The sequence below is a fragment of the Gymnodraco acuticeps genome, unplaced genomic scaffold (genome assembly GCF_902827175.1).
Source record: "Gymnodraco acuticeps unplaced genomic scaffold, fGymAcu1.1, whole genome shotgun sequence".
NCBI classification, from domain to species: domain Eukaryota; kingdom Metazoa; phylum Chordata; class Actinopteri; order Perciformes; family Bathydraconidae; genus Gymnodraco; species Gymnodraco acuticeps.
Window position 1 is genome coordinate 6,064,753 of NW_022990295.1, and position 72,089 is coordinate 6,136,841.

The 72,089-nt window shown below is 42.1% G+C and overlaps 4 protein-coding genes across 8 annotated transcripts; 1 reads left to right on the top strand and 3 right to left on the bottom strand.

Annotated features, from left to right (window-relative positions):
- Positions 1–6,283: 6,283 nt before the first annotated feature.
- tmem63c (transmembrane protein 63C) lies at positions 6,284–44,487 on the bottom strand. 4 transcript variants are annotated; one of them, XM_034222453.1, is made up of 23 exons: positions 29,742–29,876; positions 25,756–25,981; positions 22,444–22,523; positions 20,778–20,865; positions 19,918–19,955; positions 19,064–19,206; positions 18,137–18,188; positions 17,954–18,032; positions 17,106–17,179; positions 16,903–16,983; positions 16,707–16,827; positions 16,396–16,529; positions 16,112–16,234; positions 14,449–14,602; positions 14,255–14,361; positions 13,556–13,642; positions 13,381–13,446; positions 13,119–13,281; positions 12,928–13,033; positions 10,905–11,072; positions 10,679–10,791; positions 10,511–10,585; positions 6,284–9,666 (listed from the first exon to the last, which is right to left on the bottom strand). In XM_034222453.1, exons 1-23 carry the CDS (start codon positions 29,771–29,773, stop codon positions 9,439–9,441), a joined length of 2,538 nt encoding a protein of 845 aa, XP_034078344.1. In that variant the 5' UTR covers positions 29,774–29,876; the 3' UTR covers positions 6,284–9,438. The 4 variants fall into 4 exon arrangements, with proteins under 4 accessions (XP_034078344.1, XP_034078343.1, XP_034078345.1 ...); XM_034222452.1 differs by having other exon boundaries at positions 17,924–18,032; positions 29,742–29,875; XM_034222454.1 differs by lacking the exon at positions 29,742–29,876 and adding an exon at positions 44,238–44,487 and having other exon boundaries at positions 9,439–9,666; positions 17,924–18,032.
- A 1,673-nt stretch (positions 44,488–46,160) lies between these two features.
- zdhhc22 (zinc finger DHHC-type palmitoyltransferase 22) lies at positions 46,161–48,934 on the top strand. Its single transcript, XM_034222519.1, is given in 3 exon segments — positions 46,161–46,180; positions 46,182–46,719; positions 47,754–48,934. Coding segments are annotated over 3 exon segments (834 nt in total). The 5' UTR covers positions 46,161–46,162; the 3' UTR covers positions 48,032–48,934.
- A 2,215-nt stretch (positions 48,935–51,149) lies between these two features.
- On the bottom strand, positions 51,150–54,020 carry cipca (CLOCK-interacting pacemaker a). 2 transcript variants are annotated; one of them, XM_034222385.1, is made up of 4 exons: positions 53,910–54,020; positions 52,878–52,996; positions 52,334–52,503; positions 51,150–52,126 (listed from the first exon to the last, which is right to left on the bottom strand). In XM_034222385.1, exons 2-4 carry the CDS (start codon positions 52,984–52,986, stop codon positions 51,302–51,304), a joined length of 1,104 nt encoding a protein of 367 aa, XP_034078276.1. In that variant the 5' UTR covers positions 52,987–52,996; positions 53,910–54,020; the 3' UTR covers positions 51,150–51,301. The 2 variants fall into 2 exon arrangements, with proteins under 2 accessions (XP_034078276.1, XP_034078277.1); XM_034222386.1 differs by having other exon boundaries at positions 52,934–52,996; positions 53,910–53,988.
- A 257-nt stretch (positions 54,021–54,277) lies between these two features.
- On the bottom strand, positions 54,278–69,175 carry pgfb (placental growth factor b). Its single transcript, XM_034222591.1, has 7 exons — positions 68,681–69,175; positions 58,345–58,381; positions 56,371–56,567; positions 56,184–56,263; positions 55,900–55,929; positions 55,736–55,798; positions 54,278–55,645 (listed from the first exon to the last, which is right to left on the bottom strand). Exons 1-7 carry the CDS (start codon positions 68,741–68,743, stop codon positions 55,624–55,626), a joined length of 492 nt encoding a protein of 163 aa, XP_034078482.1. The 5' UTR covers positions 68,744–69,175; the 3' UTR covers positions 54,278–55,623.
- Between the last annotated feature and the right edge of the window lie 2,914 nt (positions 69,176–72,089).

The window sequence follows — 72,089 nt, forward strand, 5'->3', positions numbered from 1 at the left end:
AAGAGCCTCCACCGACGGCTAGCACACCAAGCTAGCTTGTTGGAACAGGACTCCCTCATGTCCACTGATTCGCCGTTTGGCAATCAAGACACGGGGGCGTCCGCCGCAGAGACTGAGCCCCTCACTGTGTCGGTCTGGGGCTCACTAACAGCGGCAGCTGCGGAACCGGGATCCCACGCCGTGTCAGGCCGGGACCCGGTGGCGGCAAGAGACGCGGGAACGGAGCCCCACGCCTCACCAGGCGGGAGCTCCCGGCGAGACCTCACCATGGTCTCGCCCGCAGAGGCTCGGCCTGCTCCGCATACCGCCGATGGAACTGCTGGTGGCAGCCCACCTCCTACCGAGGATGGGCCCGTCACCAAGCAGGAACCCCACGCTGCCAGCGAAGGTGGACCGTTTCCAGTCGACCATGACTGAACGGTCCTACAGAGCCGCAGCGTTGTCCGCCAGGGCTCTGAACGTTTCCTCACTGCTAACCGCATACCAAGCGGAGCTCTGTGAGGATATGTTGAGTAATCCTGGACCGGCCGTTCTGGATGAGTTGGCCGCGGTCACAGACATTTGTCTCCGTGTCCAACGCTGCGCCGTCCAGGCCACGGGCAAAACAATGGGGATCATGGTGGTGCAGGAAAGAGCTAGATGGCTCAACCTCACCAACCTCCCAGACCGGGAAAAGGAGGATGTGCTTGACATGCCCATCGTTCCCGAGGGGATTTTCGGCTCCGCTCTTGCCTCCATGCAGAGGAGATGCGAGTCGAAAAAGAAGGAGGACGAGGCCCTCCACCTCTGCCTCCCTCGAAGGGCCCATCGCAGCGGCAGCCCTTCGTCCAAGCTGCTCCAAACCCTGCTCGGTTCAAAATACCGAAAACGCAGAGGTCGCAGTCCGCCCCGAGTCCCCAGCCCAGGCAGGGGACGAGGGCGAGCTGGCCTAGAAAATCTCCGGTTCCGGCTGCAGCCCAGGCGCAGCCAACCCAGAATTTCGGCCAGCAGTCGAGGAAGAAAAAGCGAGCGGCGTGACAGCCCCTCCTTCTCCCCTCTGTGACAGAGCTGGAAGTCTACGGTTCCCCAGCTCTAAATGTGTTCCCGCCGCCTCGAGAGATGCCTCAACACCATCCTCAAGTCCGCGTAAACACATGTCACACACTTATTGATTTTTCTGTCATAAAACATTTTCCGCTGACACATCCAGGCTTCGAGCCAAGGGCGCAGCTCGAAAATGACAAGAAAAACAATAAACAGTCCGTCAACTGTTCCCCTTCTGAGAGCAGCTACGGCCTCTCTCAAAGGGCGGACAATTGACGGGTCTGTGAAGGTACCACCGTCATGCGCAGTGCCGGCTGGGGCTGTAAAGGCACCACCGTCACGCGCATGCGCAGTGCCGGCTGGGTCGTGAAGGCACCACCGTCACGCGCATGCGCAGTGCCGGCTGGAGCTGTAAAGGCACCACCGTCACGCGCATGCGCAGTGCCGGCTGGAGCTGTAAAGGCACCACCGTCACGCGCATGCGCAGTGTCGGCTGGAGCTGTAAAGACACCACCGTCACGCGCATGCGCAGTGCCGGCTGGTGTTGTGAAGGCACCACCGTCACGTGCATGCGCAGTGCCGGCTGGAGCCGTAAGGGCACCACCGCCACGCGCATGCGCAGTGTCTGCTGGAGCTGTAAAGGCACCACCGTCACGTGCATGCGCAGTGCCGGCTGGAGCTGTAAAGGCACCACCGTCACGCGCATGCGCAGTGCCGGCTGGTGTTGTGAAGGCACCACCGTCACGCGCATGCGCAGTGCCGGCTGGAGCCGTAAGGGCACCACCGCCACGCGCATGCGCTGTGTCGGTGGGGATTGTCGAAATGGGGCACCACAGTGCTCAGACACTGGAGGGCCCCATAACACAACAAATAGAGACTCAGAGGGGAAGAGATGTGACATCTCAGCTGGCTCTAAGGAGCATACTGCGGGAGATGCTCACGACATCTGCTTGGGTTTCTCAAGACAGTTACACGGAGCTACAGACTCCAAGTCACCGTCACCCCCCCCCCTCGCTTCTCGGGCATTCTGCATTCGCAGGCCCGAGGAGAGTCAGCCCATATTCTGGAGAGAGAGATTCTCTCACTCCTAGAAAAGAGGGCTATATCTATTGTACCCGCCGAGCAGAGTCAGGGCGGCTTCGATTCCAAGTACTTCCTCGTTCCCAAACGGGTAGGGAACGGAATTCGGCCAATACTTGATTTGAGGGCTCTGAACAAATATCTAAAAATATAGAAGTTCAGAATGCTCACTCACACATCTCTGCTGCGGCTCGTGCGACAAGACGACTGGTTTACATCAGTCGACCTGAAAGATGCGTACATCCCAGTATATTACCCACACAGGAAATATCTGGGATTCGCATTTCAGGGGATCTGTTATGAATACAGAGTACTCCCCTTCGGTCTGTCTCTCAGTCCAAGGGTGTTTGTACGATGTACGGAAGCCGCGATAACCCCGTTAAGACAACAGGGTATTCGCCTGGCGACCTACCTGGACGACTGGCTGCTTCTCGCACAGTCGGAGCAGGAGACTGTTACGCAGACAAATGTCCTCGTAAAGCACCTGCTCAACCTGGGTTTCATAATAAACACAGAGAAGAGCATGTTGTGCCCCGCGCAGACTATACTCTTCCTGGGTTTACGCCTGAACTCGGTGCCCTTTTCAGCTCGCTTGTCAGCGGAAAGAGTGAAAGCTTTCAGAGCTTGTCTCGCTCTTTTCCAGCTGCGCAAACATGTTCTCTTCAGATCATGCCTGCGATTGCTGGGGCTCATGGCGTCAGCCATCCTGGTCGTACGACTGGGATGCTTACACATGAGGGAGTTTCAGCGCTGGGTGGCCGCCCTAAAACTAAACCCCGCGCGCCATGACACGCGGAGAGTTATGGTTACTGTGAAATGCGTAATGGCACTGCGCCACTGGCTGCACCCGACTTTTCCAGTACGAGGTGTGCCTATGGGTGCTGTCCTTTCACGGAAAGTGGTCACCACGGACGCATGTCTGACAGGTTGGGGAGGTATTTATGAAGGTCGCCCGGTGAGGGGTCTCTGGAGCAGAGACCTCCAGCGGGCGCACATAAATTACCTGGAGCTTTTAGCGGTGTTTCTCACCCTAAAACGCTTTCTGCCTTTCCTCAGGGGACATCACGTCCTCGTGAGGACAGACAATACGACCACAATATCGTATATTAACCGCCAAGGGGGTTTGCGTTCTCTCCAGTTACACACACTGGCGCGCAAACTGATCCTATGGAGCAGTAGACGTCTCCTCTCTCTGAGAGCGACGCACGTACCGGGAGTGATGAACCTCGGGGCAGATCTACTGTCCAGAGGTATACCACTTTATGCAGACTGGACTCTACATCCAAGGATTGTGAGCCAGCTGTGGGTGCGTTACGGCAGAGCCGCGGTGGATCTGTTCGCATCGAAAGACAACGCTCAGTGTCAGCAGTTCTTTTCGATGCGCGATCTAAATGCACCGTTAGGCGTGGATGCACTCGCGCACGATTGGCCCCCGGGCCTTCTGTACGCGTTCCCACCCCTGGCTCTGATACCCCCAACTCTGGCCAGAGTGAGAGAGCAACGCCACACACTTATCCTGATAGCTCCGCACTGGCCAGCTATGTACTGGCCAGCGGAGATATATCAGCTGCTGTGCGGGCAGTCATGGCAGCTCCCACTACGCAGGGACATACTGTCCCAAGCGGGGGGGGCGATCTTTCACCCACACCCAGAGCGCTTGGCTCTATGGGCCTGGCCCGCGAGTGGTACAATCTGAATACAGTGTGACATGAAGCTGACCCTGGCACCTGCCAAGTGAGCCAGTGGCACTCATGCGCTATCTGTACAGTCTTCATGCACTCAGTTTGCCCCAGGGCAAACAGAGTGTGGTTGAAGCCCAACCCTACCTTTATCTTAAGGCGGTTGGTTCAGGTACCACATTTGACATTGAGGCATCCTCCCCGCCACTGTATTCCTCCGGGGAACAGCGGCCGGATTTGCCGCGTCCAGCCCGTGCTTTACGCACGTACAGGGACAGATCAAGGGTGCTTCGTCATAATGACCAACCCCTTGTGTCCTGGGCTAACCCTTATAAGGGCAAGCCTGTTACTAAGCAATGGCTCTCCCACTGGTTTGTGGAAGCAATTGCTTTGGGGCCCATATGAGTCAGAGTTCGCAGGCACCCTCGGGTCCGCGAGCTCTTTCGACTCAGGGTCTGGCTGCATCCTGGGCTCTGTCCAGGATGTCTCCCATCCAAGACATTGGTGCAGCGGCGAGCTGGTCCTCGCCGCTCACTTTTGTCCGCCTCTTAACAGGCTGGACGTTCTGCTCCCAGTGTGACTCAAGCAGTGCTGGGCACCTGGTTGAGTCAGAGCTCTACCTGTTAAGTTCTGGTTGGTTTGGTGATTTTCGAGATAAGCTCGTCTGACAATACGGGAGCTACAATTTCCCATAGTGAGACATCGAACGGAGTGTTATGAATGAGAACTATAGGTTACTTACGTAACCCCAGTTCTCAGAGTAACATGAAGTGAGATGTCTCACCAGACGGCCCTCCTTGCTATGGTGAAGCGAGAAGAGGTGCTTATTTTGAATGATGCATGCGTCGTGGCGCAAGCTACTTATAGGGGGTGAATTCCCTGACGCTGACGTCAAGATCACCAGCCAATCAGGATTGGCGTAATGAGATTGATGCTTCTGTTTGCTCCGCGATGAGGCGCATCCATAGTGAGACATCTCACTTCATGTTACTCTGAGAACTGGGGTTACGTAAGTAACCTATAGTTTTGAGTGAGCGTGCAATTGGCATGCTGACAGCAGGAATGTCCACCAGAGCTGTTGCCCGTGAATTGAATGTTCATTTCTCTACCATAAGCCGTCTCCAAAGGCGTTTCAGAGAGTTTGGCAGTACATCCAACCGGCCTCACAACCGCAGACCACGTGTAACCACACCAGCCCAGGACCTCCACATCCAGCATGTTCACCTCCAAGATTGGCTGAGACCAGCCACTCGGACAGCTGCTGCAACAATCGGTTTGCATAACCAAAGAATTTCTGCACAAACTGTCAGAAACCGTCTCAGGGAAGATCATCTGCATGCTCGTCGTCCTCATCGGGGTCTCGACCTGACTCCGGTTCATCGTCGTAACCGACTTGAGTGGGCAAATGCTCACATTCGATGGCGTCTGGCACGTTGGAGAGGTGTTCTCTTCACGGATGAATCCCGGTTTTCACTATTCAGGGCAGATGGCAGACAGCGTGTGTGGCATCGTGTGGGTGAGCGGTTTTCTGATGTAAATGTTGTGAATCGAGTGGCCCATGGTGGTGGTGGGGTTATGGTATGGGCAGGCGTATGTTATGGACGACGAACACAGATGCATTTTATTGATGGCATTGTGAATGCACAGAGATACCGTGACGAGATCCTGAGGCCCATTGTTGTGCCATTCATCCACGACCATCACCTCATGTTGCAGCATGATAATGCACGGCCCCATGTTGCAAGGATCTGTACACAATTCCTGGAGGATGAAAACATCCCAGTTCTTGCATGGCCAGCATACTCACTGGACATGTCACCCATTGAGCATGTTTGGGATGCTCTGGATCGGCGTATACGACAGCGTGTTCCAGTTCCTGCCAATATCCAGCAACTTGGCACAGCCATTGAAGAGGAGTGGACCAACATTCCACAGGCCACAATCAACAACCTGATCAACTCTATGCGAAGGAGATGTGTTGCACTGCGTGAGGCAAATGGTGGTCACACCAGATACTGACTGGTTTTCGGACCCCCCCAATAAAGCAAAACTGCACGTTTCAGAGTGGCCTTTGATTGTGGCCAGCCTAAGGCACACCTGTGCAATAATCCTGCTGTCTAATCAGCATCTTGATATGCCACACCTGTGAGGTGGGATGGATTATCTCGGCAAAGGAGAAGTGCTCACTATCACAGATTTTTTCAGATTTGTGAACAATATTTGAGAGAAATGGTTATTTTGTGTATATAGAAAATGTTTTAGATCTTTGAGTTCATCTCATGAAAAATGGGAGCAAAAACAAAAGTGTTGCATTTATATTTTTGTTCAGTGTAAATAATACACTAGCACTGTAAGCACAATATCCTATGGACACTACCTAAAGGCATCATGTGCACATTTACTCTTGCACTACACCACATGAAGTATGGCTCACTGCCTCTCAAGAACCCTTCATCAAAGACCACAGTAGAGGAGAGAAATAACGACTTCATGGCACAAGATGAGTGGATCAAGCTGAATTAATTTTAATTTCAGATTACAGCACTTCACTTTTGACAGAGGAAAACTCATAGGCTGACATAGATCAATCTCAAAAGCAGCCTGTCCCCTAACCTCAACTTTAGGAGATGTAACAACCCACATTTACAGCAAGCTCACATATAATGTATGACGTAAAGTATTATGATACACACATTTCATACTGGTGGACATGTCTGGAAAGTAAATGTACTTTCAAATAGACCTTGGATGTCCGACAGTATATGAAGAGACATGACATGATACAATACAATTAGTTAAGCATGAACATGGACAATCCCTCATTGAATGGCCGTTAGAGTTAAGAATATCCTAATAAGTTTTATTTTGTATTTTCAAAGGAAAGTGAATTTAATGATCTGTGTAACAAGCTTCTAAAAGAGAAACCCACAGGACATGTTTGTATTTCGCAGTCAGAAATGTGGAGATGCTCTTTGATGTTTTTTTTCCAAATAGATTTTACATCAGGATTCTCTGCACTGGCCACTTCATTCACTCTGCTGCCAGCTTTCATTTCCTTTATACAGCATAATAAATTACAGTTAGATTTCTTGTAAAATGGAGCAAATAGATTTAATTTTATGCAATAATATGGCATGATTTTTATGAAAGTACAGCTGAAAAAAATATCAAATCACAGGCAGTTTATGAAATTATGAATAAACTATAATAACTCAGGACACAAAATGTACTGTACTAAAAATAAGCCTACCTTTCCTGAACAGTCACAGTGCCGTCACTGTTAATCAAACAAGTTAGAATTAAGATGTCCAAAAATAAATCATATACAAGGAAAAAATACTCTGATCAAAGAATACAAATGCTGAAAACTGAAAATGTTTTGATAGAAATTAAGAACAAGGCACCAACACGGACACAATAAAACATCCTTGAAAAGCCGCTGAACTGCAGTGATGTAAAGAAAAACCGGAAGAGGGATTTTGATCGCATCAAATGGTCTTCATCAACATATAAAGTTTGCTCAGTTCTCCTTGACTTACAGGATTTCAAACATTTTATTAATATGGGCATCTGTATGACTTCTCTATGTCGGTTGCTGCATACATTTACCATTTTAATACCCTTAAAAGCTAAAAGAAAAAGGATAGCAAGTAGACCTAGTGCCAAGAATGTTTCTCATAACGATCCGCTTACTGCTTGTATGTTGAATAACAGAATTAACTAACCATTGAATGAAAATCACTACTCTGGGTTGTTTTTGTTGTGTTTTCATCTCTTACATGTTTCTCCGCTCTGTAGTTTTCAGTCCATGCAGCATATTTCAGACCATGCTGGATTGTCACACGAAAGGGAGTGTTTTTGTTCAAGGCACAGCAAGAGACATGAATAACAAACTACAATCAATCTACATTCAGTTTCATGAGAGAAACACTTTCATCCCTCTACAAAGGACATCAAAATAACCCTAAAATACACATTTTGCAAACATACTGACTGACAAATAAAACAATGAAATAAGCACATGTGAACCTTCTCCTGGAAATACATATACCTCATTCAACATAACATGCAGTTGAGTGTCACACATGGGTTAATGCAACTGAAAACAAGTTAAAGTATGGTAGTGCCTGAATTGTACTGTTTTTATTTGTATTTAGGACAAAGATCTGTGATAAACGCTGAACAAACAAATTCAAATAAAGGATTTTGAGCTATTATGGCAAATTATTATTAGTATTTTTATATAACGGCATCATAAGGAACACAGTATTTCACATAATAGAAATGTAAAATGAATAAATTACGGTACTCAAAACATTTTGAGAGAAAGTAAACTCCAAGGCATCATTTCAATAGGTTCATTTGGGGAAGACACCCCATTTACTTCGAGTAAGATAATAGATAATAAGGGTCAATACCACACGCATGTCTGTCTGTTAAATTTAGAGCTATTGCCAGCAGTCAGCTTGCGTAGCTTAGCATGAAGACTGGAGTCTGTCCAAAAGTTTTAAAAAATACCATCATGCACCTCTAAAACCCATTGCTATGTCTTATTTGTTTAAACCATAAAAAAAATGGAGTAAAACTACACTTGAGTTTTCTGGTGTCAACAAAGACATAATATCTCCATCTCTTGCCAGCGCTTTGCCTCTGTTTCCAGTCTTTGTGCTAAGCTAAGCTAATTAGCTGATGTCTGTAACTTCATGTTGACTATGCAGACATAATAGTTGCATCAATTGAACTAGCACAAGGTTGAACCATTACTTTAAAACAAATAAATAAATACAATGATGTTAGATCACATACACAGTTAAAACAGCATAACAAAGAAATACTCTGATTAAGACAGGACAGCTCTGCTAATCCGTAAACAATTAGTCTTCATCCCCAACCCAAAGCACAATATCAATGACACCAAAAATACTGTAGCAAAAATAGCAACCTTAAATTGATAGTTTACAACAAGCTTCAGGTACAGTCAAGCTGCTTGTGCCTCCTTGGAGAGAGTGTTCACATATATTACAGTAGTCTCTGAGTTACATTAGGCCCTCCGTCTGTCAGCTCTCTCACTGCAGATGGCTTCACAACTAGCTGCCCTCACCCTCAGCCTTGTGAGCTCCGCCGCCGAGGAACCAGATTTCACCCGTGCCCAGACCACACTGTCAGTCTGCCGGGGCAAGCCTGCTCACACCACCCACACTCATGGGAACTTTCACCTCCGCTCATGTCCAAGTGGCACAGCATGGACAGAGTTTCTCTGATAGCAACCCAAAGGCATTTCCACCCCAGTCACTTTCGTTACTTCACCTTACCTTTTTAACTTGCAAATGAAGCCATACACGAAGCTGGGATCCCTGTCATGGAGCAATCAGAGAACGTAAATTGTACACTAAGGGATATCTATTAGTTTGATGTTTGGGTCCAGGTGACAGGTTCAGAATATGTTTGTGTATTTATAGTGATGTTTACATGGACCCTGCTCCTGTATTTGTTCCTCTTCTGGTTCTTTATTCTTCCTAAGCGCAGTCTGGTCTCGGGGGTCTGAGGCAGCAAAGTTGGAGTCTGAGGTCAGAAGCGAAAAACGCAGCTTTGCAGCATTAAGCAATCTGTGTTCCGCAGGTGAAGGACGCATTGAATCAGCTTGGGGGATTTGGTGTTACTGGAAGCCCACAGTGCTGTCCATGAGTGGGCTGGACAAGTAGGGGACTGGGGGGTCTTGGAGCTCAGTCTCAAGGGTTTGGATGTTTCCTTCCTCACACTCTTCCTCCGCCGGGCCGTGGCTTGAACTCTGGGAGCTCGCCATGGCGCCGTAGCTGTGGTGGGCCGGGGAGGGCATGGGAGTCAGAGCCAGCTCTGGCTCCAGCAGCACAGACGCCACAAACAGCTGAGGGAAGATCAACATAGAGTTAATGACGGTGTCACCCAGTGGATCACTCGCGGAGTACATGAGATAAAAGCATGTTGTAAACATGGGTTTGTTTACCTACCCTACACTTACGATGTAAAAACTTTCACCAAGATAAGATCTCAACAAATTAATAGGACTGAGTTTCCATGCCCCAGGTCAAGTCTAAAGCAGGAGTAGCCTAGTAATTTAACCTACATGCTCTGAAGGATCTTGCAGTACTTAGACAACCTATTTAATTAAAAGTAAGCAATACCACAGTTTAAAAAAACACTTGATTATAAATAAAAGTTATGCATTCATAACTTCACTTGTGAACATACAGAAGTATTGAGAGACACTGTTATACTAGGTATCCTTTTTTTCCCTTAAACACAATCAAATCATTGGGTTGATGCTATTACTGATGCTTTCATTATTACTTTTTCCTAATCTACTGCAGTTTACATTATCTAGTTTATATTTTAAATATCTGCAAAGTAAATAAGGCTGTCAGATAAATGTAGTGGAGTTGAAGTTAAAACAACATTATCCTCTGTAATGCATAGGAGTAGACGCTTGTTGCAGAAAAATTATGAAAGCACCTACAAACTGTAAGCTTTACTTGAGTAAATGCATTAAGTAATTGTACACCACTGCTACAGGTGTTTTTGCATGTGTTAACCCATGAGTCTTTGTTTAAATGCCAAAACAAGAATTGAGTGACAATAAAATCACAATATGTATGTTAACTATTATAACAATCAAATGTATTAAATGTATCGTGTAATACATGTTTAAAGGTGTACTGTCAGGCAAATAAGAGAGAGAAGTGATACTGTACATTGGAGGCAGTGGTAGATGTTACAGTGCTCCTGTCTGCGTCAGTGAACGTCCCCTCTGCAGGCTGATCAGACATCTGAAACAATGACAATGCATACTATTCATTCAGTATTCAGTATTAGTGCGTCCTCAGCTGAACTTAGCTTTTGTAAGTTACAAAAGGGCTGACCTGGTAACTTGTTGACTTGTCTGGTTGCTTCCTAAGGCACAAGCGGAAGAGGGAAAAGGCAATACACAAGAGCAGGGACACTAAGGTGAAGAGAGTGATGGGATGCACTGGACCTGTGACAGTAAGGAGAGATCGCAAAGACATAACAATGTCTTAATGTTTTAATGCACACTTACAATAAGATGACGGTCACTGTAACAGGACAGAAATGCAGGTGATACCATACCTAATCTGAGCATAGAGAAGAAGAGCAGCCAGAACATGCAGAGGATGGGAGCCAGGACCACCTGGTTGACGGCGGCTCTGTGGATCCGCTGGCTGAGTTTGGTGGGAACGTATGCATAGTAGATGTTGTATCTGTCAACCATGTGCTTCAGAATTAAATAGAGCAGACCTAGAAAGGCAGAGAAAACACATTCAAAAATCTAAAACACTACAGCATTCTTTGGCAAATGGGTTGCAGTATAGTTGATTAAAGGTGAAAAGATAAAAAAAAAAAAGATTGATTGAAAATACAAAATTACAGAAATAGAAACAAGACAATTGGAATTAAAAGGACATTGGGTTACTTTTACTTAATTTACTGGATAGCGTATGTTATTACTTTACATACTGTATAAATGATGTAATGAAGAGTCCAATAAAAAAAAATTCAAAATTCATTAAAAAAAGAAAACCCTGGTTGGTATTTCAATCGAAAAGTGATATTTAATATTTAGTTCTCTCCAATCTACCAACATCCACCAAACCCATTAGACTTTGAGGTCTCAAACACTGAATAAATACGAGGCTCAGTGTTCTGTTTAATGCAATGGTCATTCAGCAACTAAATTGTGACATGGTTACAGTGTGGCAATTTGTGACTCAGAGACAGAAAAAAGGCATCCTGTGTTTCTAATTTGTGGTTCCACGCAATGAGGTTTAACTAAGCCAATATGAATATTTGCCTTAGAAAATGTTTGTTGACCAAAATGCCAATCAGAATAAAACAGCACTAGTCAAAATGCACAGGACAGCCGGGTTGTATACATGAAAGGGCCGGTTCGGACTGAGTATTTTGACTGCTGAAGCAAATAGAAGCTTGGTGAGCTGTGGGCAGAGACAGGAGCAGAGTGGGCGTCTGGCTCGCAACTCACTGTGTCTGAGTGTCTGGGACTACAGCAGCAAATTCACACAGTCTGCATCGGACTGGCAGGCAGTCGAGGAGAGTGAGGTATGAGGGTAGACAACACACACACACACACACACCCACACCCACACCCACACACACACACACACACACACACACACACACACACACACACACACACACACACACACACACACACACACACACACACACACACACACACACACACACACACACACACACACACACACACACACACACACACACACACACACACACACACACACACACACACACACACACACACACACACACACACACACACACACACACACACACACACACACACACACACACACACACACACACACACACACACACACACACACACACCACACACACCACACACCACACCATGTATACATCACTTCAGGGGACATGACATTGACTTACATGCATTTCCTGGAGACTTATCCTAACCTTAACCATAACCAACACATGCCTAACCCTAACCCTTACCCTTAACCTAACCCTAAACCTAACCAAGTCTTCACCCTAAAATTAATGATTCCCCTCATGGGGACCTCCAATTTGTCCCCATAAGGGAGGCGAGTCCCCACACGTGACTGTGTAAACAGATTTAGGTCCCCACAAGTATAGTAATGCTAGGCCACATACACACACACACACACACACAAACACACAAACACACACACACACACACACGCACACACACCATGTAATGTATACATCACTTCAGGGGACATTACATTGACTTACATGCATTTCCTGGAGACTTATCCTAACCTTAACCATAACCAACACATGCCTAACCCTAACCCTTAACCTTACCCTAACCCTAAACCTAACCAAGTCTTCACCCTAAAATTAATGATTCCCCTCATGGGGACCTCCAATTTGTCCCCATAAGGGAGGCGAGTCCCCACACGTGACTGTGTAAACAGATTTAGGTCTCCACAAGTATAGTAATGCTAGGCCACGCACGCACGCACTCACGCACGCACGCACGCACGCACGCACGCACGCACGCACGCTAATAGGGAAGGTAATGGGACGGCAAAGAAAGAGGTAGATGGGGATGAGAAAGTATGTTGCTCACCAAAAGGTGTAATGATGGGACATGTGATGCTGTAGGTCATACTGACTGCAAAGATACACATGGTCCAGGCGTACTCCAGGCCAAACTGGAACTCATAGGCCTGGCTCTGCAGATGAAAACACAGTTAGAGTTTTTACATGATAAAACAGAGCACAATCTAATGTAGGCCTACCTGACAGGAAAACACTGACCCGTTTTACATGAATGCGCTCAGCCTGGGACTTGGCGAAGCAGAGGCGGAGGGCATACACTGTCAGTGCGGGGATACGAAGCAGCTCCATAGATGTGCCAATCATACTGGAGGTAATCACATAGTTTACAAAGAATGCACCGTTGTCAGGAAGAAACACACACCTGGATCAAGAAAACAATGAAGACTTAGTGTTTGGTCTCAACCGAGATATCTAACGAGCAATCATAATTGATATAGTTCAACAAAAGAAGACATCTTACTGGAATTTGACTTCCTTCTCATTCAAGAAGTTGACATCAAAGAGCCATGTGAAGAACAGATCCAGACTAAAAAATAAAAGCAAAAAAGGTGTTAAAATCATTAGAGTTGCTGGGATAAAAGTGTAAAAGAGAATGAATATGTTTGTTGATTGCCTGCAGATGTGCTGTAATATACCTGGACAGACCAAGTGAGGGCAGGATGATGACCATGAAGACCAGCAGGAAAAAACACTTGTGCATCGTGACTTGGTTCTCTCCAGATCTACGACATCAAACGAATAACATTGGAAAACATCGTTATGCAATGCATGTATAGTTAATAAAAACCTATCTAACGCAGTTGCTTTCAACATAATGAATTCATTATGTGAAATAATGTAATGTAAAGTCAGCTGACTAAATGTAAACGACTGTTGCGTTCATTAGCACGCACTGCACTTTTCACTTCAGTAAACAGTTCGTTTGCATTCGGCTCTTCGCACATCACGCCTGCACAACACGTTTGTGGCGGTGGTTATGTAAAGTAGTGGTGCTCATAGGTGCTGCGCGAGGTTATCTCCTTATGCACAGTTGTTCTGCTCCTCCTCCTGCAAGTCGCCATGTGCTGTTCCACTGCGCATGGCGACTACTGTGCATATCATTATCCTCACTGGGAGATCTCTATGACAACCTGCCCAGAATAACAGTGCAGGGAGAGTGACAGTAAGGAGGGAGCAACAGGGTGAAAGAGAAAAACATTATCGAGATGAAAAAAACAGAAATGCTGAGAGTTGAGACAGGCCTCTACATAAGATGGGGCTATTTGAAGAAGCGAAGGACAGGCATTTTAATTTTATAGCTGAGAGGAGAGTACTGGTCGGTGGCTGGTGCGTACCTGGTCCAGTGGGACTCAAAGAAAGCAGAGTAGTAGACGATGAAGGGCAGGAGCACTGAAAACGCCCACAACAGGAGGGTTGGGAAGAACTGGGTAATGATAGGGCTCTGGAACGGACAGAGAATGATTAATTATTGAAACCTGAAGAGGGTTGAAATGTAGCATTAAGGTTCAACTTGAGCTCAGAATCTGACCCGCAGGCTGTCCACAGGCCTTGTGACGTTGAACTTGTCCATAGTGTTGACGATGATGGCGGGAGTGGTGAGGAAGAAGAGGAGCAGAAAGAGGAGGATGTTGAGGAGGACGCAGCGGAGCCACCAACGAGATCCGCACACCGACAGGTTTTCCCTGGTGACCGGAGAAATAATGAGCCTCAATTTAGAAATCATCCAGCAGGACTGACAACACACTACTTTCCCCTGACACGCCTTTACTGTATGTATTGACATACGCTTTAAATAGCCAGCTCAGTATGTGAGCGTGTTTCCACTGCACTGTACTGGAGAGTGAGTTGGGAACCGCACATTTCAACGCTCAGTTTTAATGAAGGAACAAAAGGACCTGCTCAACCCCGCAGCCTGCCACGGCTCCAGTCGTCTAGTTAGTGCAGAAAACACATAAACACAACACACACACACACACACACTGCTGCCAATCAGGCGTGAAGCAGAAACAGTGAGCGCTACCATCTCTGTGGTTAATATCCCATACATATGCATCCCTCACTTGTTACATAATCTCGCTGCGACTGCTGCATTTGCTCTCCAAGATAACAAACATGCATTATAGCTAATCCAATCATGGATAGGGAATGAGCTTGAATGGTGTTTGAGAACTGCTGCACACAAGAAACAACACACTCTTACATCTTAGAGCTCAGACACCCGGTAAAAGCTGAGATGCATAATTTGCATAATGTTTACCTCTTGTCTAAATAAATAGACTCTTTGAGGTCCATCATCACGAGATCATTTTGCATCGACAAACCTAATTACAGCCCACAGCACTTTGGGTTAAAGCCTACCCACCATCCAGAGGTTTCCAAAGATACAAAATATGTTGGGTAAATTACAGGGAAATGTGTGTTAATGATGCATAAGATGTGTCAAAGGGGATATTACACTCAAAATATGTGTGTGCCTGGGTTTACTCTGGTTTCCCCCACAGTCAAAATACATGCAGGTGAGGTTAATAGGTGGTTGGACTGTAGGTGTGAATGCGAGTGATGGGAGAGGTTATGGCTCCCTGCAACCATGCACTCAGTAAGTACATATAACGAATACATATGCTCCATGAAAGATGGATCACAAGCTCTGCTTATGGTGTGAAATTGTCAGCTGTATTTATATCTAATTTTGCAAAGATCTTTACACAACAAGCATATTTGTCTTTACGAAAACTTGTTAGCTATGGCGTTCACAAGTTTAAGTTGACATTAACCTAAAACTTTTGCCACAATTTGCCAGATCTCGCACATATGTGTTTCCTAGACGGATAAATCAGACAGTGTGGTTTTGAAAAGGTTGAGAAAATGCTGTTTAAGTGTATGTTAGATGTGTGTTTTGTTAAAAATGTGTGTACAAATATTTACTTTGTTGATGGGGTGAAGGAATCAGTCATAATCTGTGATAGCATTCCCTTCTCCCATTGGGGTGAATAGATTTAGAACCTGTTGCCAGTCCCATGAAAATCCTCAAGCCACACATAATAGTCTCTCAGTTGTTTTATGTGCAGGAAAAGCAGCATGGGTTGTCGATGTGGAAAATGTTGTCTTTGAGGCTAATCAAGGGAAAATAGGGTTGACGAGGTCCCAGAAATAACGCAAACTATGTGAGTTTTGGGAATGTCCTTACTGACCATATGATGTCACTGGGGGCAGGTGCGTAGCTGACCCCCCATTTGTGGGACTGCACCACGGTGGTGATGCTGGACTGCTGGGGAGAACGACGGCAGCGAACACAACCATAGTCCTTCACAATGCTGGAAAACAAATCAAGGTGCAGAAATCTGGATCAGTATTCAGTAATGAGTGCTCTTTTGTCACTTTGTGGTTGTTATGGTTGCCCCCTGCTCTGAAAGGCTTTATGTAATGATAGGAGCTGACAGACATAAACCTTGATATCACGTTGTTGTTTACTCACACAGCAGTCATCCTTTCATCACGAAAAGTCACAAAGGCGATGCCGAGCCTCTTCATAGAGATGCGGTTCTTCTCAGCATTAAACTCATCCGTCCGCTTTTCTTCTAACTCGCTGTAGTACTGCTCTGCATCCACCTGCAGAAAAAAAGTTAGGCACATATCAGTCACAGCACCTTCCACTCTCAGAGAGATCCCCAGACCTACAGTACCTTCTTCTTGGTTACAGTGCCATCCAGTGGTAACAGACTTTCTGTGCAGCACAACTAAGCTACAACACATTTACTTACTTTAAATCAAACGGGTAAAAAGTACCTTTTCAAAGCCACAGAAGTCGCAGCAGAATATTTGAGCACATGGATGGATCTTGATCATGATCTTCCCCTCCTTCTGGGCCTTACTGGCAAAATACAGCCTGCCTTTCATTGCCTTCCGTCTGCAAAACACAGCGTTGTCAGATAAATGCATTCACACTGATCCCAAACTGAGTTTTTCCAATCTGTTAATGTACCTCTCCAAGTCCAGCCTCATCAGGTTGTGGACGTCGAGGCAGAAACGAATATCAGTGACAGTACAGCTGGGGTAGGCCTCACTAGTGAAGGGAGCAAAAGGAGTTCATTGAAGTGAAGGTAATCAAAATACTGCATGTAGAAATGTGCGGATGTTGGTGACATAAGTAGCTTAACAATGAAAAAGAGAAGTAAACATAAGTACTGAAAGTGTTTGGTGATGAGTCCTGGGTCAGAGATCTCTCTTGGTATGGACGTTATCATCAGCGTCCTGGCTACCTGCAACATACAGTACGATACATCCATCATTAGAATAATAGCGTCTTATCAAGAGGTATCAGCCACACTAGCACAAGTCTCTATGATTCTATGATGTTATGATTATGAGGCAATGAGCACCTGGGCAAAGACATGTAAAGAATCCTACCACCTATCTTGCATTATAGACACAGATTCAAAGATACCTCTTTTTGGTCATTAGGCATCTCTTTGTAGACGTTTTGCACTATTTCCTGGACTTTTGTTTCTCTTTTCTGTCTCTTTTTGTGTCTCTTTGTGTTTTTAATCCGTTTATTTGGGGTATTTGTGTTTGTAGCTATTGTGTGTCTCTTTATGATTGTTTAGTGTCTCTTTTGGGTCATTTTGTGTCTCTTTATGATCCTTTGGGTTTCTTACGAGTCATTTTGTATCTCTTTGTGTGTTTTTTTAAAAAGTTTGTTTATGATTTTGCAACAAGACATTTTAGCAGTAACATAAGCTTTGTTTGTGCTCTGTAGGCCGGTTTAGTAATCTGTGCATGTAAAGATGGTAATGACAAACATATCTTTACATGTAGACATTTGGTGCACAAATTAATTGTCCTTAAAGAATAAATCCTTATTAGTCCTTTTGACCGCTGACTTTCCTTGAGAAACATCAGCATGTTGACATCATTGGTCCAGAAATGAAGGTTAACTCTCAGAAATGGTCTTTTATTTTGCAGTGTAAAAATGGCCAGGCTTGATGTTTTAACAGAATACAGACCGTCTCATCTTCTCTGTACTCCAGCCGTACCAAGTGGTGAGCCATACACATCACCGTGATGATGAAGTATACCAGAGCCAAGATGCTGTGGAGCCACAGAAAGCTGTCCCTACAAGAGGCACAAAAACTCTGCTGTAGTTTAAACAAATATAGATAGTCCCGTTTTTCACATGTCTGTGCTGCATCACGACATTTTAGAAGTGTTGGACTTACTTTGCGCTCACATTAGCCAGCGTTGTTCTTCCAAAGTTTTCAGGACTGTCTCCTGTAGAAATAATTAAACATGACAGAGGGAGACATTTACATTTTCTAATGAATTAAAGGAAACTCTGCCTCTTTTGTCTGAAGCAACAATGAAGTCACCATTCAGAGAAAACGTTTTCCATCCAATTTAATGAAATCTCTCACATCTCAATGACATTTCACCCTAAATTCGAGTTTTAATGGGCAACCTTTATTTTCCGTAACCATGGCAGCATGTCGCAGGGTGTTGGTTTATTTAATGACTGGGGTGACACACTGGTTCATAAGAGCCAGAAGTAATAAAAAAACGTTCTGTGGACAGCCCTGCTCCTTGTAGACCCCTTAATGACTCCTGCATTCATCCTATTATGGAACGGCTTAGTCAACACTTCCTACAAAATAAGCACACAACTGCCAAAAGGCATTTCTGCTGCGACTTAGTAGCTTTTCTGCACCGTCCCACCCCTGACACCTACATGTGCATGTTGACAGGAAATTAAGCACTTTCTATTTCTATAAATCCGAGGCTTGATGAGTTGCCATTGGTATGCTAGCAACTCCCATTAGATCAAATGCAGCCTTTGTGTGTATAAGCAGAAGTAGTTTCACTTCATAAAGATGCTTTTTGGCCCTTTTTAAGTTAAAATGACCTTTCCAGCTGAATCCAAGTATAGTTTTAGTCTTTTTCTAAACTCAGCTTTACCGCAGATTGTTTTAAGCTATAGTCTTGGTGCATTAAAGCAATAAACCCTTTGGTGTGTAGATGTGTGTGATTGTCTCTGTGTGGCCAGGCTCCGATCCCTGTGTTTCCACTATGTGCCTCTCCTTAAGTAAAGGATATCCTTTTAGCTTTTTAAACAGTCGACTGGCAAGACCATCATCTAAAGACATAAATACCCTGGAGGTCTCCGGAAAAGTTGACCGGCAGGATTACGGCCAAAGACAGCAGGCAAACCACAGTCATGAGCAGGATTATGTGGCGCTGGAAGGACAGGTATGTGACCGCATCGATGCCGCACTTGCTACGGATCTCCTCATCCCTGCGGGAACAGATAGAGGGGAAACTCAGAATCCAAAAATAAAAGAGTTCCTAAACACTGTATGCTACATGGATCGAAGAGAGATTTACAAAATGATCTTGAGGTGTCAATAAATACATTTCCATGTGCGAATAATCAGAGCGTTGCAATATTAATCAAACATATGTCTCTATTTCCAGGACAAATAGACCTACATCTTATACCTCATCTTGAGTAAAACTGTGCCACTACTACTTTGATGCCAGAAGTTGTGGGAGGTTTAGGAAACCTAGTATTATAAAACAGAACAAAAAAAGCACAACATACTGTAAGAAGAAAAGATGCTGGTGAAATGGCCCACACATTGCGAACTCTCAGGGTGGGTTTGCACTTTCCCAGGGTGAGACACTTTCACGGTAGCTAAAAACAGAGGCACCCAAACTTAACCATAATACTATGGAAACCATGGACACCGTGGAAAGCGCTGTTTTACTGCCCTTAATCTGTTGTGTGCAGTCAGACTGAAGCGAGAGCAAATATTCAACGGGAAACCACGGCACCAGCGGTCGCACGGGACAGACTGGTTTGTTTTTGCTGCTAAATGACATATAACAAGACATTTTACATTTGCCGGTGACATCAGCTTTGAAGACACTGGGGCCAATAAAAGGATGTAAGCTAAGAGGAGACAAGTGTACAAATATAACCAGGGCAACTGCTTAGTGTACTTACTTCATATGGTAAAGTGACGAGAGCCATGAGCAGAAGCCCTGGAAGGAGAGGAGAATCATAAAACAACCAATGGATTAGTTCTTAAAGATAATAAATGGCATATGTATGCAAGTCTGTGCACACCACATCTGGCTATTTGCATGCATCCATCATTTGCATAGTAATAAGGTCTGCAGAGGGACATAGAGGGGGAGATTTAATAGGTCTAGCCTGGAGCAGTAACCACTTTACTGCAGCCTCAGCTGTGAGTAGGCACAGGGCGATGACTCCAGTCTGACTCTTTGTCTTGCACCGTTAAAAACATGCATGGTGTGACCTCAGTCTCTCACACAGGTGTCATGGAGTCACACACAGTACAGAGCTGAGTCATGAGCCAAACTTTCCTCTAGCAACAGTTGATGTATTGCAATCTCAGACATGTGTGTTGTGGGGTAAAAGTGACAGCTTGTAAAATGAGAACATGATCAGTAAGACTGCTAGACTGTGTGACTGCGGTTTTAATTAATCTGACACAATTAATCTGAGTTTCTTAATGCCTTCTCCCTGTATAGTAGTATTCTGCAAGTCTCAAATATATGATGTTTACTCTTATTATGATATTTGTGGAGATTTAAACCATGAGTGGTGCTCTAGAGCAGTCTTACAATGAGCCATTGTATTTATTGACAGCTTGTGTTCTACCAGCATTACTACTGTACTGTATGCACTTAAACACATAGATAAATAGTCACGTTTATTGTGAAAAGTCTGACACGAACTGAAAAAAAGGAATACAAATCAACAAGGTACCTTGTATTGATTTGAAAATGCTTGGTGCTTTTAGGAGCTGGTAAAAACTCAGAACCAAACACAAAACTCACCATGTCCTTGGTGTCCGAGTCGGAGGGGCTGGACTCTGACGGAGACTTCTCCTTCTCACTTGGTTCGCCATAAAACAGGGACGTGAGACTAAAATTGAAAAACAAGATGATAAAAAAGAAATGTCAACATTATCATATTACCGACAAGACCTTATCAACAGATCCATTATGTACAGTAACTCAGTGCTGTAACAACGAAGAGATTATGTAACTGCTGCAGACAGTCTGAAACCAATACTGTGTGAACATAGAGAAGACATAAAGCATGAAGACATAAAACACATCCAAGGTCCAATCTAATAAAGCCAGTGTGATGATAGAATCTGTGGCTATTTCTCTCTGGGCTGTACCACTGACAATTCAACAGCGTCTCAAATTAAGCAGTATAATTGAATAAGAGGGAGGACCGCTTGGTAAAACACACAGATGCTGTGCCGCCCTCGGGTGCTGCGAAGCCGCCGTCGGTCAAGCAGAAATAATCCAGGCCGCTCTCCCCTGAGAGCAGACTCAGGTCAAGCAGAGGAAAACTACTGCAGACTCACACAGACGGCTGAGTGGCCCTACACTCATTTTGGATCCTTAAATGTAATGATTATTGATTAAAGCTTGAGTCTGACCTCTCTCATAATAATTTACAGCAGCATGAAAGCAATTACAATAAGGAGGCTTGAATATAATCCACCACCTTCGCTGAATGGTTGACAAGAATGATGATTAATATAGGAAAAAAGTACATATAATTAATGCAAAGATTGCAGAGGTCATTTTTTTATAGAAAGGTGGGCACCAATAGTGGAGGTTATTAAGCTATCAGATACTTATATATGTTTATATATAAATGATATATTTAATCTTAAATGAATAATATGTATATTTTCATATGTTTATTGGAGTGAACATTTGTGCCTTTGTAAAGTTTAACTTATGTATACATTTTTTGTAGTTTTATTTACATATGCTTGAGTAATTACCATTGAATATGTTCAGTTTTTGTTGTTTGGAGATATATAAAACCTTATAAATACTGTAAAAGGGAAATTGAAAAATAACCAAATAAAGAATATATTTAAATGTTTTAAAAAAAAAGTTAAGGCGAATAATTTTCTATTGTTTTCATACTTTTACATTACATTAAACTTCATTTGGCTGAATCCAAAGCGATCCAAAGCGACTTATGATAAGTGCAAAAAACAAATAAGATTCATACTCTGACCAACAAGGAAAGTGCACTGTCAACATATCTAACAAAAATACCCAGTGATTCATATGCTATCCTAAAAGATATTGTTTTTGTAACCAAAGATTATTCTTACATCCTGTTTCCCTTAATACCAACTTGTTGTTTTGAAATAAGTGTTAGTTATTTTAGGATTGAGAATACTCTGTGTTTACATATCTTGGAAGTGCTAACAATTTGATATTTTCACTTTCAAGCACGAGACCATTTTTAGAGATGCAGTCCAGTAACAACAAATCATTTTAAGAATGAAAGGCAAACTAAATGTTGCCTTCTTCGCAGTGCCATGTATTCTCAGCAGAGGGAGCTGGAGGCTCCAGGATTAAGGACCCGGGAGGGGTCCACAGAGGATTATTTCTCCATCTTAAATCTTGTCATCGCTTTTCAAACCAGCCAGTGTATCAGACTTTTAGTGTTAGCTGGATTCACCTGTCATTCTCCATCAGCAGAGCCAGGCGGCCATAGTCCCACGCAGCCTTCCTCAGACAGGAGAAGATGAGCAGCAGGAACTGTAACACAGACCCGGAATATGGAAGCATGAAGTACCAAGTCTGATTTACACAAACACATCCTCATCTGTTACAGGCCTTATCGTAAATCTTTATCATAAAGCTTGATTTGAAAGCTATGGCTCATCTCTGCATTCTTATGAATAGTCTAAAAATAACACACAGGTTCACAATGGAGCAGCAGCAGCAGCAGCTATAATGAGCCATCTTCCTTCTATAGAGTGGTACCGTGGTTGTCTTGGAAACTACGAGAGACAGGTCAACATGCCCCAAGAACACATGCTGTTCACCGCAGCCAAATTAGTGTGGTCAATAGCAAGATTAAATATGAATAGACTCCATTCTGCCACAAACGAGGAGCTTACAATGAAGTAAAAAAGCTCATTCAGTGAAACATCATAGCACACAATAGTGGATTCAGGCTGAAAGCCCTGGTTAAAGATGAGAGCATAACTGGGTAATGATGGATGAATGTTGACAAATTCAAATTGAGTGAAAGTGATGATGAATATTTGATTTTAATTACAGCATTAAATCATTCACTCATTTGAGTTTAAAAGGCATTAGGTTTAGTGGGCAGGGATCAATGTTGGATGTGATCTCGAGCCACGCAGAGTATCAGGACGGCCTTCACTAGGCTAGTAGCTGAATAATGAGTGCAGTGTGTTCGCATTAGCAGTCAGGGTTCAAACGGCTTCTTTAAATTAAAATCCCTCTATTCCTTGCTCAGTCCTCTGTGTCCGTGCCCTTCCTGTTGTTTTGTTTCTTTGGTCTTGATGTGTGGGCATGCTCTCCTTAAGTCCCACTGATGATTTATTATTACTCTGTATAATGATGATGGAGTGAAGAGGTCTCATTAAGAGACATCCCTCGCCCCATTGCGTTGTCGTGACAACTAGGCAGCCACAGAACGCGCCAATTAAAACACAGGAGTGGCAGATTGAGAGTGATATCAATGCAGAGATCAAGCTTAACAAGGCCTGACAGCCCATCATCATCTGGTGACAGGAGGGGAAATATGCCACTACAGTGTGTTTGGAAACACTGGATACACTCTATTACCCTTTGTGAGAGGAAACATGTTGATCTATAAGATTCAGATCCCGCTTGTTTGCGGGATCTAGTAAATGATTACTAGATCCAAAAGCCTGACAAATACATCGCTCCACAGTGTTTTCCAATTTTAAGTTTAGTGTTTATAGAGCTGCACCAGACAGATAAATTGATCGACAAAAACATTACAAGAAACTTTATAGATAATCAATAAATGGTAACATATTTGTATTATTATTATATTTGGTTTGAACAGACTAAACTAGAGATTTATAAACTTTGGCAAACTGGGATGAACATTTTCACTATTTTCAGATATTTTATTGCCCAAGCGAATCTACAAAATAATCTTCCAATTCATCGCTAATGAAAATTATCTTTTTTTGCAACACTATATTAGTTTAAAGGTCCCATGTCATGGCTATTTCTACTGATCATAATTCCATTGTTGAGGTCTACTAGAATAGATTTACATTGTTCAATGTTCCAAACTCACATTGGTTTCTCATACAGCATCTCTGTATAGTATGTGTATTCACTCTCTGTCCTACACACCTTGTTGGAGCTGTACATCTAAACATCTATCATTTATAACTGTTTCCTTTGGAAAACATTTGTATCCTGAATTTATCCAGGAGGGTTTCACAAAAATCTAAATCTCTTCTTCCAGGGAGTCCTGGCTTTGCAGGGGGCTGGAGTGCATGCATTAGGAAAGAGTGGGGTTCACCCTGGAGAGGGCAGGATTTGATCAGATACACAGATAACTATTCACATCCAGGAGCATTTAAAGTATTCAATTAACCTGGGGACCTGCAACATCAGTAAAGACTGGAACCCAGTCTTGGGTTAGGACTACAGTTACATTTAGGAACACTGAAGTTTGAGGTTATTGACATAAGTCATCAGAAGGTCCTCTTAATAAAAACAAAAATGGATCATGTGTGTATTTGTGGTTTCTATAACACGGAATGCCGGAATACTTTCATTTCACACGGTCATGTGTGATGTCCAGCATTTCTAACACTGCTGATGCAGCTGTCATACTTTATTATCATTTAGAGCAGAGAAAATGCCTGAGACAGATTTTTTTACAGACACAGCCCTCCGATCATGTATCACTTGTTGTTGTTTTCTGGTTGTATCCTCGTTATATTTCAACAGGGTGGTGGCAGCTCTGGGTTTATTCACAGACCTTGTTATCGAGGCCCTTGAATTAAGCTGCAGCAGTATAAAGTAGAGGTCACCTATAGAGCAGGGGTGTCAAACTCAAGGCCCGGGGCCCAAATCCGGCCCGCGACTTCATTTTATGTGGCCCTGCAAGAGCTTGCAAAGAATATAATACGTTTATTATACGGTTACATGCCGTTTTACAGAAGCATGTTGCCAATAAACTACATGTCCCACAATGCATCTCATTTTGTGACATGCGCACTGAAGAGACTTGCAATTATTTGCCCTAGACTTTTGCCTTCAGATGTAGTTAATTATGAAGTTATTACCCTATCCGATAATAATCCAATGCAGAGGCAATAATGTAATATAATACATTATTTCATATTTATATAGTCTTAAAGTTACAACCGGCCCTTTGAGTGCAACCATAATGCTAATGTGGCCCGCGATGAAATTGAGTTTGACACCCCTGCTCTAGAGCATATATATGGACAACAAGCTCCTTGATAAAGAGAGCTAGTGTAGTTAAAACAAGAATGTTTTTTTGCTGTGTATTATTAATTCCTTTTTATAATTTGTCATATTCAATTGAACTTTTACGGAAAATGTCACTGTTTCCAGCTTCTCAGACATGGTCCTCTATGATAGTAAACTAAAACTCTTTTGTATTGTTGGTTCAACAAAACATGACATCACCATGGGCTGTGAGAATGTATGCACCTTTTTGTATAGACCAAACATTTGATCAAAACAATTATGAGCTGATAAAATATCATACAATTAATAATAAATGAAAGTTAGCTGCATTATCCCTCTATATGCATAACTCAGCAAATGTTACTGCACTGGTCATTATAGTAATTGGGGCGATATGAAAATGGCAAATGACCTTTTGAAAATCTGTTGCGTATTATACTTCCCAAACAGATGTTAATAGACCATAGCTTATCTCACATTAATTGTGTAAACTGTGTTAATGGGTGGTTTGTTGGGTGTGAGTCTGTACCATCCAAAGGACAACATTGATTGCGAGGACAGTGGGCACCCCTCCAAACGGGAGACCCTGCAGGACGCTGCTGCGGGAGTGCGCGCGATAGCATCTCTCTGCAGTGCTGTTTTCCTCCCCGAAAGAGTCCAGGATGCTCAGAGCATCCAGGTCTGCAGCGCCCCCCCCCACAGGGGGCGCTCTCGTCGCAAACAGCTCAGAGTGCGCCATCAGCACTGGACCATATCTGAAGGGGAAAATAAATAGGAGAAATAAAGAGAGTCCATTAGCCAAGATTTGTTAAGTGTTGGAGAAACGTTTGCTGACAGCACCATAAGCTCAGTCATACAAGAACAAGTTGGAACTGCGAAAAGCTGTGTTTCACTGCTGATGAATAGTTTACAAGAGAAGAAAACGTTTGTAAAGCCTGCTTTAAGTTGGACTTAGGCATGTAATTTGTTTCCATTATGCACATCCATTCAATAATGACACACCCTATACTAGCCTGTATTAACATTGACTGAAAATGTTGATATTTGTGGGAGACAGTGGGTGTGGTGTTGGTAATTAGCGATGAAGTTGAGATTTAATGGTCGTTTTTTTTAATACACAATTGTGGTGACTTATTTTTTCGCCGACAAGTGTTTGCCACTCACTCTAAGTGCAGTTATGATAGCACTTTGAAGAGGTCTAATGACCATCTCTTTCCATTAGCAGTCATCGATCCGTGTCTGTTTATCTGACAAATGGAAGTGCAGACGTCACGTGAAAGTGACAAACTGATCTGATGACAGTTTTACTGCACCTCTAAAACATAAGAGTATATTTGAAAGGAAGATGCTAACAAGCCCATTTGACGACGTAAACAAGAGCAGATTTTTGTTGTGATAGTCTACTCTAACAGTGCCAGAGTAAAAGCTTAAACTGTGTACACTGCAATAGTAAACTACTTGTTGAGGATTATTATTATTATTATTATGTGTTGCTGTGTACTTCCCTCTGTCTATAGAAGCATGTGCACAATATGGTCATTCACTCTGCCATGACCACAGAGTGGAGGCCTAAACCAGCAGCACACACTCTCGATCAATACAGTCCCGACTACCAGCTGCTCGGCTTGTGTACACTCTTCACCGAATAAACAGTCTGAGGAAATGGAGCAGCAACAGAGTGCTGACAAAGCTTTGCATCAATACTGGGTTTCCACCTGAGTGAAAGACATCAGTCATCAGATTTCATGGGGGAAAAAACAGATTCCTCGATCAAATCTGAAATGTTGTTACTGTGACTCCAAACAGAGTGTAGTATACACAGTGTGCTCCGCAGCAGTAAATGGCAGCCAAAACTGCATCACAACCCCCTGTTGTCCAACTCTCACAAGAGCTGTGAGCTAACACGAGATTGAAGTGAAAAAGGGAGAGGAAGCTAAAGGCCTCCAAACTGGCACACATTACTGAACACAACTTGGTGTGATTTATCACTGCGCCAATGACATCACTTCCTGAGAAGCTTAATCATAGTTTTGTGAAGCATTTACCAAACAACACTTAATGTGCAACAGACACCATAGCAGGATGTGTAGTGTAGGAGGCTGAGCTGATCAATGCCAGTGTCAGAGAGGTCTGGAGAAGTATAAAAATACAACGCAGTAATCTTTTAGCGGCTCTTTCTGCACCACTGTGGTCTCTTTCCTCGTACAGTTTTGAAACTGTATAGCCTTAAATCAATACTAAGATGCTGTCAGATACACAGCATCTGAGCCTCCCTGTGGAGACATCTCCTGAGGAAGGATCACAAAGCAAATGCATAATGTACAAACACGTCTGCATAGCTGTGTTTATACAGAAGCTGCTGTACATTAAAGCAGGTTTTCTCTCTCTGCCAATAAAGAAAAAAGCCATTGATATGCACAAAATCATAATTTTTACAGCTATAAATGGATTAACAACCACATAGGCTTTTAAGTTAAGGAGGGACCATGTAGTACTCTTGAGAGAGAGAGAAAACATATTCATCATAACCATTTAGTTAACTGGTTTATTTATATTATTAGGATTATTAAACGTAAATCACATATTGAAACGTGAATTACAAGCACGCGATCAATAGACCAATCAATTAGCTAAAGCATCTTGACTAAATTCCCTTCATTTTAAATTGAGATAAAAGCCATGCTTGGGATAACAGGGGATAATGTTTGCAGCAATTGCCTGTTTTTTTTATTAATTCAACCGTCATGTGGAAAGCCTAAAATGGCTGCAGGACAAAAGGTAAACAGTTCCTATTTTTATACCCCTGTGATTAGCTGATAACACACATGCCAAAGAGCAACTGTGTGACATGCAGCAACAGGAGCATGACGCCTTACTACACACACACAAACAAAACAACACTATAAGCTGGAAGTAAACTGGAGCTCTAACAACATCAGACATGCAGAAGCTTAAACAGACCTTTATCGGCTCATTGACATCTTCTTCTTCCTGCATCAGACGAGTCATTCACTCTGAAAGCTGCCGGCTGCTGATGCTAATATAGTCAAACTATTCCTCTCCACCTCCAGAACAGAGCAGGATGCTGAGGATACAGGCTGACTTGTGGTTTCACACAACATTAGGACAAACGTCACAGCATGACTCAGCAGTTCAACCACTAATCACTCCATGGATATTCTGTCTTTCAGTCTCACCCCTCGTATATAAACACTCAAACATGCTCACAGTTCTCCCATGCTATCCTTTTCTTCTCCATCTTATTGAACTCTGCAAATCCGAAGTCTTTCTAATCCTTTCCCTCTGCTCATTTCTCTCCCACTCATCCCTGACTGGGGCTTCCAAGCCAACGCAGCAGCTTACAAACTGATGTTTGGCTTTCGTTGTGCCTCCTTTTGGCAGCATGAGTGAAATCTGCCCTCTGTGCTCAGTAGGTCTATTATGATCACAGATGCTGAAGTCAGTACAGGAGCAGCGAGCCAGTGATGAGATATACCTGAGTTTGAGTCAGAGAAGCAGAATAGGGGAGGAAAAAGCTAGCGCAGGTCTACTAATCAGCTCATTGCACCATAAAAACAGCTGAGGTATCTGCATGTGTGAGAGAGAGAGAGAGAGAGGACACTATCCCTAAGGCAACACAGACAAAACAATTAAACCGTAAATCAGAAAGTCAGAAAGTCAATAACATGCAATAAACCCTGATTCAATCCAGAAGTCTCACAGCACTTCCTCCCAATATTTTTGATTGAATTAGAGGCTGCCGGAGCTTTCTTGCTGACTGTTTAAGAGCATCGTTATTGTAGGTGTGTCAACAACACATTTTGGCTTTACATATAAAGAGTTAAAAAACATTGAGTCTCGCTATCAGATCTCTGAGACTTTGAGCAAACATGATAGCATGTTAATAAATTGCACATGCTTTTTTTCAACAGCTATTCAATGATTCAATACAAAGACCTACAATTAAGAGAAGACATACTGTATACAAAAAAATCACAGTATTAGAACTAAAAAACAACAACAAAAAGTCCACGTGATTGTTGTTTAGCATGACATATTTCAATTAGCACTAAGGTTGATAGAAAAGTCGATTTTCTTTAGACATATATTGCAGTTGAAATGAATTGGAAATCAGTCCAATGGCTAACTAAAAACCAGGAAGTGAAAAGTGTTGAAGACATATTTAAGTCAAGACCAAAGTGGTGGACTGACCATTGTTGCCCTGTAGGTTTAAATGTATTGCCAAAAAATAACCACTCAACTAATCACTTCTACCATCCTTTAAATCCCTTTAACAGATGTTTGCTTAGCCAATGTTGAAACAAGAAGCTGAATCTATGATATATCTCATATAAAGCCATGACAGGAAACATCTTTATATGTTAACATGTTTCAACGGGACTGGTTATTAATTCATAGCTTTACCCAAGCGTAATCAACAACATAAAGCATTTGGAGCACAGCACCCCTGAAGAGATTTGTCTCCCGACACTCGGTTGGATCAAGATTCATTACCTGCATGAGGAAATGAGAGAGAAATGAACCATAAATAAAGTGTGAACTTGAGTTTCTTCAAAACCTCTGCATCTTGTCAACTGTCCGCCACTGTGAGATAAAAGACTACCAGCAAGGACAACTTTCAATCACCATAAATAAAAGCGTGATGGCCTCAGAGCTGTTGTTTCCCTCTTGACTGCAGCCTTGTTAAACATGGCGTTTCCCCCTGCCACGACGCCTGCATGGAAGAGAGAGGTTTGCAGTTCCCCTGCCAACAACGTCATGTGAAAGACCCAGAGATGGTAGAATATTCATGAGTGATTATTATCTGTGCTCTGCATGTTAATCTCAAACTGAGCCCCTGATTATGGAAATCCTAGTGTTTAAAAGGTATTCTATTGCAACAAGCTGTCTCTAATGGACTGTTAACAAGCCAATAAAACATGAGACATGACATGAGATGAGATGCAGCCTTGTGGAAACTGATCTGTAACAGTACCCAGAGTTCCCGTTAGCCGGTAATTACCGGACTACGACCGGTAAAATATGATGAAGACCGGCAAATCTAAATCTCTCCGGTCAAAGTGTCCGTTCAAAATAATTTCCGTTTAGCGCAATACCACATCAGTTGCGCAACTTGCGCCATTTATGTGACAGACAAAAGAGTATGTGACAGACAAGAATAGTCAATTATAATGTCTAACCTGTGTCTAACACGTAATGTGGAGAAAGAGATTTCCTGTATGGGTTGATTGTGCGTTGATCTGTTGGTAATGCCTCGGGGTTCCGGTGGGCATGTAAACTAATGCATAATGCTGCGCTATACTTTGTGGCCTCACCCAGTTGCATAGCGACACTTATTGTGTAGGTGTCTTTTGATAAGCAGGTAGTCATATCATTAGCTAGAACTAGCTAGATCTGATCGATATGGACATAAACGCGAGTGAAGTCTAATCTGACGGGAGAGAGAGATCAGCTGCTGCTGACGAGTCGACACGCAGCTCTGCATGATCACATGCAGTGGTGAGCGGAACAAAACACACACCAGGTTAGAATATCACTCGTAGCTATTTTAATGACCTCTCAAACTACCGTAACTAGTTATATGTTTAGTTTTACTCTCGGGTCACTCATTACTGGATCCGCGAGCTGCATGATACTGACGGGCTGTCAGGAGAGGGAGAGCGCTCCGTTTATTATTCTTGTGTTATTGTAAGTTACTGTACACTTTTGAATAATGTAGTTAATCTACTATAATTAGTTTGTTTAATATCGAATCATATCAATTTGTTTTAAAGCACAATAAATAACAAAGAAGACCTTTGACCGGCACTTTTCTCATTTTGTCCGGAAGATTTAAACTTTAACGGACATGTTGACCGGCGAAACAATATTCTAACGGGAACTCTGACAGTACCTCTAATTTGCGGTATGATGAGAGGCATGGGAGCATATTTAAAAGGCAACAGCCGGTAGAGAAAATAATGTAAACACAATTTAGCTTAAATAATGTCAGCTTTAAATATCTCTCTCTTTATTTCTCTTAAGGTTGCTAGGCGTTTTTATTCACTTGCTTACCCCTACATTTCAGTTGAAGTCCTTTTTCATTGTGAGTTTATATTATTTAGTCCCCCTGTAGTTTTCCATCAACACCAAAGAGCACCTGAGGTGGATTTACTACACTTGTTTCCTTAGGGTCACAGGTAAACCCTCCAATAATCCATATGGATCAGAGGCTGAATGATGGCTTAATAGTGTTTCGTCAAACCAGAGTTGACAATGCAAAATGCAAAACCACACAAGGGATGTAATGAAACCGCGCCAGCTTATCAGCTCTCATTCACTTACAGAACATGAACTACAGGGCAAGTAGGGACACCTGAACATTACACGTAGACATGAGGTCTAATTATAAAGCCCTTAGCATTCATTATATCCTGCGTAAACAGCGTTCACTTTTCAGGGAAGGTTTTCTACAAGACTTTGGAACCTGGATGCAGATGTGTTTCCTGCTACAGGAACATAGGTGAAGTGGGCTTGTGATGTATGGCTGAACAACATGGCTCCATCTCATCCTATATGGGGGTAAAATGGGATTTTCTGTCTTTATTGATGGCTTTGTACACTGAGGCATTATTACATTAGAGCTTTGGACATACACTGAATCATACTGTTGACTAAGATATTATTGTATGCTATACTGTAGGGTTAAGACTTATTTCCATCTAATGTACTGCATGAACCCATCGGCACATATGGGTCTGACTAAGATGAAACCTCTGTGAGCACAGTAGAGGTTCTGTTGTAGCCATCGGGACAATCATCCTCTAGCGTGCACCGGTCATTGTTTATAGTTCCATTATCAACCTTACAGTTGCTTACAGGCTTAGTTTACACTCTAGATAAAAGCTAAATCGTCCTCAGATGACAGCCGATGGGTTTAAAGATTGCATTTTAGTCGCTGTGTTCTGCCCCTTTTGCTCTCCTCATGAACTGACCACTACTATTTAAACCCTATCTGTTAGTGCTATAGCCAAATTTAAGGAAGAGATTCCACCAATACTTAACTTGATAGCATGTCTGCATGTAAGGGAGGAAACTTATACAAAATGTACACCACCCCAAATTGATCATGTTGTTGATAGTGCTACAGATGCGCTGCGAATACAGTTAGACTCTGTTGCTCCTTTGAAAAAGAAGAAAATTGTCACGATCTGTCTGTGTTGTGTTTTGTCTTGTCTTTTTCTGTCTTTGGTTTCCTGTTTTATTTTGAAAAGTGTTCACCTCCTGTTTTGCCTGTTGCTTTCTGTCTGTTTTCCCTCCCTGATTACCCGATTGTGTTCACCTGGTGCCCCTGTGTTTTCGCCTCCCTCCTCACCTGTCTCTTGTTTGTTTGATTAGTCATGTGTGCATTTAGGTTATGTGTTTTCTGTTAGTCTTTGTTAGTTCCTTGTTGTAGTTTGACGTTGTTCACGGGGAAGAGTTCTGTTTTGCTCTGTCTTTAAGCCTTGAAATAAAGGTATTTTCTGTTTATCTGCATTTGGGTCCTGCCTGCTTCGCTCTCAACCCTGACAGAAAGAACTAACCAAGGATGGGCCCAGCAGATCCTTTTGAGTTGGAATTACTTAGTTTTTCCTTTTCTTTGGCTGGCTGTTCTGATAAGTGGAGGGGAGCGTTTGGAGTTCAGCAGCGAGAGGCTGCTCTGGCTGAGGCACACCAGATGGCTATGGAGAAGCCAGATTTAGTGAAATTCTTACCTGGCTAGATTTTGGATTTCCTCTCGGTGTGTTATCCCCTGCCTGCTAGCCCCAGCCATGCTGGCTCCCTGCCTTCCAATTCCCATTATGACACCACACGCATCGGTGTGTTCCGTCTGGAGTCAACCCTTGCTTCTGCCCCAGTTCCTGCTCCTGTCCAAGAGTCGTTCTCTGGAACTCGTCTGGCTTTTGGAGGTCCACGGAGCCTCCAAAAGGCTCCTAAGAGAAGGAGTTGCAGGTCCAGGCTAGCAGCCCTAGCCACAGAAGCCATGCTTTGGGCTCCAGTACAGGCCCCAGCAGCCATGGTTCCAGCCCCAGTACAGGCCCCAGCAGCCATGGTTTCAGCCCCAGTTCTGGCCCCAGCAGCCATGGTTCCGGCCCCAGTTCTGTCCCCAGCAGCCATGGTTCCGGCCCCAGTTCTGGCCCCCAGCAGCCATGGTTTTGACTCCAGCCCCTCGTCTCCGGCCGACGCCAGCTCCCCGTGTCCTGTCGGCGTACCGGCCGACGCCAGCTCCCCGTGCCCTGTCGGCATTCCGGCCGACTCCAGCCCCCCATGTTCTCTTGGCGAACCGACCGTCTCAAGTCTCCTCTCAAGTTCCTTCTCAAGTCCCCTCTCAAGCCACATCTCCAGCTCCCTCTCGAGTTCCCTCTTGAGTCTCCTTTCAAGTCACCTCTCAAGTCTCCTTTCAAGTCACCTCTCGAGTCTTCTTTCAAGTCCCCCCTCGAGTCCCCTCTCAAGTCCCCCCTCGAGTCCCCTCTCAAGTCACCCCTCGAGTTCCCTCTCAAGTCTCCTCTCGAGTTCCCATTCAAGTCATCTCTCGAGTCCCCTCTCGAGCCTCCTCTCAAGTTACCTCTCGAGTTCCCTCTCAAGTCTCCTCTCGAGTGTCCTCTCGAGTTCCCTCTCGAGTCCCCTCTCAAGTCACTTCTCTAGTCCCCTCTCTGGTCCCTTCCCGAGTCCCTTCCCAAGTCCCATCTCTAGTCCCTACTCAAGTCCCTCCTCTAGTCAATTCCCTAGTCCCTCCTCTAGTCAATTCCCTAGTCACTTCTCTAGTCCCACCTCTCTTCCGTGGGGGATCCTGCCGAAGCCTGTCCCACCGGCTCCGGTTCCTGCCCGGCCTCTGGAGCTGTCCCGTCAGCGCCTTCCTGCCCGTCCTCCGGAGTTGTTCCGTCGCCGCCTGCTTCGCCCTCGAACCCGGCCCCCTGAGAGCCGCGGTCTTCGCCTTCGAGCCTGGCCCCCTGAGTACCGCGGTCTTCGCCCTCGAGCCCGGCCCCCTGAGAGCCGCGGTCTTCGCCCTCGAGCTCGGCCCCCTGAGAGCCGCGGTCTTCGCCCTCGAGCCTGGCCCCCTGAGAGCCCGGCCCCCTGAGAGCCGCGGTCCTTGCCCTTGGGCCCGGCCCCCTGACTCTTCCTGCCGCTGCCTTCGCCCTCATGCTCGGCCCCCTGAGTTCGCCCGCTGTGGTCTTCGCCCCTCCATGGTCTCTGCCTTGCCCCCGGGCCGTCCGCCCGAGACCCCCACCATGGACTCTGCCTTGCCCCTGGGCCGTCCGCCCGAGACCCCCACCTTGGACTCTGCCTTGCCCCCGGGCCGTCCGCCCGAGTCCCCCTTCTCGGCTTCTGCCTTGCCCCCGAGCCGTCCGCCCGAGATCCCTTCCGGGCCCTCCGCTGTGCTCCTGGGCTGTCAGCCCAAAACCCGTCCTCCAGACCCCCCTCCACCCACCCTGGTGGCCCTAGTTTTTCCGTGAACGGCCGACTGTTGTGTGACGCAAATGCTGCGGCTGCAAGGCATTGTGGGGCAGCATTTTCTCCTCTCCTTTCGGTGAGGGAGGTCCAGTAGTTCCTAAGCTAAAGGAGGTTATAAAGGAAGTTTGAAACCTCCTTTCCTATCATTCTAGAGAATTCGAAGGGCTTATCATGGCTGCCACTGAGGGACTTCCGGGTCATTTCACTCCGTTAGGAAGGTTCCTAAGCTAAATGGACTATTCGACTTCAGCCCTAGTTTGTCGTTGGACATCTTACTTCTTCCTTCTCTCTGTCTATACCTGTGTACTCTCATGTTCCGATTAACCCAGCTTCCCCAAATGTCTTTCTTTTTGGTGTCTACGCCGGGATCCGGAGTCATGGATGATCCTGTTGCTGCGGTCCTGTGTCCTGGATCGCGAGCCCTGGATCTTGAATCGTGGCTGTGGTCCTGGATGGATATCCTCGTGGATTCATCTTCCTATTATACACACATGCATTTCCAAACATTTGGACTACCTATGTTGCAAATGTATTATCTTTTCAATTTACACACAGCATATATTGCACGTCTGTCCGTCCTGGGAGAGGGATCCCTCCTCTGTTGCTCTCCCTGAGGTTTCTCCCATTTTTCCCTTTAAACTGTGGGTTTTCTCCGGAAGTCTTTCCTTGTACAATGTGAGGGTCTAAGGACAGAGGGTGTCGTATTGTCATACTGATATTCTGTACAAACTGTGAAGTCCACTGAGACAAATGTAACATTTGTGATATTGGGCTATATAAATAAACATTGATTGATTGATACTAGGGATTGAATTGAAATATCGCCCAGCTCTTTTATTCTGAAAGTATCTTAACATATTTAAATAGAAAGGCCATGTTTGAGTGCATCTTATTTGCACTCCACAGGAGCTGCAGGGCTCTGCTGTCATGGTTTGGTTGGAGGATGTGGATGGGAAACCCTCATCAGATTCAGCCTGAAGGGGAAATGGGGTGGAGGTTTTAGCACAATCTGCTCACCACCTGCTCAGTGGAGGAGGGAGTAGATGTACTCTTCTCATACCCACTCTCTCTCCATCACACAACACAAACACAGATCACCAAGGTGTGTCTGCTCACAGCTAATGCAGCATCCCCCCCAGCACCTTTCTGAAGGCTGAGAGAGCCTTAGCATGACTGGGGTGATGACTACACACACTAGCAGAGATCATCAAACCTCACAACTGCTTCCTGTCTGGCTACACATGCTCATTGGGGATCGCTGTGTGTCTGCCCTGCTGCTGTGGACTGGGTCGTTCCTCATTACATCTGACATCAGTGATGGCTTCAGTAAAACCTGACTCACATAATATGTGTCTCTGTTGCATAACTATGAGTTTCTGGAAGATTCCCCCCAGTGCAGGACCTGATCCTGAAAATGCGCCTGAGACCCCCACATCTACAAAAAAGTAAAAACACTGACATCTTAATAGATTGATTCAGATAAATCTCTGCTCTGCAAAATAAGTTGTTTTTATAAATGCTTCTTTACAATAACTTTGCACCTAGATTTTTGTGAATTACACTCCTTAATATTATACAAACACCAATCATATTCCAAAGAAGCCATTGGAACCCATTTGTTTTAGTACCATATGAAAGTAAACTTCAGTTACATTACAATTGAGTGATAATACAGTTTAAAGCATAATGAGATAGCTGATGAGAAATCATTATTCTCTTCTCAACAACCATGTTTGCTTAGTGTTGGTCTTTTTATGATAAAAAAAACAACCGAAAATGCTAAGACTGTTAACATTTGCCAGGTCTCTGTAAGCTAATTTTCATATAATTCAATTATTAGGAGGCAATTATGTTTGGAATGTAGGACATCAATTTAAACCCCACATTTTCTCTTAATTATTTCATCCATAAAATTATACAGCATACTGAAAAGTGTCTGTAGTAAGTTCCCAGAGCTCATGTTGACATATCTTACTGCCCAGCGATACCCGGAATAACTAATCAATGAGTTGACTGATTGTCGAAGTCTGAGACCTACAGGAAGTTATGCACTACAAAAAGATCTCCTGCAGAGATATCAGATGGGAATCATTGGCCTGCAGTGCATGTACAACAGGCTGAGTATCATGTGAGAGGATAAGATAGTCTGACATCTGCATATGGCTGTGAATATCTATATCTCGTTCCTGGTGTTACAGTAGGCATATGGCATTGTGCTCTTTGCTGGTAAGTGGCTGTGAACGATACAACAGTTACAATGCTGAATGCGTCAGTATCACTGGGATGGACCCCTGTGGAATAGCAAGGAAATTCACAGCAGGAATCTCAAATAGCAGGGAGCCAACTCTTCACCAAAGACATACAAATAACAAAGCCCAGACTATGCTACATAACGGCTGTGGTATGATGGCAGGCAGAATACAAATGGAGGTTGCACAGTAGACGTTGTTTTTAATAATCTGTTTGTTTTCGACTTTCTGTCAAGAGGCTTTCACCAACGTGTTTACTGATATTTTGATTTAGCAGCCGGATGACATGTGGCTGAGGGGATGAGTCACAGTAAATGTCTCATTAACTGAACGATGCAATATTGGATGTACGGCACATACACCTGCTGCACATCACATCTCACAACAGTGTGTGTGTGTGTGTGTGTGTGTGTGTGTGTGTGTGTGTGTGTGTGTGTGTGTGTGTGTGTGTGTGTGTGTGTGTGTGTGTGTGTGTGTGTGTGTGTGTGTGTGTGTGTGTTAGGTGCTACACAGGGTGCAATCTGTTAACAGAGTGTGTTGTTCCTCTCAGACAGTCTGGGCTCACATGTAGAGCTAACTGTCATTCTTTAATGTGTTAAAAGCCACTACTGAATATTTATCTCATGTACTGGGATATATTACTACTGTATAAGCATTAATATTGCAATGCAGAAATAAGTATAAAGTTATTGAAGATTTTTATTAATTTCGTATTTGTTTTTTTATATCAACCCCTTGCATATCAACACAACAAAACATGAAGTGACAAATTACACTAAAATCTAAATATATGACACTAAAATCAATATATAAATCAATAAATATAATAAATATACATATCGAAAGGTTTTTGGTTGCTGTCCTCAGCCTAACAAAAATAACCCTCCTGTTTCAAAAACATTTTAAGATTGAGTTTTAATGTAACTACAATACTTTTCCAATGAGGCCAAGCATCAAATATTGCTTAAAGCTCAAATGGCTTCTATATTTGACGTTCCTGGAGCCTAAACCTAAGTGAAATTATTCCCCTGTACAGTGTTAGGTCTTTGTCTTTACCCATTTTCCATGTGAGATAGGGCGGTTTATGGCATTTTGACGCTTTGCACTGTGACAACAAAACCACAAAAGATCTTTGTGCAACAACTTCACTTTTTTACTGTTTGATAATCCCCTGCAGCTGGAGCTTTCACCCCTCCCAAGGTGTTGTAACAAACACAGAACAAACAAACAAACCAGACAAAGAAGATCCATGGAAATGACTGTTCAGCAGCTGTTTAATGCTGTAAATGTACACGGGATCCATCTCCCTACTGCAAGCTCTTTTTTTAAATCTCAGATTAGAGTCTCCTGAAATGCTAATGTCTGTGTGCAACCTGATCTCACCAGAATGCGTGACTCCACCACGACTCCTTAACACCGCATTGCGTGGTGGAGTCACGAACTTTGTTACATTTACGTGTCTGCACCACGCAAACAACCCCAATGTAAAGTGAATGAGGCTCTTTTGTCGTGGTGCACACACGCATTTCTACAACGTCCTGCAGTGAGCTTTTATTCTATAAAACGTTTTTTAAATCTACTTTATAGCTTGTAGTAACTCACAGGAGGCTTCTTTTATTTTATTTGTAATCATAATAATTTGTATTTTTCGTCAGAATGTATTATGGTGCATTAGTTACGATTTTTTGTTCTCAAAAAACAGTGCATTGTGTGTAATACAACTGTGATTTGTATTACATTAGTTAGTTTTTAAGGAAGGCCAGAGCTTCAGCTGTGTCCAATAGATTGTTCCCTTTTAGTTAACGTTTTTTAAAATAACATTATATTCCGATTTGATCATGCCCCCTTTATTGTATTACGGAGAGCAATGTGAGCGTCCATTCCCATTGGATAACGGAGGGTTTTACACCCGGAAGTGAGTATTCTCCTTAATGTCGATTGATTTTACAGTGATATCTGCACTACTCATCAACTCAAAAACACCAGATTATCCTTGTTGATTACACAACATTGATTGGTTTAAATTGTGTACAATGCTTTTGTAATTGTCCCCTTCGATTCGGAGAAACAAATATTTGTTCAGTTTAGGATGGCCGAAGACACTACACTACCCAGAATCCTCAGCTATTGTTCCGCGTTGCCTCAAGCTCTGTGATTGGTTGACCTCCAACTGCATTCCATATGAAAAAAACGTTTCGTAAAAGATAAATCATACTTTATTCAGCAGTGCTTGCTTTACTCTTTGAAAGTCATCACATGAATGCATTGTAATAAATGGGTTGGCTGCATTAAATATTACACATCTGTCGTAGTTCTTTATTTGTATTTATCTACAGAGATCTGGCCTCAAAATAGACCGGAAACTATTCTTTTACCATTCTGTTTTAATTTCACAATAAAGTTAGTAGTAATAATTTGTTTTGATATTATTGTTTTTTATTAACTACTAGACCGCTGGGTCATGTTAAGACCATCTTTTCTGTGTTGCTGTGGGTTTTTTCCATCGTTTTTGTGTTACAAATATCAAAACAATAACAGAATATATCCGTCGTAAACTAAACCAGAAATAGCAGTATATTTTATTTTGTTAACACTGTAAACTTGACAGCTTTTTAACCCATACCACCTACTGGTTAAAGCACGTTATTACACGTTTATAGTAATATTGAAATCTTGAAAAGGGATGTCCAAAATAGCAATTATATACAGTTTTTAATTAACTATTTGTAGAGAATAACGAGTAATGTATATACTTTATAGGAATCTGCAGATACATATTTAGTCTTCTCAAGCACCAACAATCATTACATTACATTACATTGCATTTAGCTGACGCTTTTATCCAAAGCGACTTACAATAAGTGCGTTCGACCAACAAAATACAAGCTTGAAGAAAACAGAATCATATAAGTACATCAGGTTTCATAGAGCCAAAACATTTCAAGTGCTACTCAACTGGCTTTAGATAAGCCAGTCCTCCAATCAAATATCTTTCCTGATTGTTGGCACTTGACAATCACCTTCCCTGAATTTTACTCAGGTGTAACTAAAGTCTGCTTTAAGGGTTGTTTATATTTCACATCATTAATCAGAATCTGTAAAGTAACTAAAATAAATGTAGTGGAGTAAAAATACCAGGTTAACCTTAAAGAAAGCCCTCAGGATTATAAAAGACCCCCATCACCCCAGCCACAAACTGTTCTGTCTGCTGCCATCTGGCACAACAGCCGCATTCTAGGAGAGGATGTGGCTGTTGTGGAGGACTACAAGTACCTGGGAGTGCACTTATGGGCTGAACTGGAGGATCAACACTGACGCTGTGTACAAGAAGGGGATGAACAGACTCTATTTTCTGAGGAAGCTGAGATCCTCACGTGTGCAGCAAGATGCTGGAGATCTTCTAGTCTGTTGTGGCCAGTGCACTCTACTTTGCTGCGGTCTGCAGGGGGGGCAGCATCAGAGCCGGTGACACCAGCAGGATCAATAAACTGATCAGGAAAGCTGGGTCTGTCATCGGCATCAAGCTGGACCCCTTTGAAGCTGTGGTGGAGAGGAGGACACTGAACAGGCTGTTGTCCATCATGGATAACCCCACCCATCCTCTCCACCTGCAGCTGGACAGTCAATGGAGCTCCTTCTCCAACAGACTGCTGACAAGGACCGATACAGGAACACATTCCTGCCACTGCAATAACTCTGTAATAAATCACCTCTGGCTGGAAGAGAACTCTCTGCTCCATAGTTTCTCTTGTAATACAACCTCGCTGTACATTTTACACATATATAATCTGTTCAATATTTGATATTCCATATTCCATTGTCATATATTTTTGAATATGTATATTTGCATATATAATATCTACATGTATATTTTCTATTTCAACACGTATATTTTCTATTTTATTTTCTTTCTATTCTTGTTTATTTGTAGTTTTGTTTTATTGTAAAATGCCTTGTCTTTTATGCTGCTGCAACACAAACAATTTCCCAAATTGGGATCAATAATGTATTATTTTATCTTATCTTACATCCGGACTAAAACCACCAGACTCAGGGACAGTTTCATCCCACAGGCCATAAGACTATTAAACACCTGAACTTTGAAATAACATCCTTAGCATTAATCTGGCTGCTACTCAGAAATAATTTGTCTAATATATCATGCTCCAATCACTTGTATAGAGACTCTTATTGCACTATTTCACTTTTTACTATTTTTCTTTTTGTATTGACTTGCACTATCTTTTCTGTGTATCTGTTTTATTGTGTAGCACTGTTGGAGGAGCCTGTGACCTAAGGGGGGCAGGGGGGGGAGGGGGGGGGGGGGGGGGGTAGGAGACTCAAATCGGAATATAATGTTCTTTTAAAAAACGTTAACTAAAAGGGAACAATCTATTGGACACAGCTGAAGCTCTGGCCTTCCTTAAAAACTAACTAATTTAATAAAAATCACAGTTGTATTACACACAATGCACTGTTTTTTGAGAACAAAAATTCGTAAATAATGCACCATAATACATTCTGACGAAAAATAAAAATGATTATGAATACAAATAAAATAAAAGAAGCCTCCCGCGAGTTAAAAAGTATACAAGCTATAAAGTAGATTTTAAAAACGTTGTATAGAATACAAGCTCACTGCAGGACGTTGTAGAAATGCGTGTGTGCACCACGACAAAAGAGCCTCATTCACTTTACATTGGGGTTGTTTGCGTGGTGCAGACACGTAAATGTAACAAAGTTCGTGAGTCCACCACGCAATGCAGTGTTAAGGAGTCGTGGTGGAGTCACGCATTCTCGTGAGATCAGGTTGTCTGTGTGATACTTGAAGGTGACCAGAATGAATTTGCTCAATATTCTTGAGAGACTTTGTACTGCTTTTGAAGTGCAAGCTCAAAATATAAAGTGATTATCACGATATCAGCACTTCATTTATGTTGTGCACCTCGGTCAAACACGTCCTTTACACGTTCAATACATCTATTATTATTATTATGAAGGGGTCTACCTGCACAGCCAAATATATATTATTAAAACCACACCACCTGTATAATGAAAAGGTTGTGGTAAAAAGTTGTAGTGTGTGTCCAATTGATCATTATGATTCCAATTAGTTACCAGTATTACAACTATACTAACTTTTTGTAGTGACATTTAAAACCTGAGGGGATTGGTAATGCCAAAGAGTGAATTTAAAGCCATGACACTATTGTAGTATTTAAGAAATATTTCTTGAAATGCCTAAAAATGTATTGTCTTAAAAAGGCCAAACATCTCTGCATTCTCATTAAACTATTATTAAATATTACTTTCCACTACAAACAAGACCTTTCTTTTTTTGATGTTTGTTCTCACTATAGGCTATGGCATGAAATTCTTCAGCATGTGTCATACAAATGTTACGCATGAGTAGTGTTGTGCTAGTTACTGAAAACCAGTAACTAGTTACCATTACTAGTTACTTCATGTCAAAAGTAACTCAGTTACTTTACTAGTTACTTACAAAAAAGTAATGCGTTACTGTGAAAAGTAACGTTTTCGTTCTTTGGAAAAAGGGCTCCCATTAATGCCCTTATAGCCTTCATTTCAGTACTGTTATTGCATTGGAGAATAATACAATCTGTTGATCAACTTGACATGCATTATATGCAATCTGGATTGCATCGATATTAGCTGGCTTTCCATTTTTGTATATTCTTTCTCCAGGTAGTTGGAAAAAGTGTTCCGTCCCATATGCCGTGTGCCGCCCGGACATGCTATCATGCTAACTAGCTCCCTGAAAGCGGGTGACTCCACTGTAGCAATAGCCTGCATGTGTTCTACAACATACCGTGCAATGGCTTTCCCTCGGTTAAAATCCAGCCGCTGTTGCTTAGGTGGAGGTGGAGTGGCGTCAGCTGAGTCTCTGTGGTCTTAGCTACTAGCTTCGTCCCAGCATGTTGTTTTCGCATATGTTTTAAGAGATTTGAATGACTGGTTTGGGCAGTAGATAGGATCTTTGACCCGCCAAGACACAACTTACATTTAACAGAAACTTTATTTTCTTTGTGCTCGACAAAAGTGAAATAGTGAGAATATCTCCAGGTGGAGAAACTAGACTTGAGCTCCGCCGCCGCCATGATAGTCTTGTTAGTAAACAACACAAACACGCCCGCAGCGCGTCTCCGCATGTGACACAGGAAGTATCTAAGTACATTTACTCAAGTACTGTACTTAAGTACAGTTCTCATCTCTGTTCGCCTGGCTGTTGACTATATAAAAAAACTAACGCAGTAACGGAGTAACGTTACAGTACCGCGTTACTTGTAACGCGTTAGTCCCAACACTGCGCATGAGTGACACGGTAACATGTCAAACACTTATTAGGAAGCTGACATTTTAAAGGCCACCTCCTCCTCAACACAGTCAGGTACATATGGCAGCAGTTGCAAATAGCATTATGAATTCCACATTAGTTTTAAATCGGATAATTACAAATACAAAATACAATTACATAGATATTTGAGCACATTCCCAAACACCATCATTAGTTTTTGTCATAACAAAATAAAGGGTGCGCATAAATGTGACCTCAGTTTACCTCAGAAGTATATTCTAAATGCTATTTTAGGAAGAGCCGGTGAGATGGTGCTAAAACCTGCTAAATATCCAGTAGATTTATCATTGATTCAACAGGTCAGGTTAACATTTAAAAGCATTCTGTCTGTAAAAGAAAAAACACAAAACATGACAGTCAGCAGAGAGAAGATACCATGGTCACAGCCTGCCTAAAGGAAGCCTAAATATGATTATGTTTGATTATTATTACTCCAATGGATAATCCAAATGCAGTTCGGGTTTTTTTTAAGGTCTTCCACCCATCTGACTCCATGAGGAACAATAGGTGTAGTGAGAAAAAGGAATGTGTTTAGTGTGTAATACTCTGACACGTTGCCAGAAACCTCTTCATCCTAACCGAGCAACAACATCCCTGTGCCAGGATGCAGGGAGTCCTTTAACGTTTCCATTTCACTTCAGGCTAAAATCGGGATATTTTAATAGAAACAAATTAGTGGTTCTCTCGTCAACCAGATATACTTAAGCGACTCTGTCCCCTCGCTTACTGCAGCACTCACAACAGTCTGCTGCACACCCACCTTCTTCTTCTTCCTCCACCTCTGTAACTTGATGAAAACGATTGAGCCATACATATCATAATAAACCCCCTCCACATCGCTTTCAGATCACAACACGAACACATGACTTTAAAAAACAAAACCGCATCGCTCACCTCAGAAAGCTCCCTGATCGCTGGCGTCTGGCGATGATGGGGGTGCTGCTGTGTTTTTTCTCCAACACCAAGAAACAAGAGAAACTCCCACCTACTCAGGGACCGTCTGACAATTAAACACCTGCCTCTACGGATGCTAGGGGAGCGTCATGTTATACTATAACTACGATGTCGTGTTTTAGGCTAATACCAATGTTAGGATATACCAATTGATTATTATATAATTATCTGTTATTATTAACTGTTTGTTTCCCCTGGTGATTAAAGTATTATTATGTATTTCACTGAAAGATTCCAGCAGAATGATTAAGGCGGTGAGACAACAAAAGGCAAGACAAGTGGGGATTGTTATGCCTGCTGAGTAAAGCAAAAAATAAAAATAAACGTATATTACTCATCTGACAGCACTCATATTTTAAGGTAAAATAATTGAGGATGCATTGCCACCTACTGGAAACATGTCTTTCATGCATTGTCCCAGGAAGACCAAACAAAGGTAGTTGTTTGACCTATATGTTAGATTAAATGAGCCATCTATAACAATATGATGCAACATAATAACGAAAGATTTAACAAAAATGTGAAGCTTTTGAATTATATATTTATTGATTTTTACGAATTTGTGACACTTTTTCCTATTAGGAAGTATTTTAAGAGTGTTTTTCTGTTATACTTGAGTAAATTATCTGAATATCTCTTCATACTGTCAACAATCAAATAAAAACACGAGAGGTCTACACATGTACAGAAGTGGTTAATATAGATAGGTGAAAGAGTTTTGTGAAATGTTTTGACAGAAAAAGAGACATGTTGTTTTTAAATGACTTGTACGCCAAATTCGTGCTGCTATTAGTATGGGTCTGATTGAACTATCCAGCCAGTTATAAGTCAGGAAAACCAGAGAAGGTAAAACACAGACGCATCCAGACCAACAGGTGGCGCTAGAAAAATAAGCAGACACTTGAATAATGAAAGGAGGACTTCGATGTGGCTCAACAACACCTTCAGTACGTTTGAATGAACGTGCGGAGCTGCGAGCCGAGGCTCCGCGGTGCTGAAAGGACAGCTCCTCCGTCCTTCATCTGCAGGTAGGCAGCCTGGACACCATCACAGCTGTAACTGCGTATTCATGGATGTGCATGATTGACTACATCATTTCTGAAGAAAACAGCAAACACGGAGCAGAGGAAACTGCGATAGTCCTTCATTGTTGCTGCTGTGTGTGCTTATCTAGGGCATCCATTGGCCTAAATAGTGTTCTCATATATGAGCATGAAGAACCATTTTTAGCTTACTCTGTGGGAGCTCCTTCCTTCCTTCATTTTTTGTTTGGTTTCTCTGTGATTTGCACATCTGTCAATCATGTAAGTTAGTAGATCACAGACAAAATTATGAGATATTCTTGGTATTCTCAATGGCCCCGTATCCCTAGACCCTACTTTGCAGAGAAATTAGTTTTTTTTCCTCAGCAGCACACTTACTTTTATTATAGGAGCAACCAGATCACACCGTTTTTCAAAAGATCTAGTATAGGAGATGTGCTACTTTCACACAATTGTAAAGAGTCATCTGTTATCTGTGTATTTCCATCAGAACTTTTTTAAGTAATCTGTGAAAGCCATAATAAGAAAATAATTAGTTTTAGTATATTATAAAATAGGCCACGTTTTTGAATGATTTTGCACTTGTATGATGTTATGTACTTCTTGAAAAGTGTAAACGAATGTATTATTTTTGATTTGATTTCTTATAATTGTCAGGGTTAATAGCTCTCAGTTGTTGATTAGTCAATAGAGCAAGTTGTTTCCTTTTACCTAAACAAGACAGAATACATTTTGTTCCTGCAACATAATCGCCCCGCAGAGCTTCTAGCAGTGTTCTTTATGATAAACGTCTGTTTCCTCTGTCTTCACTCTCTCACAGATATGTTCACCAGGATGTTGAAAACTGAGGCTCCTCAATGCCGTGGCACCTGCCTACTTCTTCTTGGCTACAGCAGTCACCTTCATTTTGCACTTCTGCTTCTTCATCCCAACAATCTTCCCAAACGCCGACACATCACTGACGGGGTCTACAACTCTTCACACAGTTGTTTTCCTTTTCTTGATGTTCAACGCACTGGGAAATTACATAATGACTATTACATATCCTGCTGAGAGTGCCAACGAGATTGTGGTTCCCGTGTGTTCGGCACACTGCTCGGACAAAGTGGACGCACACTACCTCCTCAACGGTCGCCACTTCTGTAAACTGTGTAAGAAGGTTATCCTCAAGAGGGATCACCACTGCTTTTTCACTGGGAACTGCATTGGCAACAAAAACATGCGCTACTTCATCATGTTCTGCATCTACACGTCATGCACTTGTTTGTACTCCTTGGTTCTTGGTGTGGCCTTTCTAACAGTGGAGTACTCCATCTCCTTTGAGAACCCGCTGACCTTCCTCACTCTTCTCCCCCTCTCCACTGGTTACTTCTTCACAGGTGAGTTGTTTAATCCAAATCAAATTAGAGCTGATACTTCAAGATTCAGGCTGACTCCCTGAAAACAATGGTGTTTCTGGACCATTTCAAATATAAAAAAAGAACTGTTACATACAACCACCAAAATAGAGTTGGTTTTCCAAGAGACTTATAATAACAAGTAAGGACACTCTAGAGTAAGTCCTGATCTCTGCTAAGCCTCTCTCACAATGTTAACCCTTAGATGCATAAGTGGGTCTTCTTTGACCCGGTGAGGTGGTTTTCTTGAAGTATCTTTGTAATTACATTTTTTTATCATTTCATATTCCAGCTATTCCTCAAAAAACATGTTTTGGATATCATGCCATTCAAATTTTAAATTGACATTTTATACATTTTAAGACATTTTAGTTTTTGTATTACTACCCCAAGCTTCCATAAGTGGGTCAAAAATGACCCGCATGCATTTTCTATGGAATTTCGTTTTTTTCAAAATGTAAAGAAAATGTCTAAAATTATAAATAGTGAACAATTAAATATAAAATATTTCTAGTGTGAACCAAAATATAATACTACATATTATACAAGTGATTTTTCTTAACCAAAATGACAAAAATGGCATAAAAACATATTATTCTAATACGGGTCCTTTTGACCCACTTATGGAGGAGTGTAGGGTCCAGTCACTCGTGCATCTAAGGGTTAAGAAAAGAGAAAACACATTTGCCCTGTTATTGGGATTCCCTCCAAAATGTAATGGATTCTTCGTTGGCCCATTCTACGTCCTTCCAGTTCATCAGAAAAAAGGAATCAGGGTTTTAGTTTTCCGTAATCCTGTTGATAAACAAGTAAACCAAACACAGGCATTTAATGTTGATTTACATTGTATTTATCATCCATGATTATCAAGAACATTGCCGGACAATGACGTATTCTCTACCTAATTTCGTAGATTGTTTATGTTCGCACCACCAGATACCAGAGCAAATTCCTTGTATGTGTAAACGTACCTGGCAATAAACTTGATTCTGATTCTGATGAAATGTCCCCCACAGGAACAGTCTCAGGATTGCAGTTGTTCCTGGTGCTGATGCTGTATGTGTGGCTGGGCATCGGGCTGGTCTGTGCGGGCTTCTGTTGCCAGCAGGTGCTGCTGGTGGCCCGGGGGCAGACCTGGTGTCAGATGCAGAGGGGGCAGCTGGTGGAGAACCGCAGCCCCTGGAGATCCAACCTAAAGGATGTGTTTGGAACCCGCTGGATCCTTGGCCTTATCCTACCTGTGCAGACTGCGGAGACGTGCTTTGAAGACACAGATCAACATAAGCAAGACTGAGAGAAAACCGAACGTCATATCAAAAGCTCTTAATAGGTCACAAGCGGCACAATTTGTAGAAATGCTTTTTTTGGGATCCACGTGGTGAATATAAAATGGATACTTATGACCTTTAAAGTAGTTTGTGAAATAGTAATCTGTTAGCACACATTCACTTAAGGACAGGAGCCATATATTGATGTGAATAAGAACATAGTGTAAGTGTATACCTTAAGTAGCTTTCGACAAGGCAATATTAAGACTAATGAGTGGGTCATTTGGGACTTCCAGTTTTAGATGGCTTTGCAGGGGCATGCATTTACAGCTTTGCATTTTGATATCATGCTATTGATTTCAATGCCATGCGCCACGCGGTGCTCTGAGATTACCAGTCATGTGTGTTGTTCTTCCACACTTCCTTGTAGATTAGGATGCTACAATGTGCCATTCAGGAAACTTACAGTAGTTTTCACAAAAATCATTTTCTTTGACGTTAAGGGCTAGCAGATAAGGAAACTACAGTATGTGACTAAAGCATTAACTGCCGTGCTAGAAACCATTGTGCTGAAAATAAACCCTCACATGTTGAGCCTGATTTCTACTCAGATGAATGTAGTAGAACAGTGAAGCTCCTTATTTAGAATGAGCAGGGCAAATGTGAAGATGACTACCATATTATTATCCAGGGTATTATTCACAATGTGCCATATATGCTTACAGATGACCCCAAAGATGAGGTATTCACTACACCGCTTACGATAGGGCCCTCTGTATAACAATATTAAGGACTTTCAACTGTTATGCTTCTACTACAGCTTGTGACATATTCCACAACCTGTCAAATATGTTTCGGATATTAATAAATATACTTTTTAGAGCTATTTTGTCTATTAATGTTATATCAATAAAGATATTCAGATCACATTAAGCAGCAGTTCTTTCTTTGTAAACATACAAATTCTGAGTGAACACATTGACTGAGAGTACACAGTCTTTCCACAGTTTTTTAACCGTTTTATGACATTCATTATAGTGACATTTGCTAAAGAAAAGACAGAACGCTCCTCCAACAAGAACAGTAATGATTAAATAAGTATTTCTTAGTTTTACAACTGTACAAGTAAAGAAAACATTGACATAGTAGCATATTGTCACTGAAATAAATAATACAACAACAAAGCTTGACTTAATGTTTAAAATGGAACAATTAAATACTCAAGTTATCTTCATGCAGTTCTTTCGATATCAAATCTTAGTGCTTAACATTACATTACATTGCATTTAGCTGACGCTTTTATCCAAAGCGACTTACAATAAGTACATTCGACCAGGAAGACACAACCTTGAAGAAAACAGAATCATATAAGTACATCAGGTTTCATAGAGCCAAACATTTCAAGTGCTACTCAACTGGCTTTAGGTAAGCCAGTCCTTTATTAGTATAAAAGTGCTTCGTTAATAGTTCTAACGCTCGAAGTGGAGTCGAAAGAGATGAGTTTTCAGTTTGCGCCGGAAGATGTGCAAGCTATCTGCCGTCCTGATGTCAATGGGGAGCTCATTCCACCATCTTGGAGCCAGGACAGCAAACCCACGTGTTTTCGCCGATGGGAACTTGGGTCCCCCTCGCAGCGAGGGCGCAACGAGTCGTTTGGCTGATGCAGAGCGTAGTGCACGCGCTGGGGTGTACGGTTTAACCATGTCCTGGATATAGGAAGGGCCAGATCCATTCGCAGCATGGTAAGCAAGTACCAGTGTCTTGAAGTGGATTCTAGCAGTTACCGGAAGCCAGTGAAGGGAGCGGAGTGGTGTGGGAGAATGTAGGAAGGTTGAAGACCAGACGAGCCGCTGCATTCTGGATGAGCTGCAGAGGTCGGATGGCACATGCAGGTAGACCAGCCAGGAGGGAGTTGCAGTAGTCTAGGCGTGAGATGACGAGAGCCTGGACCAGAACCTGAGTCGCTTTCTGAGTCAGCTGGGGACGTATCTTCCTGATGTTGTAAAGCGTGTATCTGCAGCAACGGGTTGTAGCAGCGATGTTTGCAGTGAAGGACAGGTTGTTATCTAGGGTCACACCCAGATTCCTTGCAGTCTGAGTCGGGGAAACAACTGAGGTGCCGATGCTTAACCTCTCCAGGATTTGATTTTGTTTAAGAGAAGAGCATTCATTCTTTGGATACCTATACATATTTTATAAGCTTATACCCTAAGCTGCTCAAGCAAGGATATAAAGTGCAAACATGAATACATTCAAAAAGGCACAGGAATCCAGAAAACATCATACGATCGCTTCATCAACACAGAACACTCTTTTAGGGATACAAGTGCATCCAAAAAGCTGTCAGTAATCTTATAACTAAAGTGCAAGAGTCAGTAATATGAAACTATTTTGTATTTGTATAGTTTCAATGAATAAGTAAGCTTAAGCAGCAGGAATGAAAATGGCAGCAACATAGGCAAAGTTAAGAGAGGATATATGGCTACTGCACTTCACCTGCTACAGTTTTAGCTTTTGCTAATTCCTATGTAGCTCTTAAAAGATATATTTTGAAAAAAAGGAATTGCTTGAGAAGTGAACGATAGAAAACTTGTTCTAATGTGCTTGGTTTTTTAAGTGTTCACACAGACATAGTATTGATCAGAAACCTTTTTACAAATAAATATAATAACACCAAGTAACAAAAATGTGGTGGTTTTTCCAGCCCCTAAACTCTCACTGCGAGCCATCCAGCTGTTGTTTGAGAAGCTTTCTTACAAAGGAGGCCTCTGTTAATTTACTTAGCTCATTAAAAGGACATTGAAATACAGGCCACATGTATCCACACCGGGTTTAAAAATGATGCTAATATTTTCTCTACAGAAATCACATTCAGGGCGAGTATTGGGGATGGCCCCATGTGCCCGCATATGTGATCTACACATGCATTTAAGCAATTAGGAGTTCAAAAATATAAAGGCCATAGCCCTAAGTTAAACTTGCTATTTTTGAAATAAATTCATTATAGGCAAGGGTTTGAAATGTAAGCATGCTTCTCAACTCAGTTTAACTTTATATTTATTTGTGCTTCAGCTCCAAATCAGATCAGTAGTTCTGAACGTTAAGATGATCTGTACTGTTTGGATAAATGCATTAAGAATCTGGTTACGGTCTTGTTTTTTATTTATTTAAATGGTATACTGTAGTTACAGTTTATTACCCAAAGACAGCTTTCATCTTAAATATTTGAGATGTAGGTTTTCATGTTGTGACCTCCTAATAGGTCACAAAATGCTGGTCATGTTCTGCGATATGTATTACGCCAGGACTCTCTGAGCTTTATCCCTACTTTGCTCCTTGTCTGTGTGCTGCACAGAGAGCAGCAGTTTAGTCCAGAGCTGAGGGTCTCTGCTGCCCAGAGTCTCCAGCAGCAGAGCCGTCTGCTCCTGAAGCTGCTGCAGCTGGCCTTGGGTGCGCTTATTCTCCTTCATCAGCTGCTTTGTGCGCAGGGTGATCCCCAGCAAGCCAGATTTGTTGAGAATGTTGTAGGTATTGCTGAAACGCTTCAGTTTGTTACAATCCAATGAGAGTGCGTCTTCCTGGTCCACCACATCGATTCTGTTACTGTCAGTATCTGTCCTGAATTCATCTGTGTAGGAGAGCGGAGAGTCGGCCCCTGTCAGCAGGGAGAGAGACTCCTGACCCTCGGCTGGCTGTGATTGGTCGTTAGCTGATTCAAAGTTTGAGATGGGTTTGATTGTAGTGTGCGGTGCTGGCTCTGGGATGGGGGAGCTGTGGAGCTTGTGGCCGTGGTGGTGCCTCCTCTGCCGCTTCTCATATCCTGACGTTGAACTCACCCTCACCTTGGAGGATCCTATTCTCTTTGTGTGCGTGGCCGCCGGTTGGCGGGCAATTCTTGGATAAGACTTGAGGATGGGCATGTAGCTTTTTGGTTTTTGTATATTTTCGGAGCCAGTCTTTGAGGAGCTGTTGCTGCTTCTGCTGCTGCTGCTGCTGCTGCTGCTGCTGCTGCTGCTACCATTTGATACCATGGGTTGAAGAAGAACCACCTGTGACTGAGGCATCACTTCCAAGGGAGAAGGAAAGCCCCACTGATTTTCTGCTGGAGCCAGTGGAGATGACTAAAGAGAAAAAACAACTTTAAATATCATGCTATGAGCTATAGTATAATACCAATAATACAGTATTGATGAAATACAAGGAGCACATATTCAATGAAAAAAACATTAAAAACAGTGCAACATTCCATTTCCTAAAAAAACTGTCAAATTACAATGTACATAATTTTCACTCACAAAACAAGATCTATATTGCTATATTTTTTGTACCTGCTGTAAGACAAAGTTATTCATGATGATTAGTGGAGAGAGTCCAGCATAGGAGCCTCCCATCACAGCCACCTGGGGACCTGTCGCGTCATGGTTGACTATCGTCCCATTTCTACTTGCATCTTTGGAGTCAGTCAGATCGACTGTACTGAGGTACTCGGAGCTGGCATCTGAAAAGGAGGAGACTAGCATATTAGTCTCGTCATGTATTGTGTAATACAACTGGGGCAGAACATTAGTACTATGAAAACATTGGCAGATAAGCCGCTCTATAGCGTCTGGAAAAAGATACCACAAACATGACGAGTAAGCCTTAATAGTGCAAAGAATCAAATAAAATGTGACCCAATACATACAGGATGACCTAAATCCCTATATTTTATTAGGGTTGACCTTGTAAATGAATAAAACAAATTCTAACTCAAGGAAATGCTAATAACATAAGTATATCTAGTTTTTAACATATAACATACTAACATCACTACCCTGTCAAAAACATACATCTGGACAAACTTAAGGTGTATCATTAGTGATTATTTAAAACCTGAGAAGCCTGAATCTCTCTCCAGGTCAAACTTTGATGCTTCAAGGTGTGTTGACCTGGTGGTGGTTGATGTTGTCCTGTGTGTGTTGGGTCTACTGAAACTGCTCATGCTGGTCTTTCTGAAAAAATAGAGAGTGAGAAGGTAACTGACAAGATCTGAGTTCAGGTTATGTCATGGCAAAGACAAGACTACAGGTACGTTAACAACAAGAACGGACCCCAACTGAGGCTGAAAAAGTGAAGGGACACAGATCATCTTGTAAACATAAAACGTTTTTTTTACCACTGCATTACTTTTTAATAATACATTTAGTGTCTTGATGGAAAATAATAGTTCAACTCGGTTGTAGAGGAGAGGATGAATTATTCACTGTGCTGCTTGCATGAATTATCTACAAATAACTTCTCTACTGACGGGTCAGTGTGCAACATCAATACAATAGCCCTTCTGTAAATAATTATTTTGTGTTTTGTTGTGTTTAATGTATTAAATTGTAACATTTAGCAGACCACATTTACAGAGAAAAGCTTATGCAAACGTCTGCAAATAGGGTATATTTACATTAAACAGGTTTACTAAACAACCTATTTGATTATTACACATTGTGTGTCAATTTAATGAATTGAGCCAGTTTCCAGAGTTACTCTCCTTTCAACGTTTCCTGAAATGGCTCATAGCAAGTTAATAGAATACGTCAATGCTGACAGCAAATAGCTTAAACTGGTAGTTTGAACGGTATGTTTATAAGTTGCAGCTAACTGTGTTGTTTGTTGTTGTTTACACGGGCAAATATGAACTTACTAAGGTAAAAGTTTGAATGCTTGTTATGGTCATACACTGGTTAGGTTTAACTCGTTTAGACAGGTACGCTGAAGCCAATAAGTTAACAACCGTATGTGTAATGCAACATAGATTGTGAGTTCAGTTAGCTCGGTACCCCGCCAGCTTCCATAGCTGCAGCTTAGCAACCAGCGCATCACGACTCTGTCAATGAGTTATTTTGAGAAAAGCATTATTTGTTCAAACCTTACCGGTACGCCCTTTGCTTGATGACAGATAACTGTTTACAATTGTGTCCACGATTAGCTAAGGTTATTTAATGTACTCGACTCTGGTCTGAGATGAGCTACTTCTTCTTGGAGGTTTGACGGTAGATGGCATCGTCAGTGTTGCATTACTGCCATCTTCTGGAGTCCATTGGTTTGTCAGGTTTTTCCATCAATCCTGTAGGCTATTCCTTGGGAAGTTGACCATAGAAGTTGACGGAGAAGCATCTTTAAATTCATCAAACATCTAATGCCTTGTCCACATCCACCATAGGCTACTCCTGTTCAATAACAACTGTACTACAACTGTCACAGAGTGTAGTGATATGGAACCATTTGATTTTGCAAAGTAAGTATAATAACTTCACAGATATACAGTGTACTGCTACCATCATCACTTCACACATCCATTGTATCCTTGTATATTACAAAAGGTTAGGACATTTTTATTTTTCTGTGAACTTTTCTTATAAACAATTTTCAAAAACGTCCCAATACTTGTGCTTTGGAGCTCTCTTGAACTCTGGCCAACAAATTAACTCAAATGGTTGGCTATTATTTATGAAGAGTGTGAAAAGCTTCATGACAATGACAGCAATCGACCTTTACTTACTATTAGTCATTGGTACCGGTACGATTAGTCTGTATTTAATAAAAATAAATCACACAACCCAAACCGACAATCATAACAATTTAATTACAAAATAAATATTTCAATGAGATAAAAATACTCACACAGTAGAAATGTTACTTTGTACATTTTCATATAGATGTTCTTTGTGTAGGTAAGTACATAAACAAAAAATACAAAAGGACATTGTTTTACATGTTTACATCGTTTTACATACTTCAATTGATCTCTTCCTGACTACAGTGATTGTAAATATAAGGCCTAGGTGCAGCACCCAAGCTGTTGTGGGCACCACCATGCCAAATTAATGTAAAGCCAATGTGGGGAGCATCAACATTGACTTTTCCAATAACTAATTTTCAGATTTTTACCCCCATCCTGTTTATATGTAATATGCTCTAGCTTTTCCACATTTTTGTTCACAGATATGGTGATAACAGTAGTCCAAAAATAAATGACATCTTTTAATTGAACAACATTAAATGATTTTGCAGGAAAATATATAGAAAAAAAATAACTTTCAGTTTTGAACACTGTTTCAATAAACACTAGAGGGAGACATTTCATTATGTCCTGTACAAAGCAGCTTCACAGTCCAACATAATATGCTGCTATGACAAGTCAAGGCGTCATGGATAATGTTTGAACCAAAGACGGTTGATAGTCAAATTATACTCAGCTGTATCAATAAATATAGAATCAAAACAAATGTAACCAACTTCAAACACCAAAGAAAGGACCAAATTACAATAACGGGTAAAGTAATAACTAGTGTAAAATAAAAGATTGTCTGTTTGGTTCTACATTGCACTGGCTCCCAGGGATGTCCATTGTGTCCGTTGTGTAACAGCAGTGATTCCACCAATCAAAACACACTTCCGACTGAAGCTTGTCATTAAAACACTCGGGCCATCGTCAGGATGGCATGTCAGCAAAACAACCCAGCTGTTAGAGTCTCTGGCTGCAGACACAGTATTGATAGATAAGCGAGGGAGACTCTTGATGTTGATACTGGGTTATAAATAAATAGCGAGCCACACCGCAAATGGGGTTGGGTCGCCACTGCAGTTACCTGCGAGGGTTCTGGCAACTGAAAAAAAACACAAGAAAGAATAAGGCATTTTTATTGCAATTCATTTAAAGTTAGGGGTTGTATGCATTTATTTTAATGTGCCATCACCTGTCACACTCTTTTGGTTTTTGTTTCTCTTTTCTCTTCCTTCCTCGTCCTCGTTGCCTTTTCCTGCAATGTGAACAAAATTACCACCTCCATTCTCTCAAATGGAAAACTATTATACTTTTAAAAAATCGAGAAATTCTGTAGGAAATTATTCATGTTCTTACCTTTCAACTTTCACAATACGTTTCTTGACTCTGAAAACAAATCAATACATTTGAAAGAACAGCCAGCTGCAATCTTTGATAATTATTGTATTAAAAACCTTGTCTCCTAGAAATTACATTTAAGTGTGCTACTTATTAGTTTGAACAAATATGTTTTGTCATTAAGTAACTGATATGGCACTACTTTGCTGTTGTCAATTAGCAGAATGTAAATTCTAGAAGACATGGTAAGTGTTTGTGTACTTATATATCTTTATGTCAAAAATAATGACTTGTTTTCTTACCTACATTCACATGTCTGATGCTCCACAAACGTCATCTCAACATATTCTTGACCGGGCTCTGATGGCCTGATTTTCAACAGCTGAAGGATAAAATCATTTAAGATTACCAAAAGAAGCAAACATCTTTCCTACAGTAATGGACGTTTAAGAATAATGATTACATAGCACCATGCCCTGCTTGTATTACCTGCATGGTGACGTTTGTGGTGAGGGTGGCATGGCACTCCAGGTTTTCATCCCCGCAGCAACCTGCACACCTCACAAGCGGCACACAGGCGGGGCTGTAGATGTGCTCCACCTCTGTCGGGTACTCTTGCACCACCTCTACCAGCTTCTCAATGGTCCGGCAGAAGCTGCGACCCCACACTTCTTGGAACATCAACACTATGGATGAGAGTGGGAGGCTGAGCATCAACCATTTTACTGTTACAAAGACGTCAGCTTGCATCCTTTCTTGCCTCAAGAGACACATTATTTATATTGTGCTGGACTATGGTGATTTGTTGTATATGAATGCACCTGCCCATTGCCTGGAAAAGTTAGATGCCGCCTATCACAGTGCTCTGAGATTTGTTACTAACTGTAAAGCACTTACTCAGCACTGTACCCTGTAAGCCAAGGCAGGTCTGCCTTCACTAACTGTACGGAGGCTCAGTCATTGGTACATGTTTATCTATAAAGCCATGTTGGGTAAACTACCAACTTATATATGCTCTTTGATCTCACAGAGAGTGGCAAGTAGCTATTGCCTGAGATCCCAGGGTGTGTTTTTATTACATGCAAGTGCTGCTGTTTTAGGTACTAAAGCTTTTATGTGTGCTGCTCCTCTAGCTTGGAACACTATGCAACATTTTTTGAAACTGAGCATTTTTTCTCTTGCATAATTTTAAAGCTCGGATAGATGGAATGTTATTAGATGTCTGTCATTGTGAATATGACACAATAGGTTGCTAATTTATACCTCTGTAATTATGTTGTATGATTCCTTTTTGTTTTCTGTTGTTTTTATGTGTAACCAATGTGCTGCAGGTCTCCCTTGAAAAAGAGATCGTTGATCTCAATGGGATTTTCACCTGGTTAAATAAAGGCTACAAACAAACAATTGTCTGTCCATGTTTCTTGCTTCTGTTCACAGTGCACACCAAACTGCACTGTTACACAAACAGTATCAGTAATTAACTTAGTAATCCAACAATGGCAACCTTATGTACACCGAAACATAAAACCAGTTGCAATACGCCAGTGTATATCCTGTTTTCATTTTGAAGTCAAAATGTTTGTGTAATGTACAGTACGCTTTCCTGTGGGAGTATATGTGTGAAAGTGTCCCAGTTGCGCAGTCTGGTGGAGGGGGGGAACAGGGATGACTACGGCCGAGCAAACAGAGAAGCAAGAGAAAACAAACATTGGAAACACGGTCATGAACAGAACCCGGCTGGATCTGGAGCTGGGCCGCCCTGCAGGCACCTCAGGGACGGCAGTGAACCTCGGGGTCACCCAATGGAGCCTGATACCACAACAGCTGTTTATAAAAGCAGACAGTCTGGGAGGAGACGGCTGGAGAAGCATGTACGGCAGGAAGAGGAGGCCACAAACTATAATGTTGTACAGCGCAAAAAGCCACGTTACTTTACCAATTGCAGCTGATAGTTGTCATTTTATTGCCACAAATGTTCTGCCTAGTCCTCTGGCTGCAGTTCACAGTCAGTGTATTTCAATGAGCTACATTCATTTATAGTGATGCGAGGAAGGAAGTGAATATGAGAAGTAAGCAGTGGAGCAATCCCTGCTAGTCCCAACATGTCCTACGATTCTCTAAATTCAGTAAATATAAGTATTATTTCCAAGCTGGCATCCATCCGTTTGGTTTGTATCAGGCTATTGTTCCTTCTCCGTCTGCTTTACAAATATGGTTTGACAAAACAGTTTACTGTTTGAACTCAGGTCAGCACAGGAAGAGCTGAAAGAGCCTATCAGTGCCCAAGTCTGCTTAATCTGATATAATGTAATGCATACATTGAAGGGATTTTACCTGTTTACAAGATTACAAATGAACAAAACATTTATTGATTTTATGGATTTGTATCTCTTGCTGTAGAATATTGCATTAAAAAAGCACCCCAACAAATATTACAGAAAGAAAACTAGGAGATATTCTTACCTTCAGTAGTATTGTGTATGACGGGCTGGGGAAGACTCTGCAAAACAGAAACGAATGTTGGTTATTCATTCAGGTTTGCTGTGTCTCAATTGTATAGTGTTACTGTTTGCAACCTTATTCTTGAAAATGCAATGCATACTAAATATCATGGACATAAAAACACCAAAGCCTGCAGGCTGCAGTGTCACCAATACCAGACACTCAACTATCTGTATTCTCTAGTGGTTACAGTTGGAACTGCAGTGAAAGCCAGGAGATGATCACACACCCTTTGTTCCCCCCTGCAGGGGAAAAGCCTTTCTGACAGGCAGCAAATCCAGTCTCTCATATATATCACGTTCCTCTGTGTGCCCAACTGTTTAGGTTCAAAACCTGTTTCCTGTGGTGTAAGATTCATCTCTCTATTTATTTTCCCGTTGATGGTTTTCCCCTCCGTCTTGATTTTTCCCATCATCCCATGATAAACAGAGTGCATTTCTCATTGGCCTGGGAAAACACAAAACCTCTGGTTGACTCCATCGCAGGAAGGGAAACGTAAGTCGCATAAAATACCCTCCAGCAGAAGAGCCGGCGACAGACAACCTGCATCCGCAATCTGTCCTCATCAATGTTGCTGCGTTTGAGTTTGTGTACACGCACGCACGCACGCACGCGCACACACACACACACACACACACACACACACACACACACACACACACACACACACACACACACACACACACACACACACACACACACACACACACACACACACACACACACACACACACACACACACACACACCTGATGACATTTATACTGTTACACTGTCTGCTCTGATTAAATGACAATGTGACATTATAACAACACACAGACAGACAAGGAACTTCCCACATAATTCCAAATATTCTGATTACTGTAATGAGGAATGTGTCACGATCTGTCTTTATGGTGTTTTGTCTTGTCTTGTTTCATGTTTTATGTTGAAAGGTCTTCACTTCCTGTCTTGCCTGTTTCTGTCTGCGTTGTGTCTTGTTTAAATCTGTCTGTGTTTCCCGGTCGTTAGTTTCCCTGGTGTGTCTAATTTACCCGATTGTGTTCACCATGGTGTCCCTGTGTTTTCTCCTCCCTCCTCACCTGTGTCTTGTTTCTGTGATTAGTCTTGTGTGTATTTAAGTTCTGGTTTTTCTGTCTGTCTTTGTCGGTTCGTCTTGTGTCATGACTAGTTTGTCGGTGAGTGTTCTGTTTTGTCTTTGTTTAGCACCTAGCCTTGAAATAAAGGAATTCTCACTTTAATCTGCATTTGGGTCCTACCTGCTTCACACACCGTGACAGAATGACCCACTTTGACGATGATAATGATGATGATGATGCATTGCCACCATTTGACGCTCACAGTAAACCTTTCTGAGGTTGTGGTGAATCTGTCACAATAGATAAGTGGCAGGAAAGGCTTCATATTTGGGACACATCTGTCCTCTCTGCAGCAGAACGCACTGTACAAAAGACTTCAGACCAGCTTCCAGTAAAACCACTTCAGTCCTCCCTGTTTATTTCAAAGTGGCTGGTTGTCTGGCTACAACGTACAGCTGTTCCTGTGACAGAAGAGCATGTTCTCTATAGAGTGGCGTTCATCGAACTGTGTCGGCTTTACAACAACACCACAGGATATAGGCTCAGTTGGCCGAGTCAGCTTCGTTCGCAGCATGCAGTCACAGTTCAGTTCAAGTTATTGTTAAAAAGTCACTTCCACTTATTTTGTTCACCCTCTCTGCCAAACTTATAAAATAAATCCTTTTCTAGTGTTAACTTGAATTTCATTTGTACTTTTTTTTTTATTATTGCTGCACATCACAAGGGCTTCTTGGCTCTTGCTCCTGAGTTGCCGTTCAGAATTTGGCGAGGTTGGGAGGATTTTCTGACCTCGGTCATGGGTTAAGACCGTTAAGACTTGACATGGTGAGGAAGCATCTTTGGCACCTTCTGCGGTTCAGAAGAGAGGAGTGATCTGCCCATAAGAAGCTGCCAGATTATGAAAGGCTGCATGAAGATCCGCACGTAGCCATTCACCTCCTCATGCACTTACAGTAATTATTGTTTGTGATTCATGGTGACTGTGAGGTGATTTAGCTCTGGTGGGAAGGGAGAACCATCAATAACTGTGTATAAAGTTGCCTAATAAATCTCAGAATCAGCATTGCTTTCTAAGTAGGTCTCAAGGTGTGTTTCACTTCATTTCATGATGACCTCTGTTAAGGAGTTTTTGCATAACATTGCTGTTTGTCATTTCATTTATTATTTTCATAATTTAGGTGTTAAGTGCTATGAGACCTCTGATTAATGGGAATACAAACACAATTGATCTAACCTGACTATAAACTCTCCTACACTGGGTTTTATTATGATATACCTCTACTCTGCATTACATGAAGGACATCTGGGATTTGGGAAATACAAAAATCTGCTTTAAAGTGATTTAAAAAATGTATATTTCATCCTAAAATAAGACAACAAAAAAGGAATGGATTCATTTGTATCCTTACAGAAGACGAAACATATCCCACATGCGCTAAGTTTTGCAGGCTTGATTTCCTTAACAAGTCTATTGTTATATAGCTTTATTCTAGTATTAGAATAAACAATAAGGGCTGGGCAGTAGACACAACACCTTTAGCCAAAAGGCCCTTGCTCAAAGTTGATGTTCTCTTTTACAGCAGACATTATACTTTTCACACAGAGTGTACACAGTGTATGGGGTGGATCAGAGGATAAGGTTCATTTCAACTGGGTTTTACATTTTGAACGAATAAGCAAAGTCAGGTATAGTATGCTAGCATGGTTTGGTATTCTCTGTGTACATTTAACATCTAAACTGACTTAGCATGTGGTGTATACACAGTCTGACATGAAGGTGAGTAGAGAAATGAGTCCCTCCAGCAATATATGAGCAGTCTGTTCTCAGGCGAGCACAGAGAATATCGCTTACTTTTTGGCAGACGATTACCCTAATGATAACAAACTAATTTGTGCCTACCTCAGCAAACATTGTTTAAAAATGTTGCTTGAGACCGCAAAGGTTATGCAATAGCTTCATTTGATAGTGATTGTGAAATACATTGACGATATAAGGAGGGATTGTGCAATATGTTGCTTGTTATATCACTGGTTGTGAATATGTGTAATAACAATATTCACAATGGTAATGTACTTTATGAGTTGCTTTCATTGTGTTGTGAATTCATAATATGACAAGGAAATCGCGTATTGCATATCTTAATGTCATTGTCTCATATTTTCAGTAAAAGCTATGCCAGTAGCCGTTCTCATTGGATAATTAACATGTTGGTATACGTAATCAGGGTCATGATCCCCCAGCCCACTGTGGTCTCAGAGATGTACAAGTTGTTTTCAGCCTTTAACATCTGCTTCTCAGAGACGTTTTGCTAAGCTGCACAGTGTGTTCTGTGCCCAGATTGTGTTGCAGAGTGAGGGGCAGTTATTTTTCAACAAGAGAGGTCAGATTAAACCATCTATTGCAGTGTGTAATGATTGCAAAGCCGCTTTAAAATATCCTATGTTTCTGGAGTCTCTAGTGAAAGTTTGTAAGCTGCTGGCTGGGAGTTTGCTCTGTCCCTGGGTCAGATCAGAGGACCTGTTGTGTCCCTGGGCTCCGGCTGTCAGGCCACAGAGGCTCCGGGCCTCATTACTCTCCACTCCCACACAGCTGAACTGCGTCATCTTTAACCTCTTTGCTTAACTCCATCTGTCAGAGGAAGGGCAACATACGTAGGGAGCAAAAACAAAACATGATGGGGATCCAGAATAATTGTCATGAAAGATTTTTCAAAACTAAGGTTCAAGCTGGGGAGCGGGGAGTGAAGGCCAGTTCCACAGCAGGTACTCTGGACACTAGCCAAAAAGATCTGGATAGCAGCCAGCATACTTCACAGTTTGTTTCCTAAAGAAAACAGAGATGACTTACAGATGAAGTAGAAACTAAATCTAAATCAAATGCACATTTGAGTCTTTGCCATTTTAGCCTAAAAAGATGGGACACTGCAATAAAAAATTACGCAGAACTGGATTAAGTCATCCAAGATTCTCTCTTTCATTGGATTTCAAAACCAGAACAGTATAGATGAGCATTGTTTTCTTTCAAAGAACATTTAAAATGAAGGGTATATACTGTAATCAGCCAGAGTATTTCGAGGTAATGGAAAATGTGGTTTTATCGCATTAAAAAATAAATGTTAAAGTGGATTCAAGATTAAATATTAAAGATTGAAAGGTTTATTGTTATATGGACAGTAGCTAAAGTGCAGAAATGGCAATGAAAGTCACAGGGTCCTCCAACATTGCAGCATAGTTATTATGGATAATTATAAAATATGCTAATTTAGGTTAGGCTTGCTGGGAAACAACTCTTGTGGCTGAAACAATTTCCAAATGTTTAGACTGTGGTGTATTTCCATCCAATAAAACCAACAATGTTCGACTGGCAGTTCTTTCACAGTTTGCACATTTCAGCTGAAAGCAGCTTATAGAACTTCCCCATATTTGGTGTACTTTGTGGGAAAGTGGGATTACAGTTCCAAATCCTTAGTAATAGAGAAAATAAATGTTTAACCATGGACACAAATGGTAAAGGAGTATTACAAAGGTGTAAACTGACGCTATTTCATCTGTGTATTAGTGAGTGATTATATATTTGTAATTCTCTAACAAGTCTCCTTCAACATTTGCGACAAACTAAAAAAGTTTGAACTTCGATAACTTCCAAACTGACTGACGATTGGGGTGCTATTTACTGAACCTGGTTTAATTTGGACTGAGTTTTTTTTCTTCAATCCTTCTTAACTTAAGTAAGCAATGATCCCAGCTAGATTGGGCATCATGCCATTATTTATACTGCTTTACTTAACTTTATTCAGTGAGGGTGGCAGTGTGGAAAAACAGACAACGGATGAGATGCAGATTTATGGTTTGGTAATCTCTGTTGACTAAATCTGCAATTGATTTGGCGATGTAGGAATGCATGCACAGAGAAAGTGGAGCAAAAAATCCCAGGTGTAACCTGCTACTGCATCTAAAACGCACTGAAAACATATTTGTCATCAGGAACTGTGTGTGTCATGGTTCTGGCCTGACTGAAGCCTGCCTCTGAACACGAGACCACACAGGACAGAGAGCACTTAAGCAGAACGAGTGAATACAAACAGAGACGGCTAGACGAGTGGGAAACAGAGCTGCCTCCCTGCCTCACTGAGCGTCCTCATCCATCCTTTATCGAGAACCAGATTCCACATCATCAACACCATGACCGCAACATTAATTCTCAGGCTTCTCAAGGGGCCTTCAGGTCACTGTATCTATTCTCCGCCACTACAAAAGAAAGCAGGTTCTGTTTTGTATACAGGAGGTGGGCGAACCTACAACGACAGCGGTGCTTTTCCAGGTCTGACAGTATCCAGTTGGGTCTCTAGGGTGGTCAGGTCAGGGCTTGTGATCATAGAGCTCTGCCAACACACCAACAAACTTCAACAGAACATGTGGTAAACCTGCCAAAATACTTTCTCAAGTTATCTGGGTGAATGGAGCCTTTGAAGTCCAGAGTTATTCCACAGATTAGACACACTTTTAGATGAGCTGCCACACAAATCTGTTCCTGCATGATTTTGAAATAAGCCCTAAACCTTAAAAGTACATTTCCACTGCAGTGAAACACAACATAGTAATAGTTTGACATTTTGGTATAAATACTTTCCGGTTGAGAGTTAGATGAGAATATTGATTGAAGTTCTTAGCCTGACTTTAAAAATGTACTGGTAAAATTAAACCTATTTGTTTTTACACTTCAGTTTTTGAATAGAGATTACAGGCATGTTTTAATTCTAACATATGCAAACTGACTCGTTGTTTATTAAATGCACAAATATGAGAGGTAGCAATCTACCACATTTACCATCTACCTCTCTGTATAAAGGCGAACATTAAAAAAAAAAGGCAAACATTGGCTAAGACTAATTTTTAAGATAAAAATAGAAAATACTTGGTTGTTAGTTTGAAAACATTACAAGCGATCATGTTTTCTTGAAAGAGTCTAGTGTTTTGAAAAAACAACAGCAAAATAAGGTGAATGGGCGGAGTAAAAGTCCATATAAACGTTGATTTAGATAAAGACCATTTCCTCTATAAGATCATTAATGGATGCACAAATGTCCCCCTTAAGACACACACACAAACACACACAACCAGTGTATAAACCATGCACCCTGTCCGCAAGCATACACACACACACGGCACAGGTCTTGAGATAAGGCTGACCGGTGGTAATTGTGGTCTCTATTACAGTAAACGCTGTTCTCCCTGTGTAAACCACAGTAAATTACATCCAGATGGGAGATTAAAGCTTGCTGAGTAGACGGCTGCCCCGAGCGCCACCGCTCCTCCTCCTCTGCAGGAGGAAGGAGAAATCCATATTTCCTGATTGCGATTGTGGCCCTCCCTTGGGCCGGGACATTACAACTAGAGAGAAATACCACAAATAAGAGTCAGCAGGTCACTGCCACTGCATGGCCCATGCAGACAGCTGAACAAAAAATGCACAAGTGTATGAGAAAGACACAAAGCAGTGCTTGTGATTCTCAGAAGCGGAATCCTTATGTAAACCTTATGTTTACTGTTTAAGTTTTATGAAAAGCTTTCGCTGAAGATGCTTTATTGTAACTACTATAAATGTGACATTGTGCCATCTACACCTGCCTAGTTATAAGAAAAACACACATGAACAAAAACAGACACATGTGTCTTATGCAGATGGTCAGACTCAAGCATTGTTTTGGTGCTGGCGTATAGGAAACACCTGTGTAATGTCATGTCCTCTCACACACACACACACACACACACACACACACACACACACACACACACACACACACACACACACACACACACACACACACACACACACACACACACACACACACACACACACACACACACACACACACACACACACACACACACACACACACACACACACACACACACACACACACACATGCAAGAGGCAAAGCAAGGGCTCACTGCCTTCCTTTTTTTTTAATCAAAGATAACATGAGTATTTTGTAGTACATACAAACCGTTTCATAATCTCAAGAGGTTATGCTGACTAGTGTCTGTCAGGTTTGGCTGTGTTGATGCAAGATTGTACCTGCACTCACCATCATGCAAATACAGAGAAGGTATTGTACACAGATCGTTCCATTCAATTCATATTAATAAGGTGGGGAAAAATACCAAATGGGCAGGACGCAACAGGTATGACAGACTTACGCATATCGCTTTTGATCTGCAGATAGAAGTACAGACAGCACAATACCAACACACACACACACACACACACACACACACACACACACACACACACACACACACACACACTCACACACACACACACACACACACACACACACACACACACACACACACACACACACACACACACACACACACACACACACACACACACACACACACACACACCACACACACACACACACATACAGTATGTGGTTAATGTGCATAGGAAGTCCCAATAATAGACCGAACAAGAGAGAGTGTCGAGGAACAAAACAGGGGGTGGACTATGTTGGTAACTCAGTGACCGAGAGGCCACCATTGTTCCAAAGGGAAGCCCAGGTGCTTCCACCCCTCCATCGAGAGCCATTAATGGGACCATGACAGTTTCAAGAGGATGCATCCCATGATACAAAGCACACATTTGTGTTCTGTTGTGATAATCGTCACAATAAAAATATTGTTTCTAGGGCAAAAGTTTACTCACTAACTAAAGCCCAATGATGGTGGTACTGTATGATGTCTTTAGCACTTTCTTTAGAAGCTTAATATGTATTCTCAGGAGCAATTATTTCCTCAAATGCAAACTTTATACTCACCCTAACTTATTTTGAAATAAGTACACCCAAATGACTGCTTGTTTAGTGCTATTTAGAACTGATGTTATACTGACCTTTAAAAACACTCAAAAACAGCAGGGGAAAAATCCCACTTTGGGCTATTTGGTAAATAGACATGACTTTATTAATCACACACACACACACACACACACACACACACACACACACACACACACACACACACACACACACACACACACACACACACACACACACACACACACACACACACACACCACACACACACACACACACACACACACACACACACACACACACACACACACACACACACACACACACACACACACACACACACACACACACACACACACACACACCTGAGCTCTGCTGTAAATCTCTGGTAGTAGAATTATTAAGCACATGAGGTTAACCCCACCCTCCCTCTTGGCTACTCAGCGGACATGAATGACGGCATGAGTCACGAGGCTGCTGACAGCCGCTCCAGCTGCGACAGTGATGAGAAATACTTATTTTCAATTACTGGCATATATTTACGGCTAGTGAATCCAAAGACAGACATGTATAAATTACATTATCAACCATACTGCCGATGTTGGCTTTTTCCACATTGGTAAATAAACTTGCCTTGCCTTGGTATGCTAAACAGTTTACTGTTGGAGCTGGCAGGACGGACACTTACTAGATGAGTCTCATTGTGACCCTCTGGCGTGTAAAGAGCGGCAAGCATGACTGTCGCTTGCCTGCGAAAAATTTGAAATATTAATTTCCTTTAACGTTTTTATGGCTGAATCTTCAGTGTGTCTTTGCACTTTGTCAAAAGAGCAGAGCTATACCTTCCTTTTTCAAGTTGTTTTTTCAGCATAAAGCAATTATTAACAACTAAAGGCTTAGGGAAAGACTTACGAAATAAAAAGGTCAGATCCTCACAGACAGGATGAGCTAAAAGCTTGTTGAATCTCAGAGTTTAATGGTTTACATATGCTGTCAGTCTTTTGAGCAGCAGGGGGCCGTTTAACCTGATTCATGTTGAAGGACCTGGATTTTGTCACTCCTATTTTGACTGAGCAGGCCATGAGCTGATTATGAGGATTAGTAGAGATGTGGTGATCCCATGCCTCTCCCACTCACTCTCAGCTCAACAACAGCTGTAAAGACTCGGCCTGAGAATCTGGTGTGACATGGAGCTTTTTCCAACCTTGAGAAACCTGACTCCACATCTACATCTAAAACTACAACAGACTTTATTTTGTTCAACTGGCAGCAGCAGTGTATGAAGTGTGACAGTAGGACTGAATGGATGCACAAGTGGCCTGGTGTTGCATTAAACATGAGAGCCATCAGATTTAGCTGCCAGCCTTCAGCCACCTTGGGAGGAAATCAGAGACTGAATGGGTTCAAGAGCCTGAACGCTGGCACCAGATCAGCTAACCAATGGCACATCCTCTAACAAGTGTTTCTTCACAAGCCTTTGAATGCGATTCTCACTCCAGTTTCAGCTCTGTCCTATTATGGCACATTCTCATTGTAAGACTCAAAGGCAATGCCAGGCAACAGAGAACAGAACATTCCCTGCAAGCCTGACAGTGATATGATGGCCTGAAATGAAGCTTCAATATATTTTTTTAAACACACACACACACACACACACACACACACACACACACACACACACACACACCATTAAACATGCAGATGTATGCTGAGACGATTCAAGACAGCAGGAGAAGCTGCAGGTGCAGATGTAAGATGAGGAAGTGTAGAAGTAAACTTGCTTTCCTGTCACTGAGGCATTACCAACACTTTCAGGTTTATCAGCTTGCCAGTTCACCAGTATCTGTTTAAAAACTACAGGTATTAACATTTAATGTTTGCTTATTTAAGGAATTTCTCAGAAATCGAGAGTGTTCCTTTGATGGAAATTTAAAATGCAAAAAAAAAAGGAAAAAGAAAAGAAAAGGAAGAAAAAAATGCAAGATTGAATCCATGTCTGTGAAAAGTATGATTCGGCTGTAATTATAAGCTTAGCGAGATTCGCCAGACACAACGGTGAGTCACTATGTATCATGTCCCACCACAGGCTGCAGAGCATGCAGTTTGTCACGTTTCATTTTATGAATGAGCGGAGCAGCATGGTGCTCAATAAAAACGGTACGAAGGCTTCAAAGCACAATACTTGTATATTATCAACAGACTTCTGTTTACTTAATTATACAAACATGAACATATAATAAAAAGCACGTTGTTTAATATTCCATATCACTGAATAGCTTGTAACTGTCACAATATCAGAACCACATCATCTAACTAAAGTATGAAAACATATGTGGTGAGTATAATTTCAAGATGTTTCTTTCTTGTTGAGCAGCAATAGTCACTCAATGTAACTTACCTGTGCAGGTGAGAGCAGCAGATAAAGCGTCACCGCAGTCGGGATGACGAGACCGAGTTTCATTTCGCGATGTCTGCGAGTGGAGATGGAATGATGGCTCCCGGTGCACACAATGAAACAATCCAACTAAAGTGCCACACTACTCAGAAAATGCTGACCGGGGAATTTCCTACTCATCCACTCCCGGTTGGTTTCATGTTGAGAATGAGTGCAGTCACGTAGCTCTGACGCCGCGTGTAACCTGATCAAGTGGATTGTTTGTTGTTTATCAATAAATAAGGCCCACAGGCGAACTCAGGTCAAAGCAAAAGTCCTAAAACGACCTTTCACCATAATATGTCAGCCAGTTTTGACAAAACAATTTCATGGCAAAAAGTAAAAAAAGCAGTCTATCCAGTCAAAAAAACGTGTGACGATCCGCCCCGTGCGTAAAGTTGCACCGACAGTTTCTGTTCAGTTTCCAGTCGTGCTCTGAGCTCCGGTCTTGCTTCTAATTGCCCCCACACTACCTTTTTCACAAGCTGGCCATTTAAATCTCCTCCCCTTCCCTGTTCTCCTCTCTGCTCTGCTTCATCTGCTCTCATACAGCTCACTGATCAGATTTGTTTCTTGCCTCTATACACTCCAATGTGTAATGACAATGTATTTGATGCTCTAATTGGTTATCAGAGATTATGGCACAGCTGGTGATACTTTATTTCTTAATTCTAGACAATACCACAGGTAGATGTAGAGCACAGACTTCTTCACAAGACTTTCTTTGAGAGCTATTCAGGCAAGGTAAACATATAGAGAGGTTTTGCAGTGGTGACAAACTCATTGCTGTCCCAGGAGGAGATTTTCCTCTGAGGCTTTAGTATTTGCACAGACAGAAAGGGAGATTCCATTACTGTTGACACATAGAGTTAATCTTCAGTGTGAGACTTCTGTGTTTGGAGAAACCCTGGAACGAAAGGATTCCTTGTGAGCTTCCACACATTCCTTCAACAGTGCTGAATAGCTCTACTGGCTCCTGCTATTGTACAGACCACGCTCAGGAGTGTGGTGTTTCTAAACATCTCAGACACTTTAGGCAGAGTAAACCATCCCCCCATTACCATCATCCTGGACAGAGCATCAGTGAGAGCAAACAAGCAGGGATTGACATTTCCTCTAATTATGCTGGGCAGTCTAACAGAAGTCCTTTTCTAAATCTAAATTCAAGGATAGAATTAAAGCAAAGTGAGAACTGGAATAAAGAGTTTTTCTCTTGTATCCCTTTGTACTGTTTCATCCACCATATTGCTGCAGAAATCTAAGCAACCACCCAATATTTCTCTCAGGCTTTCTCAATTTTGTTACATTTATACATCAACCCAAAGCCAAAATAATGTTGTTGTGCAAGAGAAGTTCAGGTTTTGCATCAAATATTTTTAAAAGAAGTGCTTATCATCTTCTTTCTGCCGACAGCAGCACCATTTGCTGCCAGGCTCTTCCAGCCGTCTTGCCATCTGCCCAGTGATCTACGTGTGTTTTTAAAGGTGCACAAGCTGATAGGGTTTATTAAGATGACGGAAAATGTTTGCAGTATAAACACTCGCTGAGAAGACAAACAACATGGTTGGAGTGAAGGCATATCCCAGGAGAAGAGGGATCGCTGGTGCTATCGGGTCATGAAACAACCTTCAGGCCCTCATTGCTTCTGCTGAAACCACAATGATAGTGTGAAACATGTGTCTTCATGTTGTTGTGTGTGAAAATAATTTGTTATATTCAAGGGAGACACTTTCATCAAAAATATGAAGAACGTTTGAAAGCTTTTCACTGATCTGGAATATGAAGATCAACATGTGAACTAAACATCTTCTCTAATTGGGTTTGGTGATAAGGCTTTGTGATGGAGGGGAGGTCAGCTGGTTGCATAAGTCTGTCTCTCGCAGGCTGCGGTGTCTCTTGATGTTCTGAAGACCAAACGGGTTGCTCTTAGGAACTGGTGCCAAAGTAAGCACATTTCCACTTTGCTTTTGACCCCTCATTTTCCCAGATTGCAGAGTAAAAGGTAAACAGATGACCAACATTAATGATGTCCATTTATCATTTTAGGGGCAGCTTTTGGTTTCTTCCACAGTGGGGCCTTTAAGGGGAAGGTGGAAGGCCAGAGCCCATTACTTTGAAGGTTCTCATTATTAACAACAGTTTGAGCCCTGCAGTGAGAGCAACATTTCGGTGTATCATGGGTGTTTTAAAATGACGTGCCTCAAAACTTTGACTGCTTCTGAATACATATTTTAAACACTCAAATTAAGAAAGCAAATGTACAAGTACGGAGGGGACAATCTGAACATAAGGCTTCTGGGAGATGATGTAATATGATTTTAGTCATGTTGGACCACCTGGACATCCGACCCAAACAGGATACGACAATATTTAACATCCAGACCCTTTCTTCCTGTCATTAATTAGACGTGACAAACCATGAATCCTTTCCGCTTGCGCCAACGGTATTATTGTGACGAAAACTATATTTGAAATGGTAAATAGGAAGTGCCCCGGCCATGAGTAAAAAGCTGCTTATCGTTGCCTAAGGCGATTAGCATTATATCACAACAAGGTCTTTCATTTAAAATGAATGTCAAATCCTGTTTACACTTCCGCTCTACATTGACATATTTTTGTCACAGACACATTTTTGTTCCAAGGTTGTCAGGTGTCATCCTGTTTTCATGCCCATGCCTGTGCATGTGTAAGCATTGTTACATTCTATAGGAAGCCAGTCAACATCTAAACAGACAATCAGAAGGTATTTTAGTCTGGAGATATCACGAATCAGTCTTTGGAAGAATCTCCAGATACTATTTAACTTTATGCAGCTGTTTCTTTGACATCACAATGTCAGTTGGCTGTGGTAACCGCCTGCTATTTGAGGATTTCATTCTTCATGTCACGAGAAAATGTGGCTCAGTTTACTTTGTTTCATCTGAGGAGCAATTATAGCAAATCATATGGTTAGTTCATTGCGAAACAAAAGCTTCCAGTGAGAGAAAAGCTATTGGTAAAGAGTTTATACATTAGCTTTGACACCACTAATTGGCTTTGTTTCCACAAGATTTGTATAAGAAGACTGATACCATGTTCAATGCATTAAACATTAAGCTAGGGTGAGGAGGTGGTTAGCTTAGCCTAGCTTAGCATAACTGGAAGCAACCCAGCTTGCCTGATTTAGTCAAAAGTTTTAAAACACTACCAGCACTACAACATCTCATGAAGTATTGCATTTCATTTGTTCAAACAGAAACAGAAAAATGACTGTTTGTGGTTTGGCAAATTATGTTCTGCAGTTATTTTAGACACAGAAGTTCTGCACTAATGGAAAAACTGTTCATCAATCACTTTCTAAAGCACATGCAACTTCGTTTGAAACACGCAATGT

Bases quoted from the DNA above. Each gene is read 5' to 3' on its own strand.
- tmem63c (XM_034222452.1), bottom strand. From the start codon at position 29,773: ATGGTTCATTTCTCTCTCATTTCCTCATGCAG. The intron at 18,033-18,136 runs GTAAGTCCAACA...TGCCTCTTGTAG, and splicing joins CTGGCTAATGTGAGCGCAAA to GGACAGCTTTCTGTGGCTCC. The intron at 14,362-14,448 runs GTCAGATTCTGA...TGTCCGTTCCAG, and splicing joins GGCCTGTGGACAGCCTGCGG to AGCCCTATCATTACCCAGTT.
- cipca (XM_034222385.1), bottom strand. From the start codon at position 52,986: ATGAGCAGTTTCAGTAGACCCAACACACACAGGACAACATCAACCACC. The intron at 52,504-52,877 runs GTTTTAAATAAT...CCTCCTTTTCAG, and splicing joins GAGAGATTCAGGCTTCTCAG to ATGCCAGCTCCGAGTACCTC. The intron at 52,127-52,333 runs GTACAAAAAATA...TTTTCTCTTTAG, and splicing joins ATAACTTTGTCTTACAGCAG to TCATCTCCACTGGCTCCAGC.
- pgfb (XM_034222591.1), bottom strand. From the start codon at position 68,743: ATGAAACTCGGTCTCGTCATCCCGACTGCGGTGACGCTTTATCTGCTG. The intron at 58,382-68,680 runs GTAAGTTACATT...TCTGTTTTGCAG, and splicing joins TGCTGCTCTCACCTGCACAG to AGTCTTCCCCAGCCCGTCAT. The intron at 55,930-56,183 runs GTAAGAAAACAA...ATTTGTTTTCAG, and splicing joins CATCAGACATGTGAATGTAG to AGTCAAGAAACGTATTGTGA.